The 72,089-nt window shown below is 43.0% G+C and overlaps 1 pseudogene; it reads right to left on the minus strand.

Annotated features, from left to right (window-relative positions):
- Positions 1-4,323: 4,323 nt before the first annotated feature.
- On the minus strand, positions 4,324-37,658 carry LOC126528108 (uncharacterized; annotated as a pseudogene).
- Between the last annotated feature and the right edge of the window lie 34,431 nt (positions 37,659-72,089).

Consider the following 72,089-nt stretch of genomic DNA (forward strand, 5'->3'; position numbering starts at 1 on the left):
GCACACACAACCGCCCACACAACCGCACCAGCGTCTGAAACAGTGATGCAACATGAATATGCAAGTGCACCAATGCACAGCGTAATTTACAGTTCTATGCCAGTGTGACCGTGGCATGCCATTCGACAGCAGTGTCCTCATTGTCATCAGCGCAGCTAGCCTTTTGCCCTTGGCACGCACCAGGCTAGGGCCAGTACATTTTGGATCTGCTTGCAGAGTTTCGCTATACTTGGTATGCAGACGTCGACTATGTAAGACGACATCCTCAATGCAGAAGACAATGCGCCTCATTCAAGGTACCAGACTTGGTCCCTCTTCAGCCCTTTCTTTTGCAAGCATGTAGTTCACAGAAGCATCATGTCCCTTCCACCACTTGCACTGCTGACATTCCGACGCTGCCCTCTATCCTCTACAGTCATGTGAAAAATTTGTGAAAGAAGCGTCTGTCTCTACCTCCTGCCCACACTTTGGGCATCAATACAACAACACACTGCCAGTCTAATGTGCGATTTGCAGCCTCGACCACAAGACGACTGTTTGTACCCTTTGACCCAACACAGACTCCACCTATACTCCATAATGGACACTAAGAACTGCCGCCCACATATATAGTTTCGAAGTCTCTCTTTTCTCCATTCGAACAGTTTTTGTATCCATTTAAACCGCACTACATGCAAAGGGGGGCTGCCCTGTGGTTATGTGACTGTAGCCTCCAGCCAGCACTAGTGATCAAGGCAACGACTCCCGAGTATGTTGCGCAAGTTTAGGAACGTACTAGTGTGCCCATCCCAAGTGGTAGCGTCCAAGTACCGCTTCTGGGCACCATCAGCACTATGGCAAGCCAGCTTCAACAAATTGCAGCTGTGGTATCTTTCTTTCAGCATGTAACATGGTAGTCTTGCTGTATCAATAAATGAGAATTTATAAAAACATAAGCACTTCAACTAGGAAGCACAATTACAGCAAATGTCAAATATGCCTCAAATGTATTTATTGATAAATACGCAGAAAGGACTTCAAATTTGGCACATTACGATTGTGCTCTGGTCTCAATTGTATGTTTCCATTACCTTTGCTAAGTTCGTGTATTAAGTCTAAATTCAAGAAACTTACTTTTACAGTCATGAGCACAATTTAGGCTTAATCACATTCAAGATAAGACAAAGCTTCAGTAAGCTGGCATAGCTATGGAATCACTTGAAGGCACATTTTAAGAAATTGTCATAGACAGTAACAGACTTCCTCTAGGTAATACCATTACAAGAAACTCTAAGGCTACGGTACCCCGAAACCTATCAATGCAGTTCAGAAATCACCTACTGCCATAAAAAATTGTATAAATCTGTTTATCCGCACAAGAACTGCACACCCCTAACCTTTATGGCTTCTTCGCTGTGTGACGGTACATGTGGTTGGTAAGATGGTCCCTTCGTGAATAGGACGTGCCACAGTGTATGCAGGAAAAGGGACGTTCTCCTGTGTGAGAGCGCACATGCCGCTTCAGTGTGGAACTGTCAGTGAATGCGTCTGGGCACAGATGGCACTGGTAGGGGCGCACACCTGCGTGTGTGCGCAGATGCGACTTCATTTGCTTCTTGTACTCAGTCACGTAGGTGCACAGCCGGCAAGAATGCAGTTTGCGTTGTGTGGACACGAGCGACTGGTATTGCTCCGGGGACCCCAACATGAAGGAACCTGCAAAGCCACGCCAATTACGGGAAAGTGGTGCAAACAATGTTTCACACATTCTATGAAACCAGAGTGCTATAGCTGGCAGTCAAAAAGGGTTGCCACACTTGTACACAAAACATGTGATAGACTTCCGGACCACCTGAACCAAATGACTGTTGTGGCGATTGTCCATTGACGTATTACATGTCTCACACAAGTTCTATATACATACCTCTATCTCTCCATACACTTAAATAACTATCCTTAATACATACAAACTCCTACTGCCAATACATAGAGCATGGAATAACAATGCAATTTTGATATTAGGCCTTGATAGTCAAATTACTTTTTATACATATCACTTATTTATGTACTCACCTACCAAACTATTAGATGCTTTTTTTCTTCAAATAGAAGGATTAACGCAACAAACGCATGATTTGATGTTAGAACACGTCACATATGTGAAATGAAATATGAATATGAATGAAAATTAATCAGAAGAGAATGAAATACATATCAAAGTAAGAAAGGAAAAAGAATAAACAGAATTTACAGAGGTCAAAATGGCACATTTGCTGGTGGTGAAAAATAAAACAACATTTCTGTGCATTAAACAAAGCATTTCTATTCATGCATTGTAACCATTTTTCATGCTGATCTTTCCACCAGTTCAGAAAAAGCAAAATGAAACTAGAGAGTACTGAAGGTGACTTATTAACAGATCCACAAATTTTTTAACATCTCTCTTAAGACAGGCATCATTCCACATACTATACAACATTATTTGCTAGTATACTGCAGTGCTTCTTTTTTATTTCTAGAGCACAGCTTTTAGGTGCCCGCTCCTGTGGCAAACGTCGGCAGTGGCGGCATAAACGAGCGAACGAGCACAGCGAAAGATTAAAGAGCAAACGTGGAGTGGGATATGAACAAATGAGAGTGGCCCCTTCAGTGACATGCATGCGGGAAACTGGTGTCATGCGGACCCGCCCAACCGCTTGATGCATACTTGTAACAAGTCTCAGTCGGACCGCTCGTTTCGTATTATTGTCTGCTCGTGCCAGCACCTGCTTGAGCCTGTTTGGTTTGCTGGGTTTGGTCGTGTTTGCACTTGTTTCTATGGTCATGGTTTGCAAGTGTTTTGTAATCTGATTGCATGCATGACGCGAATTGTGTAGTACTTTCTGGAAGCCACGCGACACCAATGATTACACCAGAACCTTCGACAAGTCATGTAGTATAAAAGCTGACGCACTTGACCCGCAGATCAGATTTGCAATGATAATCGACTCTGTTACATGCCTCTCTTAAATTCTTTGCCTCAATATATTGTGAAATGAAAATACGTATACAGCTGTGCTCAAATTTTGCATTAGGAGTTATCGTAATTGTCGGTGAATTTTTTAATCTGATGATTACTTATCAATTATTGCAATGAAAACTTTCTTTTCTTTATGATTTCAGTACAATGATGGGGCAGCAGGCGAATTTGCCATCAGACTTGTTCCAGACCAGAGCAGCATATGTGGCAATCCATAAACAGTCACATCACAATCACAATGGTAAATCAATCATAGATCAACGAGAGCCAACAAATGGATGCTTTCCGAGAAAAAGCTGGTTAGATGGATTCCTTGCGAACTCCAAACAATGTAACTTCTTGTGTCTTGTGGGAGGCATGGATGCATCTATAACAAAACGGAGGTCACTGTCAAAGCCAGCATAAACACTAACACGCCCACACAAACTTTTTCTTCTGCTTCAGCAAACATATTTATGTTAGCAGCACGATGCTGCACTTCTATTTTATGACCTAATATATCTATTACAAATGATTATCCACTGGCTCATGCCAAACCAACTTCATAAGACTAGAATAGCTTTTCTGGTACTAAAATAACTTCTCTACACCCTACGTCTTTCATCACATCACATTCTTTCAAACTAATGTCCCGATGGTCCTGCTACCACTCACTCAGTGCCTCGAAAGTGTGAGTGGCGAGCACTGGTGAATGCTTTTTTAAGCTGACCGAACGTGCCATCTGTTAGATCCATCTTTCAAACCTTAGGAGAAAAATGGCTCTTGTACATGAACCAGCTGTTTTCACCTAACTAGCAGCCAGAACATCAATGCTCGTCAATATGACTGTCATGTAGATTTATTTCTATTACAACTTCCCAGACTTTTTTATCAGTAAAAAAAAAGAACAAATGCAGCTTGTAGCGTTGAGATGCAGGAGACTACGCATGTACCTACCTCTCCTTCCCCTTTTAAGTTTTTGTGCTAGTATGCCAGCCCCCTTCCCTGTTCCAGGTGCAGTGCATGCAACATCTGACTGTTACAGACTGGTTGCTGTTCTCTGTCTGCTAAACAAAAGATCACAAATTATAAGTTAAATATGTTTTTGAAACAATGCGGAAACAAAATGGGCAATGCAAGTTTTTTCTGTTTTACAGCGGAAGCCTTCGTGACAAACAAACATTCCACGAGATTACAAGTTGCATAGGATGAAAGTGGTAAAATTGCATGCATCGCCATTAGTTGCAAAGCCTTTAGTTAACCGATTAACTTAAGCTTCGCTTTATGTAACTTTTAACAAGTGCAATGGATCTCAATAGTATTTTTCTTTTTTCACTACAACCAGCAAAACGGCAACCATTTATTTCACATTTTTGGAAAGCAAGTCATACAGCAGTTATCCATTTTTGGAAATATTGTTTATGGCAAGGCTCCAAAGATGAAAGATTATTCATGCAGCTTTCTTTAGTGACAATCATAGATTTAGCGATTAAACCGATCCTTTGTCCCTGATAGCTGTCTTACCTGCATGTGTCAGCAAATGCATAGTACCTAATTACAGTGAAATAAACGTTCTTGCTGTAAACGTATACATCCACATTTGAATATTTCATATTCGCTTTGACATTACATACTTATTACTTGTATTTGATTTGTATATGAAACAGCTGATATTTGCACACCTCCAATAAAAATGCTGTTAACTTCTTAAATTTCACAATTGATGGTATGGTTATGCTGATGAACTTGTGTGAGCATATTTTATTTTCGAATTGATTCTTCTGGATGAGCGGAAGCACATTCTGTCAAATAGCCAGCTATAAGACCATGCAGGACATCATTAAAGTGTGGTAAGTGTTACATGTGATTGCACGAGGACTGATGGCACAGCGGCATACAAGGCACAGTGGCATACAAGGCATAGAGTCTATGTTCACATTGCAAACATGGCTACCCCCATTACATGTTGACAAAACACAGAAGGTACACATATACCTGAGACCGTAGCCAAATATAGCTGTAGAATGACAGAGTGAATCTACAGGGTTGCTTAGGAGAAACATCTCCACAGCATTAAAGCCTACATAACTTTAACATTTATTCTACACCAATGAAAACAGGAGCTTTACAAGACATGTTATACAAATACCCATTGAAAAAATATGGCTAGTATTCAGAAATGGGGTCGAAATGTAAGCCCTAAGCAGATACTGCAATGATATCACATGTAACCCCCAAAAATGGCTGGCCTGTATACTGGGCGTTCCTGCAAAGATTTTAATAAATTTTCAGAAATCACCTGTGGCAGATAGCACAATTCAAATCCGTGAGCTGGACAGCTCATACAGGTGGAAATTATTTGCACAAGAAATCGAAATGCATAATCGGCTAAATAAAAAACTTTTCTGAGTTTTGAACTAATTATTTCTTAAGCACATCTCTTAGTCTTCTTAAACAAACTCATGACTTGTATAACTACTTTAGCGTGCGATATTGGTGGAAATGCTGTTCTGTGTTCATTTTTTGTTATGTTCATGCTCTTGTGTGTACTAGCGACCCGTTGTTAAGGCTTTACAGCTGTTTATAGGCACTGAAATAAACAATAAAGAAACAGTAATTTAACAGCAGGTATTGCAATTTCCAAATTGAAACCGGGCAATTTGCAAGGGAGATTCACTTGAAATGAATTCTCAGGATGACACTGATTTCGAGGTATTAGAGAGTTTTAGTTTAGGGGATGCAAGCCGCTTGCGTACGCAAGAACTAGGGGAGACGGTACTACGCATGTGCAGACCGATACGTCTACTTGCGTCCTTGGGTTCTTGGGGCGGCCGAAAACATTGCTGCCCCTAAGCGGTCACATTGCCCACGTGACTCTCGCTGTGTACGAGAACTTACGAGTAGCTAGCAGGTAGATAATCTTATAAATCTTTCGCCAAGTGTCGACAGACGTCGTTTTTATATATATTAGAGAGGTTTAGCGTGTCCGGAATTCGGCTAAATGCAGGTGAGCGGGGCGTTGGGGTGGGGGAGAAAACGAGAGCAGCCTGCATGGTGCATCCACCTGGTGGGGCAAAGCTAAAACATACAAAGATAGCTAATATTGCTGTAACCAAGTCTATTCTACTTCGCTGCTGGTGTAAATCTTCGGCACTGGCGTAATCGTGTTGCTGCCAAAAATTTACACCCGCAGCAAAGTAAAATAAACTTGGTTGCTGCAGTGTTAGCTGTTTTTGTCTGTTTGATCTTTGCGCCACCAGGTGGCTGCACCATGCAGGACGCTCCCGTTTACGGCTCCACCCCAACCTGCACCCGCCTGCGTTTACCCAAATACCGGATACGCTAAGCCTCTCTATTAGCTGCTTTTAATAAGAATAGTTTTATGTGCTTTACTTCATATGCTTGATTTCATATTAAAAAAAAATGATAACGCAGCAAAGATCAGACGTTGATGGCGCTGCGAGCGCATGCGACCTCACTGTGGCTTGCGTTTTGGGCCGCTAACATATAACGTGTTTGTGCTTGCGTACACAAACACAAACGCACCCAAGCGCTAGGGGCCCCAATGCCTTGTGTCTACAAAACTAAAACTCTCTGTTATTTTCTGAACTTTGCAAAAAAATACAATGACAGCCAAGCTACTCTTATGCTTCAATGCATAAAATGGTGTTTTATTAAAAATGTAAGTGGAACGACAGTGCATTTTTTTACCGCAAGTTTGATGACACGTATCTCAAATATGGTGACACCTCCACAATTCTTTTTAAGTAGATATGCTTTGCAGTCTGACCGACTACAGTTTGTAAAGTGCAACATGTGCCATAAAGTAACTGGTTAAAAACTTCAACAGTGAAATTTTGTTAATTAGTCATCATGCATTTCGATCGCTCATGCAAGTAATGTCCAGCTCTTTGAGTAGACGAGCTCAAGGACAAGAATTTTGCTACTATCTGCAAAAAGCGATTTTAAAAAATTGCTCATATTCTTCACAGAAACACCTGGTATATAGTTTGAGAATGAGTGCATGTGGCAAGGACAAGCACAGTGCAACAAAAATTTAATACACGAACATTTTCTTCACTTCTGCCACGTCCCCAGCTGGCTGGAGAGTGTGTGTGTGCATGTGAATGAATACATGCATAAATTAAAATAAATAAATACGTGAAACAAAGGAAGACAATATAGAATACAGAAGATCACATCTCTGTCATGTGCATCGTGCTTACTTCTACTGCAAATGACAAACTTGTCCAAGTTCTCACCCTTACTACACTTACTTGCATTTGAGCCAACATACTTCTCTTTAAATATTTCCAAATACAAAGCTCACTGCATGAAACAGATTTGAGAATGTGGTGTAATGAGCAAATAGTGCACGCTGCCCAGACTCGCTGACATTAGCTCTTAACAAAACACAATCCAAATGTCACAATGCTGGTAACATGGAAATAAAGGACTGTGGTGGTGACGATGGCTGCAACCTGTGTAGACTCCTGCTCGGCAGGCTATGGTGAGAATGCCTGTGGTCGCATGCTGTCGGTCAGGACACGCCCTGCTAGCTGTTGCTATTCTGGCTATGGTCTTGGCTGCCATCTTCACTAAATTTCTGCATGCAGCTCTAGAGGCTTCGTGGGCAGGAACTTGTACTCTTTGAAGTTTCCAGATTGCTCAGACAGGGCTTTGAAGCTGCAATACTGCTGGCTTCACCTGTGTAAAGTCCAGTTGGCATGTGCTTTACACACTCCAAAATCTTAACACCAGCGGAAATTCTAGGTGCCAGACAAAGCACAAACAAGTTTTTCAAGCTGCTGATCTCACTTTTCGATTCACTTAACATTCTTAGGATACTTTATGCCCTTCTCGGTAGTTATCATTGTTTCCAACCATTTTCTAGCCAACTTGAGTCATTGGGTTAATGGGCTGAGCACTGTGCTGCTGTGTTGAAGGATCTGCATTTGAAACCAACCTTTAGAGCAACTTGAGTCTTTGATTATGTGACACTGGGTGTCTGCTGCTCTTCCATGAATCTCTGATGCCAATTTTTGTCACTGGGTGTGTGCCAGGGGCCCATGTGTGGCACTCACCAAAGTAAAAAAAAAATCCTTTAGAAATTCTGTTGGGTAGAATCAAACCCTCGCCACGTATATTCAGAGATGTATCATGCACAAATTTTACTGTGGTACCAATAGATCGTACAGTGTGTATAGAGGGATGCGCGAGAAGAGAGCCTGGCTGCATTCACATCTCAAACATGACGCATTATGGCAGTGGCAATACAGTTTGTCGCTACACCACTTTAATGCTAACCGCATTAGTGTCAACATTCACTGCACAATGCGCAATGCTGGAATGTTATATTTTCTGAGCAGGTCTGCATGATAAGCATAACATGTTACCTAGGGATATAGGAGCTAGCCCGCACATTATTTTGGCTGAATTTCACACTAAATGAATGAATTTGGCTCTAGGTGCTTTTGTGACATTTCTTTCTTTCACGAGGTTCTGTGGTAAATGGCATAGAAAAAAAAAATATATATTATTTACTTTCAAAACAATAATACAGGAGCCGCAGTACAGGGTTAATTTTGCAGTACTGTGTAATTAGCAGTTCAGGCCCAATAGCTATTAGTATTTGTTACGTCATGAGGACCTATGGGTAATATTCAGTAAGCCTACAAGAAATATCATGCTATCATCAATTCATGCAAGACATGTGACACGAGTGCATGTAGACAACTTATTTACCAGTCCGCATGTCTAGATATCTCAGTGGCTGATTCCGACCAGAGGCACCACCCACCACACCATTTCAATACAGCATACAAGCTTTACTCGGTTTCCAGACATGACATCACTAAACATCACTGATGGCTTCTCAAAAATTGCAGCGCTCACTTTCTCATGTCATTGCCTTGTTGTGCGAATGCCGACCAGAGTGACAGGCTTTGCTAATGCTGAACCACAAGTATGACACTGGACGTTTGAAGCTTGAGAACCAACTCTGCCGAGGCATGCATTTCAGCTTGTGACCAGCTCAGGAACATTTCAGCTGGCACAATAGTTTAGTCTGTAATAAAACAGTGTGTACAAAGGTAGTCAGGTTGTAATAATAAATAAACATCTGTTACTAAAACATAAGCATTTAAACTAGGAAGCACAATTATGTCAAATGTGAACTCCACCAACAATGTCTTAAATGTGTTCGAAAGACAAGAAATTTGGCACATACTACTGCGCCAGACTCAATTGTATGTTTCTGTTTCTTTTCTTGCTGAATTTTTATCTTACGAGTAATTCCAAGAAACTTATTTACACAGTGACGAACATATTTTAGACCAATCCACAATCAATACAAAATTTCGTTATGCTGGGATAGGTGACGTGACATGAAGGCACTCTATAAAAAATTCTCATGTATGGCATGGTCAACTTTCCTCTGGGTAATATTACAAGAAAAGCTCTTTGGTATAGAGAGCCAGAAAAAAAAAAGGTCAATCGGTTGATCTACGACAAAATTTCGAGCCCGAGCTTCAGGTCTTCCCCTCCAAATGACAGGTCATGTGGCGCAAGAGGCCGTCTCTCCGTGAAAAGGATGCACCACAGTGGACGCAGGGAAAAGCGCGCTCTCCAGTGTGGGTACGCATATGGCGTTTCAGGCTCCTATTCTGAGTGAATGTTTCTGGGCACAGGTGGCACTGGTAGGGGCGCTCTTTTGTGTGGGTGCGCAGATGGCATGCCAGGTCGTAAGTCTGAGCGAATGCTTCTGAGCATAGCTGGCACTTGAAGGGGCGCTCGCCTGTGTGTACGCGCACGTGTTGGGTCATGTGCTCCTTGCGCTTAGTCTGGTAAGGGCACTGCCGGCAGGAATGCAGCTGGCCACATACGGACACGAGTGAAAGGTACTCCTCAGGGGATACTGACAGCGAGGAATCTGCAAAAACCAGAGGGAGCACAGAAAGTCAATGAAGCCATCTATTTGATGGAACTAAAGTACTGCACCTGGAAATGAAAGTGTTGCCACACTTGAAGGCAAAACACTTGACAACCTTGGCCTGGCAACCCAAATATTGGCAACCCAAAATACGCAGTACATGATTTACACAATTTCGTATCTCTGTATTGACCCTTTTTGTGGAGCAGTTTGTTCTAGTGAAACGAGATGGCGCTTTCGGTGCCGCACTGCACGTCACCTCGGCGACAGCGCACGCATACGAAACCATTATCGCTTCCATCTTGCTTCTGTGCATTCAGCTGTCAGAAATGCAAGTGAGCTTTAGCTAACGTACTGTGCTCCAATCATGCAGGACTGAATCATGTGGATTGAAGATGTGTGCAGTAGTTTCCTGCAAGAATAGTGACTGGCATATTAAGGAATCGAATATGTGCATCCAAGTCCACGGACCGTTGCTGCAACTGTCCGTACATGTTACCGGCACTTCGAGAAGTACGGCTTTCTTCAAGGATACAGAACTTTGCTCATCCGCCAGCATTGTATCGCTAACATTCAAACAAAGTGCTTTAGCCCTGGAATGTCGGCAAGAGTGAGTACCACTCGTTAAACGACAAATGGAGTAGCGCCGCTTCCTGTTATAGCGTGTTTCGCGCACGGTATCTTCACACATCTTTCCTCAACTGGCATGAAACCTTACACCCACTCTATCGCCAACACGTCAATAAGTGAATGGGTGGACAATTGAATATATGTGCACGACATGGCCACAATAAATGACGGAGTACACCGATAGCACATGGATGGTCGAAGCTAAATGTTTCATGATGGCCCAGAACAGTGAGCGAATTACTAGTGATAATACATCCTTGATGGCTACATTTAAAGATGATGGCTTTTGATGGCTACAGTTAAAAATGGCTACATTTGAAGTCTTGTGCACAGCAAGAACAACTCTATCAGAAGTGAGCACACCCGCGAGTGATTAGGCAGAAATTATCAGATAGTGACCGCACCGAGGGAGTCAGAAAGGAGACAAGCCACTGCTTCAAAATATTTGCCAAATAAAGAACGAAGAGCAAAACACACAAATCCTGATTCAGTTCATGAGCGGAAGTTTGGATAGCTTGGCATACATATTTAGCTTCGCTTTTAAAACAAGCACTACATACACTGCTCGTGCCATTTGGACATAGCTTAATCAGCTTCCAAAGCGCTTTTGCATGTTCTGTGAAACAGTGGCCAAAGCTTTGTGTCGTCCACCCAGTCACCATGTACAACATCTCCTGAAACAGAGGTTTGCTAAGCCGTACTGGCGTCATATATGCCCACTGTAAATGCAGACGCAACAAAGGCAATTGAGGCAAGCAAAGGATGGGTCACCACGTGATCAAACAAGGCAGTACCCGTGGTATCACCACGAAAAGGGTCAATATATGGCGAATTATACTTAATAGATATATTACAGCTCAAACGTAGAGATGGAATTTGGCAACCAATATTGATACAATGCCTAAATAGTCACTTATGCACTCACCTATAAACTAAGTATTACACGTTTTTTCACATCACAATACAGCACAAGTGCATCAATACATATTTGAATACACAAAGCATATGATACGAGATATTCACATGAATGAAAGACATAAAATGTCTAAACATAACAAAATATAACAAAGAATGAAAAATATGTGAAAGTAAAAAAAAAAGGAATCAACATGGCATCTACAAAGCTTAAGTTGACACCACAATTGCTAGTAGAGAATACAGCCCCACTTCCAAGCATTAAAAAAAAAAAAACATTGTTTTCACTACAAAAGTAAGTACCTAGCCTTGGTACATACAAACTTCTACTCCCAATATATAGAGGCCGGATTTGACCTGCAGTGTTGGATATTACGACGATAAACATAATCGATTATTAAAAAAATACGCAGTGCCCGTCCATTCTGTGAAGAAGGATGACCAGCGAAGCTGTGTATGTGGGCCCCTTAAAGGCAAACTGCACTTTCGGCCTGGCATTACATTATCTTGAGGATCAGCCCACATATGGGGAGTGCTTAACGCCTGTGTCACCTCCGCCGTGGGTCAGCCCAACATTGCACTATCTTCGGGATTTCTTTCTACATGTGGTCATGATAGTGCGAAAAGTAGCCCTCAACAGTTTCGCTGTAAAAATGTTAGGCGGAAACATTTTCAGAAGTAGGGGGGGGGGGGGGGGGGGACACAAGGAAGAAAATTGGAAGTGGGCTTCACCCCAAGCCTATGTCTCCATTTGAAATTTGTACAGACAGTTCTCTTCATGTGTGAGCAATAGGTACACATTTTATTTGCTTTACACCATGTAATATGTGACACCACTGCAGCCAGAGATCTCGCATCGGTACATATCCGCTGAGCATACTTTCAAGAGAAAGTGAGTCACGTGCAAAACTTCTCCCTCGCCCTGTGCTCCTGCTCTAAACAAACAAATGACGCTTGCTGCCTGTTATTCAGTGTTGGCCTAAAACATTTAGCTAGAAACTTTGTACTTAATGCCAAAACTTGGCAAGAAAAAAAAAAAAGATTTTCTGGTACGTTGCCTGTGGGCAACACTCAGTGAAAGGTTAGTCAAATTGCATTTATACATAACACTGTATTACAGGATTTATACAATGCCGCACAACAAAAGCATCGACTCATGTTAGAACACATGAAGCATATGAAATTAAAGGGACCCGGAAATGATTTTGATGATTTTGCGAACGTACTGAATCGTGAGAGCAGGTCCTTCTTATCATTGACACATCTAAGTGCTCTGCTTAAAGTGTGTAATTTATTATAAAGTTTTAAAAATTGAAAATAGGTTTATTAGCAGCTCTTTATGGAAAGGGCACAGCGACAGGGAGTGATGAGGCAGCCAGAAGCACAGTCCAAAAAGACGCCAGCAACCAGCAGCACGAGCAGAGCCGAGCTGTGCGTTGTCGATGCAGCTGTACAGTGAGACGCTTCTTCTTCACAAAATGTACATTGCTGCCAATTGCAGTGCACCGCTTGGCTGAATTTTCAGCCACCTGTAATTATTTGACGTAAATTGCCCTAATGACGCTAGTAGGGCGAGCTATCCAATTGGCTGCCCAGGGTGTGTCGTCAATCATTTTTCCAACTTTATAATGAACAAACGTTGTTTGTAATAGTTGGAATGTTTGTTAATTTGTTTCTATACAAAGATACAAAGAAAGTAGCAAAAAAAGAATGCACAAGAACGATTTCTCACTACACTTAAGCATTTCTGGCACACAGCAAGTGTCGTCTGCTTGCGTTACAATGCGCTCCATTTTGACGAGAGCTCCATGGTCAATGTCAGTCTCAGTCTTTTCACGAGCACGATTCACCTTTGTTGCATTCTGGGCTGCAAACGTAGCGACTGGCAATATGTCAAGCTTCGACATCATGTCCCTCTGCAAGGCAGCAGACGAATAGTGGCTGCAGTGCATCGAACTGTCACTATCCAATTAGTGCCAGAACTTGCGCGTTTGCGGCCGTTACGTTACACCAGAGGATTACTACCACAATAGTGCTTAGTGAGTTTGGTATTCGGGTAAACACAAGTGAAAGGTGACTGGGTCTGGCCTTTTGACCATGCCATTTCATGGGATCAGCAGAAATGCAAATGTGAATGTTCTGCATGGTGCAGCCACCTGGTGGCACAGAGCTCAACCAAACACAGTAGCAGTAACGAATTGTATTCTTCTTTGCTGCTGGTGTAAATTTTTGTAGGAGCGTAATCGTTAACACATTGTTCTTGTGAATGCTTAAAATGTTTTACACTTGGTTAGAGCAATATTAGCTCTTTTTTTTGGCTGGTCAAGCTATGTGCCACCAGGTGGCTGGATCATGCAGATTGATCAGGCCGCTCACGTACGTCTACACTAAAGTTTCTTCATCAGCTTGAATTTATGCCTCCACCCATCCGTAGAAACGCCCAGCTCGCCTGTGGTTACCGGAATACACAACACACTCGGTGCCGTGACAGAATGCTCGCACTGCACACTGCTTCAATAGCTCTTGCTAGGGATCAACAGCCACGCAGATGCCGGAGAGGGAGGAGAGGCTTTGTGCTCTCTCTCCTGGACAACCGGAAGTAGACGACAGGATGTGCCATCATGACGCAGAGCCAGTGAAGGCGGAGTTTAGCCCCGATCACTCAGCAAACGAATTGAGGAGAAAATGCGTGGCTATGGAGGAGGGTAACTTGTAATCGTCCGTGGCTCTCTCAATATGAGATGCTTCACACAAATTGTGGCATGAATTATTGACTATAGCTGTGTCATATGCGTCTACAATATTTGTCTGAACCGTTTCAGGGGCCCTTTAAGTATTATTTTAAGTGAAATAAATAAGTATAAAAGAAAATCATAAATATCTGAAACTTAAACAAAGAAAGAATAAACACAGCAATATGATTAGGTATTTGCAGGTGGTGAAAAAGCCCTACCTTTGAGCATTAAGCAAGGGATTCTTCTTCTCTAACAGTGCATTGTAAACACTTTCCATTATCATTTTTCATTGCTTAAGCAACAGAAATATGAAAGGACACCCCCCCCCCCCCCCACACACACACACACATCCTATTGCAAATATACAGTAGAACCTCTTTCATACGTTTTGGAAAATACCACGAGAAAAAATGTAACTAAAACAATATTGACAGACTCGATTATTGTTCATATCTATGTAATGCAAAGCACCGTGCAGATTGTTGCAGCACGAGACGCCAACGTGTGTCGAGCTAGTGGTGCTACGGCGGCCCGAGATGCATTTTGTTGTTTTCCTATGGCGTGGTGTTTTAGGCTGGCAATGAGACACCGAAACGGAATCAGGCTGATGGGCAACGCCGGATGCTGTCGAAGCAAAACGAGATGCCCACATCCTGCAGCAAGGAACGGCAGATCACCAACTAAAAAGTGTGCAGTATGCTGCCAATGGCACTGTGCACAATGCGCTGTAAAACAGGTGAAGATGGTTATTGCATTAGGTTTGGTGGCGATAGCTGCGAATGCAGCTTATGACGACCTGGGCGGAGATTTGCTGGTACCGAAACAGTACGCACCGTCCTTTTCATGTGAAACGGGCAGCTAATTACTGTTCTCCATCACGCAAACCTCACGCCTTTTTTTGTTCACATGGGATCTAACAGCCAGAAAATTATCATATGATTGCAGTTTGGCAACGTACAGAACGTTGGTGCCAAAAAAATTGAGCTTTCCCGGAATGTATGAACCAGTAAAAAACAAGCGTAACTCTATTGGGTCATTTTTATGTTCTCAATTATGAATGTTGGAACCGGGAATACAAATGTAATAGGATCGTATCAATAAGGTTCTACTATGAAGACAGACAATATTCCACACTATACATTACATTCTCTGCTTTTGGATTGCAGCGTAAATTTTTTTAACTGGTTGATTACATATCAATAAGACTTACAAACTTTTTTTTTAATGATTTCAGTAAACTGATGGGGCAGCAAGCAAATTCGCCATAAAACTCATTCAAGATAAGAGAAGAATAGGTGGCAATCAGTAAACAGTCATATCACTGTCACAATTATAAATCAACTGCATATTAAATTGCTGTGTCATGTAGCAAAGAAAAAAAAAAAGGATGCTGTTCAAGAATCTGGCGGGCCGGTTGTCCGGATTAAAGCAAAGGTCTTACAGCGAGTACAGAAAATTTGGCCTAATCAGGACGCTCGCAGTATGTCGCAAACATTCCAAGTGCTGTTATTCCGGAAGTTTCACTCATTGCGTAAAATATACTTCAGGCAGGCCAGTGACCTTGCTTGGCCGTGCGTCCTTCAGTCAACGCTGCCATTCAATATGTCCCGAAAATAAGGCTGTGGCACATGTTATGAAAACCTAGATAAAGTCAATGCGGCGCATATATGTTGTTACCTGCATGTTGCAGCATGAACTGGTACATGTGAAGGACATGCTGTAGAATAGCTTTTTGGTGTGGTGTAGGTGTACCCTGCGCAAACTGCGACTATGTTTATTAACAAAAGATGCAATTTCAAAAAGTCCTTGAAGTAGCATGCGTATGACGTGAAAACGAAAAATGTCGCTTTTGACATACTTGCAGAGGATGTGGCAGGCTCCAATCATGACACTGGCCTTCTTGGACAAGGCTTTCATTATCCCCAAGAAAGGATCTGGATTTCATGGCAGTATCCAAAGTGCTTGCTATCCAGACTACAGAAAAGGCTTAAGCGCAGCCATGGCGTTATTCCATCTGCATACGTACGATGACTAGGTCGGATTTCTAACAGTTACTGTTTGCAGTGGGAGATCTTATCGGTCTTGTGCAATAAAATCTTTTGATAACGAAGCTGAAGGCGGGAGCTGAAATTACTTCATTATATTCTTTACTGCCCTTCACTGCAGTGTATGCATAATGTAGCGCATAAATTTGAACTTGCATTGAAGAAGGCGGCCTTGCATCCAGCAGAACTACTCAATAGCCATGTGCACAATGAAAAAAAAAAAAATGGCATTCTCAACACACTACTTGCCACCTGACACAATTGCGTTTACAATAGCTGCCTTCTGTTTCAATGCATGATCTTTTATTTCCACTTTCAGTTGGCTCGTCTCTAGCATCGTGAAATTGGCAAAACGACGACACAGCTGAATAGGTTGCACGCTGCGACACCAACAATATTTGTCGTGGTCAATCAGCACGTGTCACACCTAGTTGCACTCGCCTCCACGGTGCCTCATTAGGACAAATTATGGTAACAATAATGAGCCTCTGCTTGTTTGCAGCTACGCGCAGTAGTCAGAAGGACCAGTGTTCGATGCCGCATTCAGCACAGATGCCCAACAGTTTGGACGTCAGCATTGTACGTGTGCTCAACCCCACGGAAAGCAATGTATTGAGCCAGCAAGGGTCGGGCATTTGTTTCAGAGACAAATCAACTTTGTATTTTGGAGACAAATTAAGTTTGGCAAATCTGTTGGCAGGTTAATTTTACTTTGTTGAAACAAGGTTTTGAAAACCTGGATATCTACGGAAATTCCAAGGGGAATTTCACTTTGTTACATCCAATAATTCATTATATCCTGCTTACTTATAAGGAAGTTTCACTGTAACATGAATTTTGTACCTCTTGTCTTGCCTTCTAATTACAGGTGCCAAACCTGAGGTCAGCTTCATTAGGAACAAGCTGAATTGTCTGCAGGTGCATCAGCCTGTGGAACTGAATCGTGACGTGACCAATGTGTGATAATAGACAGTCGCAACGCAAAACTCTAGAAGGTGCATTAGAAACATTTTCCTTATGTAGTGGTGGGTTATTGATTTGATTTATTAAAAATTCTTTGAAACCTTTGGCCACTTTGATACTTCATTTGTGTGATTAGTCTTTTTGTTAAGCGTGGCTTTAACACATGTCATCACTTTTGTGACCTTGCCAATATTTCAGTGATGCTATGGTGGGTTGTAAGAAATCGACCATAGGTGGTGCTGTCGGTACAGCCGAGCTTTTTTCAATATTGCGAGGATTAGGAACATTCATTTTAAACGGCACCAAAAAACAAAGAAGAGCACGGGACCAGCACTGGTCTCCTGCTCTTCCTTGTTGATGTTTTTTAGTGCTGTTTAATATGAATGCTGCGTATCAACTAGCTCACACCCAAAACCTTCTGGGTCACTAGGAACATTTCCATTGATTTGTCCATTTAGCAGGTAACAAGAAACACTCAATTCCTTTATAATTAATGTTGTAAGGGAAGGCTGTTTTGTGTTTCTAAATTCATGTGTGTGCCAAACACCTGTGCAAGAAAAACTTCTGTGATAGTGTTGCTGGGGTCGCGATATTATTGCATCTGCAAACCTCGATCAGTGTTGACAAGGTAAGTAAAATGACCTTGGGCCTTCCCAGACCATCGCATATGTGCAGTGTATGTCGTTTCTAGCTAGATCACTGAAGCTAAGCAATGTTTCAATGAACGGTTGATATGGAAGGAGACATACCATCTGCATTGCCATGGTATGACTCAATTTTAGCATCAACAGACTATTTGAAATGTCATATTTGTGGTAGTGCTTCACCTGACAATAGCGTTCCCACTGTAAATTGGCATGTTTTGTAGATCTTGCCATCAGTTTTGCAACTACTCCCTCGCCCAATGAACAAGTGGTGCTTTTCAATTGTTTTAAGGTGCTGACACTTGCAATGAATGCTAAAGTCCTGACTAGATGTGCTGCAACTTTTTAAAAAGACTTGAATGGCGTTTATGTACGTCACCTTGGGGCCCTAAAGGAGCTGTCACTCAACAAATCATAGGGCGACATTATGGAAGTATTGACTAGTAGGTGTCGTACCAATTGCTCTTCGAAACTGTTTAATCTGTCCGAAAAATGTATTTAAGACGGCTGCAAAATGTGTTGCAAAATTTCTTACAGCCGTTTTTAAAACACCTACAAGATGTCTTGCAAGATGACTTAAGTACACTACTTGGCAGCGAATCAGACAATCTTCTTGATGGCTACAAGATGTTTTAAGACATCTGACGTTTTCGTAAGATGTCTCCAATATCTTGCCAAGACCTCTTGAAGACATCTTGTAAATGCTTAAAATGATTTCCACAACGTCTTGCTGACCTTGCCAAGACGTCTTGTAGATGACTAATAGACTAACGTATGTTCAGTGGCGTGTATACCTCCGTGTGCCAGACCGGCTACCGTGTTGAGCTTCGGCAGCTTCATAATTTACTGTTATAACCGTGACGAGTGAACGTAATGTGCAGGACATACCTGCCTGATGCGAGCATCACGTGAAATGTGCACAATCAATGCAGGGCATCTCAACTGTTCGCATCGTTTTGTCATTACGCTGGCATCTGTGTATGCAGTGAAATTGGACCTGCACCTTTATGCAGGGCTCAGTCTCCCTTCAGAGGAAGGGCACAGGGCAGTGACTAGTCTAGTGTGCGAGTGACACACGCGTATATGTATGTATGTATGTATGTATGTATGTATGTATGTATGTATGTATGTATGCATGCATGCATGCATGCATGCATGTATGTATGTATGTATGTATGTATGTATGTTCAGTGAAATGTTGAATCACAGGATCCTACAGCGAAAAACAGGTCAAAGAAGAGAATGGAAAAGCATCAGGATTTTACTGATGTTTAGGCTGGGGACTAGCCCTCGCTCCAAAGGAGGCTGATGCCCGGCCGAAAGATCAGTAACATCCTAGTATTTTTCCAGCGTGCTGCTACTCTTCGACCAGTATATGTTGGTGCTGCATTCACCAGAGTGATTAGGAGGCAGCAACACCTGTGCAGAAATGTTAGTAAAGTTATCTTTTGTACGTCATCATAAGAAGTCAACAACGAGACACCAAGGACAGCATAGGTGGAATTACTTGTACTGACTAATTGAATTTAAAAAATGATAAATTAATGGAAATAAAAGTGGATGAAAAAACAAATGGCCGCACGTGGGATATGAACCCACGCCTGTGCATTACATGCGCAATGCTCTTACCATTTGAGCTACTGCGACACTGTTTTCCCGTCTACTTTCTGCGGTATTTATGTTTTTACTACTAGAACTGACCCTGGGACTGTCAGACAGTGCCACCACTCACAAACCTTGCCAGCAGATGTGGAACATCCTTTCTGCCGCAGGCCTCGCAATGCACACGAACTTTTTGGGTGGAGGTAACTGGTCAATAACGCAGCTGATGTGTGTAGCATGACGTGCTGTAGCAGTGTCAATAGTGTGTTGCTACACTACTTTATTGCTAACCACATTAGTGGCGACATTCACTGCGAGATGGGTTCTGCTGGAATTTTCTATTTTCATAGCAAGTCTGAGTGATACAAAAGTAAGTGTGGTATGTTACCCAGTCACATAGGAGCTAGCGAGCACATAATTCTAGCTGAATTTCACAGTAAGCTAATTAAATTGGCTCTAGGTGCTTTTGTGAAATTTCTTTCCTTGGTGAAGTTCCGTGGTACACAGCATACCAAAAAATATACATATGTAATTCCAAAACAATAATAGAGGAGCCACAGTGCAGTGCTAGTCCTACAGTACTGAGAAATCTGCAGTTCCGGCTCAACAGCTGTGATATGTAACGTAAAGACAACCTATGGGTAATCTTCAGTAAACCTGCGAGAAATATCACACGGTCATCAATTCATGACAGACATGTTAGAAGAGTGCACGTACACAACTTACAAACCAGTCCGCACATCTGGATATCTTGGCAGGTGATTCCAGCCAGAGGCAACACCCACTGCACCATTTTAATACCAGGGTCTCTACCAAGTTGACATTTCCATATTCCCTGAGTTTTCCAGGTTTTCCCTGAGTGCCTTTGCGAAATTCCCTGAGTGACACAGAACTTTGTTTTACGTCAAGACAGGCTGACACTATGACACCCGATGCTGTCACTCTCTAGTAAGCATGCTAAGAAATGACTTAATCTAGTTTGAATAGTAAGGATTATCATTCATTTTATACAAAAAAAATCTGTAGCGAGGGGTTAGTAAAATGCACAGCAAATAAAATAACTTTGAAAAAAAATGGTAAAGCTCATTTCAAATCAAGTGGAACATTCTCAAATATGAATAAAAACGAGATGCATACATAAACAAATGTTCTCGAATATCCATTTCAGTCACCAATTATGATCAACTGTCAATACGTATGTGTGAAACATAGGTGGTGCTTGAGACTCCACTGAAAGCAAATCAATGTGGTACAATGACTCTGGAGCATTTTATGATGAGACATTATAATTACAAACCCGCCGTGGTTGCTCAGTGGCTATGGTGTTAGGCTGCTGAGCATGAGGTCGCGGGATCGAATCCCGGCCTCGGCGGCCGCATTTCGATGGGGGCGAAATGTGAAAACACCCGTGTACTTAGATTTAGGTGCACGTTAAAGAACCCCAGGTGGTCGAAATTTCCGGAGTCCTCCACTACGGCGTGCCTCATAATCAGAAAGTGGTTTTGGCACGTAAAACCCCATAATTTAATTTTAATTTTAACATTATAATTACAGAGTAAATAAATATTTGAATATTGTAAAGTTAGTCATGCTGTGCTTCTTCACAAAGAGGATTAAATCCCCCACACGAATTACATGCACAAGTTATTCATTAACCTCAAGCATTTCAAGAAAGAAGCAAATACTATATATATATATATTTCAAGGTTGCTACCGACATGCCCCACATCAAGCGTCACGTGAAACTTGGTAATGCCTTCACCAAAGCGATACTCTGTAACGATGCATATCACTTGGAAGCAAAATGAAAGTAATTTAGGTCAACAGAACGGTCAATTTGCCGGAAGCTTAATGTTCATGCTCTATTCCTTGCTACCACTACACAGAAATGGCAAAAATAGGTCGAGTCTACAAATGTGCACGCCATGACTGAAGGTGATATGAGCTACTTTTATCAATTTATAGCAAGCTCATTGGTGTGAGGCCCGAACTTTGTCACAAATGAGATTCTCCATAGCTGGTGTGTCACCCTCAACTCTCCTGACATACTCTCAGCCTGTGCACAACACCTCAGTGTTGCATTTCACTGCTTTAGCGAGTCTATCTCATTTGGATGAGGAACACCTGCATTCCAACGTCAGCCAACACTTTGTTTTTTGAGCTCAAGCTCCTTGAAGCGGCGGCAGGCTTCCTTTCCCGTTCATTCCTCAATGCGTAGGTCCTTTCTGTTCTCGTCCTCCTCCCGCGCATTCACCCCACAGACCATTCGAAGCACCCTCTACGTCAGTTGTACAGTCAACGTCCGATTTTTCAGACTCCCTAAGGGCCGCGAAAATGTCCGTAAAATCCGGCAGTCCAATTGCCCCTTCCCACGCTTGTTATGCTTCACCGCGTAACACTTCTGTTGAGGCAAAGCTGACTTTTGGGAACCGGCATTACGCAACGCACTGTACTTTCCTAGCTTTGAAGCCAATCGTGAGGACCACAAAGACGGAGTCAGTGCCACTGCATACAGCAACGAATTCTTTCAATGAAAAACACGGCGCCGAAGGGCAAGAAGCTTTATAACGAACATTGAAGCAGCTAGGCCTAGCGTTGCCGCAGTGGTGGCTACGGCTGCCAGCGGATCTGCGTGCGAGCGCTGGTTCGAGGCGGCAAGGTAATCAAAATGGCAGCGGTGGTGGCTTTGATTAATGCCGTTTCGCACCTGTGGTCACGGCAAAACGTCTGGAAAATCGGACGGCGAAGAGTTCTTGCGTCCAAAATTTCAGACGTTCTGATAGATTGACTCTATGGGGTACATCGTGGTGCCGCGAAGCCGTCCAAATTATCGGGAATCCAGAAACCCGGTCGTTGACTGTACACTGGCAACTCCTCCAGCCGACGACTGGACGTCAAAGACGATTCATTACGATTCTTGTCTGTTACTCGAGCCAGCATTACCGCGGATTTTGACCCTTTCAATAAAACAACTAATTTTCCCCGACAGAGGCAGAAATTCCCAGAGTTTTCCCTGAGTTTCTCCAGACTACTCAAAATCCCTGAGAATTCCCGGTTTTCCTGGTTGGTAGACACCCTGAATACAGCATGCCAGCTTTACTCGGTTTCCAGACATGACATCAGTAAACATCACCGATGGCTTCTCAAAAGTTGCGGTGCTCACTTTCTCATGTCGTTGCCTTGGTGTGCGACTGCCGACCAGTGTTATGGGGTTTGTTAATGCCCAACTACAAGTATGACACTGGACCCTTAAAGCTTGAGAACCAACTCTGCTGAGGCATGCATTTCAGCTTGCGACCAGCTTGAGTACATTTCAGCTGGAGCAATAGTCTGCAATAAAACAGTGTGTACTATGTTAGTGTGATTCTTACCTCAATTCTTTTCTTAATTCTTATCTCAATCCTTATGGGTAAATTCAAAAAGCTTACTTACACAGTCATGGGCAGATTTGAGGCCAATGCACAATCAAGGTAATATTTTGTTATGCTGCAATAGGTGAAGTGATATGAAGGCATTCTACAATAAATTCTCCTCTTATTCCCCAAACCCCTTCCCCAGCGTGGAGTAGCAGGCTAGAGGCATTTCACTCAGGCTGATCTCTCCACCTTTCTGCCATTAAATATTACCTCTCTCCCTCTCTCCATTATGTAATGGCCAACTTTTTGTTAGGTAATATTACAAGAAACGTTCTACGGTATAGAGAGCTGGTAATCTCTAAATGCAGTGTATAAATAATTTTCTTGCTGTAAAAAAAATTATGAATTGGTTGACCTACAAAAAACTTTCAAGCGCTTGACCTTTGGGGCTTCTTTGAGTGATGGGACATGTGGTTGGTGAGGTGGTTCTTCTGTGAAAAGGATGCACTGCAGTGGGCGGAGGCAAAGGCACGCTCTCCAGTGTGGCTGCGCACATGGCGTGTCAGGTGCACACGCTGAGCAAATGCTGCCGGGCACTGGTGGCACTGATAGGGGCGCTCACCTGGGTGGGTGCTCATATGGCGTCTCAGGGTGGTACTCTGAGCGAATGCTTCCGGGCACAGGGGGCACTGGTAGGGGCGCTCTCCTGTGTGAGTGCACAAATGGCGCCTCAGGTTGCCATCCTGGGTGAATGCTTCCGGGCACAGGTGGCACTTGAAGGGGCGCTCGCCTGTGTGTATGCGCAGGTGCTGGGCCATGTGCTTCTTGTGCCCAGTCTTGTAAGTGCACTGCCGGCAGCAATGCAGCTGGTCACATACAGAGACCAGTGAAAGGTACCGCTCACGGGATGCCAATCGCAAGGAATCTGCAATGCCAGAAGGAGCACAGGAAGTCGATGTAGTACTGTGTCATCTATGTGATGGAACTAAAGTACTACATCTGGCAATCAAAAAGTGTTGCCTCACTCGAAAGCAAAAAACTTGATGAGCTTTGGCCTGGCAACCTAAATATTACTCCGACATCTACAGTGTGCTGGTGCAGTACATGTCTCACAATAACTCCTGTATCTGCAACATCTCTGTGTACAATTATCCTTGATATATACATTATGGCTTCAACACAGATGGGATTTGGCAACCAATTTCGATACGACGCCTAAATAGTCACTTATGCATTCGCTCATAAAATCAATGATTCATTTGTTAATATTTATTTATTAATACTAAGTATTACATGTTCCTTCGCATCACGATACAGCATGACAAGAGCATCAATAGATATTTGAACACATGAAGCATATAAAATCAAATATTAACACAAATGAAAGAAAGTAAAAGAAATAAAAAGAGAAACATGTGAAACTATATAAAAAAGCTAGAGGAATCAACACAGCATTTATAAGAGGCTAAATTGACAGCACAAGTACTAATAGAGGAGAATACAGGTCCAGTTCCAAGCATTAAAAAAAAAGCATTGTTATCACTACAAGAATAACTAGCCTTGGTAGATAAAATCTTACGCTCCCAATACACAGACATTGGATTTGTCTTGCAGTTTTTATGTTATGCTAAACCTTTTATTGACGGCACATATAAATACTAGAGAAATATGTTTATTTTCTACAATCTAAGTGCACAAATCACATTGAGAATAAGCATAATCAACTACAAGAAAAACAGTTTGTGGAATCTTTTTCAGCAGTAAGGGGGAAACACAAGGCAGAAAACAGGAAGTAGGCTTCACCCCAAGCCTATTCGCAGCTTTCACGTACGGTGGCGCCGTCGTGCGGCGGCGGCCGGAAACAATCGAAAGATTATACTTGCCACTGGCTGCTGCCCGTTCGGGTAGCGTATTGGTGTTGTGTACGCTTTTCCTTCACTTTTGGTTGATGTTTTAACGCGTTCAAAGCTCCTGTGGGATCCTGAATGACACTTAACATGCTCAGAATGAGCAAACATAGGAGTAACTGTATTTGCTGCGTGCCGCAATGGGTGCCAAGCGGTAGTTATGCGGTAGGTGATGTGAGCCTTCACTCGTTCCCACCGGCTGTGCCCATGAGGAAGAAATTGATTATTGCGCTGCGGATTGGCAAAGCTGTCACAGAAGCGATGAAGGTTTGCGGTGCGCACTTCATGCCGAAGGAATTTTTTTGGAATATGACAAATAAGTGATGCTTCCGAGCATTTGAAATCACGAATAGACGCACCTCCATCAAGACGCAGGCATAGCTCTATATTTCGTGCAGGGAAAGAAATAATGTGCAATTGTAACTCAAATGTGTTGTAGGATGATTGGTGCTTGTGTTCTTGCCACTCATGCCTTTGCAGCTACGCTGGAGCGCAAACATTCTCCGTGAAGCCTTGTACCTGCTTCAAAATTTCTTGTTCATGCATTCGTGCTCTGCAACGCCGGCTTGACATTCCCCCATTTTCGAACAGAGAGATGAGTTTCTCATTTGTGCATCGAAGCAAAGTGATGCAGGCATAGAGGGACCTGGAATCCGTATTTCGTCTGCCACTTCGATGCGCGGCTGCAACATGTGCACAGGTGCGCATGACTGCACTCATAAGGTAACAAATTCTAGTCCAACAAACGTTAAACTACTATGCAGTGTTTGCGTAGTGAACCCTCAGCTGATCCGCGTGTATATTATTTTATAAAGATAGCTGCAAGAATGAAGCGAGCATTTCTGCAGACCGCTAAATATCGGCTATGTATCGCTTGATCTGTCTATAGGCAAGGCAGGGTAGGACTCACGCAGGCTGTAAAACTACCGCAAGACTGTAGCTTGCACAGCATGCATAAAGTGCAATAACTAAATTACAAGGCTGAACGGTTATCGTATTAGCTCGCAAAAGTGGTCAGATATGGTTTTTTGTTTACTTCTCGTGTTCAACATCCAGCATTGTGAACACAGGCAGAGATAACTAGAGAAGCAATTTTCGCACACAAAACGCTGCTTTGGGGCTGCTTTTCACTCCGTCAATGTAAAGGATGTCGGTCGCGTGACACCAGAATGGTTCTTTTTCTCGACACGGCGGCTTATTCAAGCTGTCTAAGTAACAACTTGCAGAGAGCACCACACTGTATACAAGTTCATGGTACCCGTTCAAAGAGGTCAAATTAATAGAATAGCAAATAGAAAGCATGGTCACTTCTCTTAATAACACTGTCGCAGTAAAACTGAAACCACAGCTTGTGTGGTTTGCTTTGAAGCCGCGAAGTTTGTATGCAAAGGCCTTCACCAGTCACGGACGTCGATGTGCACACTTTTATGCCACAGCACACAAGATGACCAGCGTTTAGGACTTCCTCACCTTCAAGAAGGCTTCGAATCTTGCATTCTGGTCGCCCAATATGAGCCATTACGCAGGCTAACGACAGCGGGCGTGTAAATTGATGACACATTTCAACATGACGACGCGAAACAACATGTCACTGAGCAAGACGACCGCAGCACTGCACTGACTGCTCTAGTTCTTAATCTCTCGGACAGCCATGTTGGATACAAGGTGGCACCCACTATAGGCCATGAAAGTTGCGAATGGCTCCATATGGAATTTCTACAGACAGTTTTCTGCATATGGAGGCCATACGAGTACATTTTCTTTACTTTACACCTTGTGTGTGACACCACTTCAGCCAGAGATCTTGCATCAGTATGTCTCCTCTAAACATATATTCAAGAGAAAGTGAGGCACGAGTGACCTTAGTTCCTCAGCCTGTGCTCCTGCTCTATACCAACAAATGATGCTTGCTGCCTGTTATTCAGTGTTGGCTGAAGACATTTAGCCAGAAACTTTGTACTTAATACCAAAACTAAGCAAAAAAAAAGAATGTTTTCTGGTATGTTGCCTGTAGTCAACACCCAATATATTAGGTTAAATACTTAAGTTACTTTTATCTCTAACACTGTACTACAGAAGGATTTATACTATGCATCATAAGAGCAAACACTGTGCTACAGAAGGATTTATACAATGCATCACAAGAGCATCGACTGATGTTACAACAATGCAGCATATAAAATGAAATAGCATTATAAACAAAAGAAAGAACTATCAAATAAAATGATAAATATCTGAAACTAAATAAAGAATAAACACAGTGTTGATCACATTGACACCATATTTGCAGGTGGTGGAACAGCCGCATCTTTGAGCATTAAACAAAGGATTTTTTTGTTGAAGTAGTGAACTGCAAACAATTTACATGATCCTTTTCAACTGCTTCAGCAACCGCAATCTGAAACGGCATCCCCCTCCCCAACAAACACACACACACATTGCACACATATATAAAGACAGTCAATATTTCACACTATATGTTACATTCTCTACTTGTACACTGCGGTGTATTTCTTTTAGCCTGATGATTACATATCAGTCAGTGCAATAAAACTTTTTTCTATTTCATGATTTTAGTAAAATGATGGGGCAGCAAGCGAACTGGCGATTAGAGAAGCATAGGTGGCAATCGATAAATAGGCATATCACCATCACAATGGTAAATCAATCGTAGATCAAACTGCTGTGTCATGTAGCAAAGAAAGAAAGATGTATGCTGTTCCAATATCTGCCACGCTTGTTTACAGTGGAAGCCCAAGCACTGCAACTTGTTCGATGTTCTTTCAGGAGGCATGGACACATCTGTAACAGCATGAGGATCACTGTCAGAGCCAGCATAAACATTATCAGTTGCACCCACACTAAGTTCTTTTTCTTTGTATTGACAGACATACTAAGTTGGGGCACAATGCTTTCCTTCACAATGTATTACAATCTCATATATTTATTCCAAACTATTGTTGACTGACTCGTGCCGAACTTACTCAATAAAACAAATAACTTGTCTCAGTATGAAAGAATCAATGTTTTGAACACTAAGTTCAATACACACTCAATTTTGATCACATTGGTTCCTATTTCAAGCAACCGATGTCCCAAGGATCCTGCCAGCACTCAGTGCATCAAAAGTGCGATTGGTGAGCACTGGTGAAGCCTCGTTTACTGTAAGTGAACAAGATATATATTAAATCCACCTTTCACACCTTCAGAGAAAAATGGCTCTTTAACAAGAATAAACTCTTACCTAGCTTGCAGCCAGGACATGAATGCTCATCAATGTCACGGTTACCCAAATCTATTTTCAATTACAACTTCCTTGACTTTCTAAATTGCACAAAACTTCAGAGTAACAAAGACACCTTGGCATGTTGTAATGCAGGAAACCTCTTTTAGTTGGGGAATAACGTAATGAGATCCACAATATGTCCAACTGTATACTGCTGTCACTGTCACTTGGCTGAAAACACCAGTCTATTAGACATGCCTGTGTGTGATGAAGCAGACATGTTAAATGGAATGAAGTTCCTGGCATCGCATTGCAGTTCACATCGATTGCAACACTGCCACAGCATGTTTCATTGCTGCACCCCAGACACGAATGTATGTGTCAAATCTGCTGTCTACAGTTGACCATATTATAGTAGTCTAGCATACGTACAGCTGTGCTAGATTTTTTGCCCTTGTGCGATAAATTTTACTTGGAGTCAGCACCTGTTTCATGTGTTCCATTATGTGGGGAAGTGGTTCTTGCAAAATATTTTATTTTTAGATGAAATTTAATGAAAGTTCTCTCTGACTAAGTTCCTCAAGCTGGTTTTAAAAAATGAAATTAGATTTCAAATATGCCCAGTAGTTCCAGAGATAAATAAAATGAATTCGGTATTGTTTATCTGTACAACAGCACGGACACTACCAGCCAGAAAATTAATTTCGACATATGGCTGGATACTAAATTGTGAGGAAAACAAATTTAGGAGTACCTTTATTTTACATGGCAGGTGTTAACTATATTATAGCAAATTAAATTCAATGTTTAGAGTTGGCTATCATGTGGTGATATTATGGCCAACTTACACATTTCCAAAGCCAAGATTTAATAATCTGCTCCTGACATTTCGAGCTACACGCATGTAGCTACATGCCAATGCAATAATAATGGCTCTATGTGCCCTGAAGGACAAGATATCGCTTCTGCAAATAAAAAAAAAAAATGAAGTACACGATTTTGAGAGAACATGAAAAACAAAAACAATATAGCCTTATTTTTCATACATAATACTACCCAATATTAGAATATTTACAACTGCCATTGCATTATAAGCTTCCAGAAATATAGTCTTTCTGGTTGCAGTCATTCCGGTGATTCCTTGTGAGTTGATGCCATATTTGTACTGTGTAGCAAACTTCATAGATCATGGCAACACGGTCGTCGGCCTACAGGAAGGCTTCAGCATGCGCGGCATGAACCAAGCAGCCGCGGAGAGATGCAGACGAGACGACCCAGCCTAGCCAATGGTAAACTGTCTGGTGGCCACGGCTCAGGGCAATGCCTCCTTTACTAGATGCCTGCCATGTCACTTGTTTTCCCATTCGAGCGGAGATTTCTGTAGTTAGGGGTAGTTGCTGAGAGACGGCACTCGCTGCCGACCCTACTTCCTGTTGCGAAGGAAGTGACGATAACTAGGCTGGTGCGTACTCCACCAATGGCTTGATGAGAGACCGTGGGTCCTGCTTCCGGGATTGCAACAGGCAGCGCTAAAATCTCGGAGGCAGGAGAACGTGATTGAAGTTTGGAGCAACCACCACAACTAGCGCTCGCAGCCGACAGAGGTGGAGAAGAAGAAAGAGAGAAAGGCCCGAACCAACTTCTCAGCTCACGCGGCAGGCATCTAGTAAAGGAGGCATTGCCCAGGGGTGAATCTCCGCATGGCTGCCTTTGGCTGTTTTCGAGCTGATGGTCTTTCGATGCTAGCGCCAAAGTTCCCTTGAGTTACCACCTTAGCCACGAGGGCGATACTTTGGCAAAATGGCGGCGCACACAATTGTTTATGTTGTCATGGCAACAGAAACAGCAGGCGCGTGGCACCTCCTCACTCTAGCGCTCTTTGTTCTTTCTTCTTTATTATGACGACCTGCTCTGCTCCCTCTCGATCCGTCACCATGCCCCATGCAACTTTACACTTGGCTTTCTTTTTGCCTGTCCGCGGCGCATATTTTCTATTTGATCGTGCACGTGCGCTACCCCAGGCATTGTTTGTGAACTGGCGCGTGGAGTGCCGTGGGTTCTGTATGCGTTAGCAAGAACGCACGCAGTCTTGTCCATACTTTCAGTATGCCAGCATATGCCAGAACATATATAAATTCCACTTCCAAAAAACAGTTCGTTGGCCTCGTTTTATTGACTTCCGTTTTGGAAAACAAATATTTTTGCATAACTTGGTATGATACATGCTCAGAAAGTAAACAAAGGTGAAAAATACATGACATGTACATGATAACTAAACAACACAAAGGTTCACAGACAGTGAAATAAAAAAAAAAAATATAGAACTCACGAAAACGCGAAGGTCGTTTTATGCAAAGATATTTTATATAATGCCTTAAAGACGAAGAGTTTCTGATATACTCACTGAGATATTGCACATAACTGGACGACGTGTATGACATACTCATGACAACAAAAAAAAAGGGAAAATTCACTGGTAATGGCAAAAACAATGACATGCAAAATACCTAAAGAATGGAATAAAATGCTAAGATCGTTGGATTGACAACCATACAAAAAAAAAAAAGAGCTTACTTATAAACCTGCACAAAAGTATAAGAAATGCGTGGCATGTTCATTACTACTGAACAAAAGAAACTGTGCCATTTATTTGCAGTTTCTATTTATCCCATAAACCAAAATCGTATTGTTTCACAGCTTTTGCCAGTTGTGCTCATACTTTAGCTGTTATGGATTTTTTTCTCTCCTTAATTGAGTGACAGCAAAACAGAGACATTTTGCTTCCACAAAGGTAAACGCTTTTCTTTTTTTTATGTAGGGTCTGGAACACAATCATCAGAAAAGTTATTTTCAAATAAGCAATGCACAAGTAAAAAAAAGAAGTTGAAAAATAAATGCACTCAGAATAATTACTTTATGTGCTTCTATGTTGTAATTAGTTGACAAAAATTTATATTATATAACAGGAAAGGAATTGTTCAGGCAGCAAAATGTCAAGAAACTGTGCAAAGGATATAGGGAACTTAATCAAGTATCAACAATACTTTCTTAAAGCTGACCCCAGATTATGGAGCGTCATAACAAAACATTTATTTTTGATGCAAAGGCGTAGAATACAGGCTGGAATAAAGCAAATGATGGTTGCTACAAACACATCAAGAAAATGATACACACATGGCACCTTCAGACAACTACTGTGCATGAAACATGTTTGCTAAATCAACATAAACATTACTGACCTCTATAACATTAAAAAAATCAAGAGAGTGATTCTAGGTACACCATGTGGTACTACAGTATTGACAATTAATGAATGTCACTTATGCACAAACTGAAAGCAAGTGCGGTTCAAAGAACAAAACTTACCAATTGTGACATAAAATGCAATGCAAACAGCTACTATACGTGAAGCCAGATTAAGCATAATTGGGATTGCATCACTTCCTCAGAACACCTTAAAATTTGATATCAAGTGATATTATTGACTGGCAAATGTCCTTTTGGAGTAGCATTTGGAGCAGCCAAAAATGTGTCTCAGAGTCATTAAATGGGCTTGCAGAGGTCATTTAAGAAAGCAATTACAATACATGTTAGTATAAGGACATTTCACAGTGGACAAGCCGTGTGTAACCAATAAGTGGTCGCTTGTTTATAACCTCAATTGAAATATCAAAAGCAGACTGCCACTTCATTCCCATTTTTTCTATTAACTGCAATGAAGTAGTGGTGTCTAAAATGAGCTAAAAAGCAGTTAGATGTATAGAAAAGCACAGAAGCACTTCAACAGACTACCGGGAAAGTGCGGAGGCAGCTGAGAACTTTCAGTATGATCTCACTGGTATAAACGTATCCTACAGGATGGGGCAGTTTATGAAACAAAAAGCTATGTTGATAAGACAGTAGAAGCCTGTGTAATATCCCTCACCTACTTTATATATATATATATATATATATATATATATATATATATATATATATATATATATATATATATATATTCAATTCAAGAATAATAAAATTCAAGAATAAGTATATATATATATATATATATATATATATATATATATACTTATTCTTGAATTTTTGTGTAACTAAAGGTGCATGAATATTTGAAGTTTTAAAATGAATCGAAGAGTACACACTAATTATTTATATCCAATAAGAACCTATTCAGTATTTTTGACTATTCCAAACTACATGTAATTCATTTTTTCAAAACAACTGACTGTTACAGTCTGGTTTGAGTTCTCTGTCTGCTAGACAAAGGATCGTAAATTATACGAAGTGAGACAGCAAGTTTTTGAAACAATGCAGAAACAAAATGGGCAATACAAGCTTTGTTTTCTGTTTTGCAGTGGAATACTACATGACAAACATTCCATGAGATTACATGTAGCATAGGATGAAAGCAACAAAACTGCTTGTGTCGCCAATAATTGTAAAGCATTTCATCAACTGCTTTACTAAATCTTTGTTTCACATAAATTCCAACATGTGTGTTGGATTTCGCCATCTTTTCTCATTCCACTACTACAAGCAATTGCCAACCATTTATTTCACATTTTTGGAAAGCTAGTCATACAGCAGTTGCTCGTTTTTACAAAAGTTGTTTACGGCAAGACTCCAAAGATGTAATGTTATTTGTGCAGCATTTCTCGTGACAATCATCAATCTTGTATTTAAACCGATCCTTTGTCCCTGATAGCTGTCTTACCTGCACGTGTCAGCAAATGCACACTACCTAATCAATGTAACGTCTGACAATCTAACACTGAAAACTCACATCACCGCAATAATAATGCATATCATATTGTCTAATCATATTGTCTTCAAGCATTGGGTTTACCTGCTGTTCTATCGTCTCACATTCTTTTAGGACCACACAATAAGGGTTTTGGTGAATTGGTCTCATTGCATCCTCTGTCGTCATTTGGTGCTTGGTTAAGGGCGTCCGACCGACCCTAACATCAATGCAAAGCAGTCATAGAACTCAGCCAGTAGCACAAGGAGCCGTTTTCGCTCGTGTTGCAGTAGTGTTTACGTCAAGCACAGGTGCTGGGTCTTATATGCAGACACTTCCTGAGTACTGAAAAGAAGCCACGAACAGCAGCAATGTTGCCAAATAGGCCATAGCCATGCCCCTTGGTAGATGCCGTCGCTCTTTGCTAAAATTGGTTACCAAAAGTCAATGCGCCCATTGGTAATATTTATGATGCCTCATGCAACGGAAATACCATGAGTAAATAACAGTGGCGTTACTTGGTCTGCCACTTCTTCACAATGGAGCGGTACGCCACATACCACCGAAACAAGGACACATTACCAAGGTGGGATGATCACCTCGTTTTTGATTAAACAAAAGGAGTTGTGTTGCGGCAATAGGCAGTGAATATAAATCAGGACTTGTATGAAACATAACTGAACGGTCTGGGGTGTTGATTATGGCGCCATATTCCTGTAGAAAATTCATGCCCATGATTAAATCTTGGCAACATGTTGGAAGAACGAAGAAAGTGGCCATGAAGGAAGAATCTCCAATGGTGATTTTTTCAGTACAGCTTCCAGCAGGCATGAGCAGTTGGCCACATGCAATCCTTATGTGGGGTCCAGACCAGGGCGTTTTCATTTTCTTAAGGCGAGCGGCTAGACCTTGACTCATTGTGGAATAATCGGCACCTGTGTCGACTAGTGCTGTCACTTGCTGTCTTTCAACGGAAACAATAAGATTTATGCTCCCAATTTCGTCGGTAACAGGGTTTGTCAGTTTCATGGTGTCCTGCAGGAGGTTTATTGGGGATTTTCCACTGTCTTGTAGGCCAGCAAACTTACTCCCAGAAGTCACCGCCGCTAGTTTCCCCGCATGGGCTGGGTAACCTTCTTCCCTGGAGGGCACCAAAAGGATGTCCATTCAGTGAAGATGATTGAGCAGAGGACGAAGAGTGTGACCATCAGCTGAACTTAGTCTGATATTAGGAAGTGTCATCGTTTCGAGCGTGCACAGGTGCTGGGTCTTATATGCAGACACTTCCTGAGTACTGAAAAGAACCTTGAAAAGCAGTGTCATCACCTGTAGTCGTCACAGGTGCGTGACCGTCAGACCAGAATTGACGAGGTCGGAATGAGGCAACGCGGTACCAGCAAAACCAGGCAATATGTCCGATGCCTCAGTGGTTATAACAGAGGGGGTGGGTGCTATGGATAGTGTGCCATACGTCCGTTTTTCCAATTTGCAGAACCCTCAAAGCCTCGTCTTGTAGCGGTGAGCAGAATGCAGCTGACAGCGGCTGACGATAGGACGGGATCGACACAACTGGCGGATGTCTTACAGTTTCCTCTGGTGGTGATGACTAAGGTGAGGCTCCTGGCGGCTGATGGTGCGACCGAATGGGGGTAACAGCGGATTGACGTCGCAGAGCGTCGGGGTAACTTTTGGAATGCTGCTCATGACTAGGATCGCCTGTGAAGAACGCTTGCCTAATTTCATTACGGACGACTTCAGTAACTGACGTCACGGGTGCGCCCACTAACGGTGTCCAGAGCTTCTGAAGTTCTTTGTGAGGAATCTCCCGAATTAGGTCGCGGAGGGAGTTGTGACTGTTAACGGTCGTTGTGGCGGCGTTGAATGGAGTGCTGGTGGGCAAGCGATTGTACAGCCTGCATCTTATATGGAGTGCACATTCAATACCAGTGGATTCCTGTATGAAATCAGCCACGGTACTCAGTGGATTGCGTGCAAGTCCGGCGAATAGTTATTCTTTGATGCCACCAATAAGGTATTGGAACTTCTTTTCCTCAGACACGTGAGGGTCAGCTCTACAACACAGGAGGGTCATGTCCTTTGCAAACATTGCTATGGTTTTGTTCAGTGTAAGGATGCGCAACCCAATTAGATGCTAGGCACCGTCCCATTGATCGACACTCGCAAATGTTTCAATGAGCTGACGTTGGAAATCATTCCATGTAGAGACGTTGGTTTCACGGTTTTCAAGCCACGTGCGAGCACTACCGTCAAGGGCGAAATACATGTGGGAGAGCTATTGTTGAGCAGTCCGCCCCTTGATGTTAGCAACGCCTTTGTACAGGTCAAGCCAGTCTTCAACGTCTCCATGTGCACCACCATGAAAGCAATTGGGAACCAGTAGTTACAGGAGGGTTACCTGGTATGGACTGGGAGTAGAGCTGTCTTGGGAAACTCGTCGAACCTGTGGCGGGCTGGCGGTCGCCATTGGCAGAAGTAGATAGCACCCGGACGAATGTTCCTGTAGGGGGTGGAACTCGGGAGCAAGGCCTAGCAACTGCCGACTGAAGCAATGCACAGGAGTTGTAATTGGAGACGGGCTGGATGAACGGCTCCCAAGAGGAGTTCAGAGCATCAGGCAGGGTTGTGCACCCAGCACCTTCACCAGTGTTGCAGTTCAATGCAAACAGGAGACAACACGTTGAGCAAGACAGTGGAATAACCTGTTGAAAAACCACAAGAACAAAAATGTCTGCATTTTCCCAGTCCCACTACACGGAGTCCATTAAAGCACACGTCCTCTTTGTCATCTACATATCTACACAGGGCACGCATCAATATATATTCGACATGCATCATGCTTAAACATTGCGGTGGCACTGCTAGAATGTGCAGTGTACATAAAGGTATGCGTGAGAAGAGAGCCTGGCTGCACTGAAGTCTCCAATATGACGAATTATGAGTGGCAATACAGTTTATCGCTACACAACCTTAATGCTAATCACATTAGTGTCAACATTCACTGCGAGAAGGGTCCTGATGGAATTTTCTATTTGCTAAGCAGGTCTGAGTGATACGTATATAAGAATGGTATGTTACATAGTCATATAGGAGATAGCCAGCACGTAATTTTAGCTGAATTTCACTGTAAATGAATGAAATTGGCTCTAGGTGCTTTTGTTCAATTTCTTTCTCTCACGCGGTTCTATGGCATATAACGTAAAATATAAAACGTGTGTAATTTGCTTTCAAAACAATAAAGGAGAGGTACATTGCAGTGTTAATCTCTCAGTACTCTGTAATTGCCAGTTCAGGCCCAATAGCTAGTATAAGTTACATCACAAGGAACTATAGGTAACATTGAGTAAACCAGTGGAAAATATCATATTGTCATCAATTCATGCGAGACATGCAAAACGAGCGCATGTGCACAACAACTTACTACACAATCTGTATGCCTGGATATCTCGACAGCTGTTTCTGACCAGAGGCAATACCCACTAAACCATTTCAATGCGGCATACCAGCCTTACTCCGTTTGCAGACATGACATCACAAATCGTCACCGACGGCTTCCCAAAAATTGTGGTGCTCACTTTCTCATGTCGTTGCCTTCGTGTATACGTGCCAGCCAGGGTTATGGGGGTTTGCAAATGCTCAACCACAAGTATGACAATGGACGTTCAAAAGTTGAGAACAAACTATGCTTGGGTATGCATTTCAGCTTGTGAACAGCTTGAGAACATATCAGCTGGCACAATAATTTAGTTTGTATTAATACAATGTGCGCCATTGTAGTGTGGTAGTACTAATAAACAAAAAGGCGTTACTAAAACGCAAGTATTTGAACTACAAAACACAATTATATCAAATGTGAACTCCACCAACACAGTGTTGTTAAATTTGTGAAAAAGACAAGAAATTTGGTATATATTACTGTGGCCTTTCTCAATTCTCTGTTTTTCTTTTCCTTGCTCAATTCTTATCTTACGAGTAATTTCAAGAAACTAATTTACACAGCCACGAACACATTTTAGGTCAATCCACAATCAAGATAAAATTTCGATAAGCTAGGGTTGGTGAGGTTACACGAAGGCGCTTTATAAGAAATTCTCGTATATGGCATCGTTAGTTTCCCTGTGGGCACTATTGCAAGAAAAGCTCTACGTTTGATAGAGCCGTAAATTTTTCAATGCAACTTATAAATCATTTTCTGCCGTAAAAAAAGATGTGGTCAATTGGTGTATCTACAACAAAACTCGAAGCCCCTGACCTTTAGGACTTCTCCTCCGAGTGACAGGACATGTGGCGCAAGAGTAGTCTTTCCGCGAAAAGGACGCACCACAGTGGACACAGGGAAAGGCACGCTCTCCAGTGTGGGTACGCAAATGGCGCGTCAGGATGCTAGTCTGGGTGAATGTTTCTGGACACAGGTGACACTGGTAGGGGCGCTCGCCGGTATGGGTGCGCAGATGGCGTGTCAGGCAGTTACGCTGAATGAATGCTTCCGAACCTATGTGGCACTTGTAGGGGCGCTATCCCACGTGGGTCCGCACATGCTCTTTCAGGTGGTTCAACTTAGTGAATGCCGCTGGGCAGAGGGTACACTTGAAGGGGCACTCGCCCGTGTGTATGCGCAGGTGTTGGGTCATGTGCTTCTTGTGCTTAGTCTTGTAAGTGCATTGCCGACAGCAATGCAGCTGGCTACATATGGACACGAGTGAAAGGTATTGCTCACAGGAACGCTCTCCAGTGTGGGTGCGCAGATGACGTGTCAGGCTGTTATTCTGAGTGAATGCTTCCGGGCACAGGTGGCATTTGAAGGGGCGCTCACCTGTGTGTATGCGCAGGTGTTGGTTCATGTGCGTCTTGTACTTAGATTTGTAAGTGCACAGGCGGCAGGAATGCACCTGGTTACATACGGACACGAGTGAAAGGTACTGCTCACGGGATGCCAATCGCAAGGAATCTGCAAAGCCAGAAGGAGCACAGGAAGTCAATGTAGTACTGTGTCATCTATTTGATAGAACTAAAGTACTATATCTGGCAATTAAAAAGTGTAGCCTCACTCAAAACCAAAGAACTTGATAAGCTTTGGCCTGGCAACCTAAATATTACTCTGACATCTACAGTGTGCTGGTGCAGTACATGTCTCACAATAACTCCTGTATCTGCAACATCTCTGTGTACAATTATCCTTGATATATACATTATGGCTTCAACACAGATGGGATTTGGCAACCAATTTCGATACGACGCCTAAATAGTCACTTATGCATTCGCTCATAAAATCAATGATTCATTTGTTAATATTTATTTATTAATACTAAGTATTACATGTTCTTTCACATCACAATACAGCATGACAAGAGCATCAATAGATATTTGAACACATGAAGCATATGAAATCAAATATTAACACAAATGAAAGAAAGTAAAAGAAATAAAAAGAGAAACATGTGAAACTATATAAAAAAGATAGAGGAATCAACACAGCATTTATAAGAGGCTAAATTGACAGCACAAGTACCAGTAGAGAAGAATACAGGTCCACTACCAAGCATTAAAAAAAGTATTGTTATCACTACAAGCATAACTATCCTTGGTAGATAGAAACTTATGCTCCCAGTACACAGATGTTGGATTTGTCTTGCAGTTTTTATATTATGCTAAACCTTTTATTGACGGCACATATAAATACTAGAGAAATATGTTGATTTTCTACAATCTAAGTGCACAAACACATTGAGAATAAGCATAATCAACTAAAAGAAAAACAGTGTGTGAAATCTTTCAGCAGTAATGGGGAAACACAAGTGAGAAAACTGGAAGTAGGCTTCACCCCAATCCTATGGCTCCATATGGAATTTCTACAGACAGTTTTCTGCATATGGAGGCCATACGAGTACATTTTCTTTACTTTACACCTTGTGTGTGACACCACTCCAGCCAGAGATCTTGCATCAGTGTGTCTCCTCTGAGCATATTTTCAAGAGAAAGTGAGGCACGAGCGACCCTAGTTCCACGGCCTGTGCTCCTGCTCTAAACCAACAAATGATGCTTGCTGCCTGTTATTCAGTGTTGGCTGAAGACATTTAGCTAGAAATTTGTACTTAATGCCAAAACCCAGCAAAAAAATGAATGTTTTCTGGTATGTTGCCTGTAGTCAACACTCAATATGGTAAGTTTAAGGAGTTAAAGGGACACCAAAGCAAAACAATGAATCCGTTTAGACTTATGAAGCATTGTTTGAGAACCCTGCAGGCAGTCATTTCAAAAAGATAGTTTGATTATTAGATGAGAAAATGAAGGTGCAAGTATCAGTATTTGAATTTCGAGCCAAAACCCGAGCACCGGTACGTCAGCGTGACGTCAGTGATTCCAAAGTATGTTTTTGCATTTGGGCCGCGTTGGCTGAATAAAGGTTCCCTAAACTTGCCATGTTTAATATTTGGTTCCTTAAGAACTTAATCTGTACCGCTGTATATAATTAGTAGCCCCTAGAAGATGCCATCAAAATCCAAGACGTCACAGCCCCCAGGTGCCGAAACCTAAGTAGGCGTCGCCACCGGTATTTTGTTCTTGCACTTTTTCAGGCTTACCAAACGTCTTAGCGTTGTAACAGTGGTGTTTTTGGTGTTGTAGAGCGGTAATTTACTGATGTAGAAGAAATCATTTTTCACTTTAGTGTCTCTTTAAGTTACTTTTATCTCTAACACTGTACTACAGAAGGATTTATACAATGCATAACAAGAGCAAACACTGTGCTACAGAAGGATTTATACAATGCATCACAAGAGCATCGACTGATGTTACAACAATGCAGCATATAAAATGAAATAGCATTATAAACAAAAGAAAGAACTATCAAATAAAATGATAAATATCTGAAACTAAATAAAGAATAAACACAGTGTTGATCACATTGACACCATATTTGCAGGTGGTGGAACAGCCGCATCTTTGAGCATTAAACAAAGGATTTTTTCGTTGAAGTAGTGAACAGCAAACAATTTACATGATCCTTTTCCACTGCTTCAGCAACCGCAATCTGAAACGGCATCCCCCTCCCCAACAAACACACATACACATTGCACACATATATAAAGACAGTCAATATTTCACACTATATATTACATTCTCTACTTGTACACTGCGGTGTATTTCTTTTAGCCTGATGATTACATATCAGTCAGTGCAATAAAACTTTTTTCTATTTCATGATTTTAGTAAAATGATGGGGCAGCAAGCGAACTGGCCATTAGAGAAGCATAGGTGGCAATCGGTAAATAGGCATATCACCATCACAATGGCAAATCAATCGTAGATCAAACTGCTTGTCATGTAGCAAAGAAAGAAAAACGCATGCTGTTCCAATATCTGCCACGCTTGTTTACAGTGGAAGCCCAAGCACTGCAACTTGTTCGATGTTCTTTCAGGAGGCATGGACACATCTGTAACAGCACGAGGATCACTGTCAGAGCCAGCATAAACATTAACAGTTGCACCTACAAAAAGTTCTTTTTTTGTATTGACAGACATACTAAGGTTGGGGCACAATACTTTGCTTCACAATGTATTATAATCTCGTATATTTATTGCAAACTATTCTTGACTGACTCGTGCCGAACTTACTCGATAAAACAAATAACTTTTCTCAGTATGAAAGAATCAATGTTTTGAACACTAAGTTCAATACACACTCAGTCTTCATCACATTGGCTCCTGTTTCAAGCAACCGATGTCCCAATGCTCCTGCCAGCACTTAGTGCATAGAAAGCGCGATTGGCGAGCACTGGTGAAGCCTCGTTTACTGTAAGTGAACAAGACATATATTAAATCCACCTTTCACACCTTCAGAGAAAAATGGCTCTTGAACAAGAATGAACTGTTACCTAGCTTGCAGCCAGGACATGAATACTCATCAATGTCACAGTTATCCAAATGTATCTTCAATTAAAACTTCCCTGACTTTCTAAATTGCACAAAACTTCAGAGCTACAAAGAGACCTTGTGATGTAATGCAGGAAACCTCTTTTAGTCGGGGAACAACGTAATGAGATCTACAATACGTCCAACTGTATACTGCTGTCACTGTCACTTGGCTGAAAACACCAGTCTATTAGACATACCTGCAGGTGATAAGGTAGACATGTTAAACGGCATGAAGTTCACACTGATTGCAACACTGCCACAGCGTGTTTCATTGCTGCACCCCAGACCCGAATGCATGTGCCACATCTGCTGTCTACAGTTGATGATATATAGTAGTCTAGCACACATACAGCTGTGCTAGATTTTTTGCCCTTGTGCGATAAAATTTGCTTGGAGTCAGCACCTCTTTCATGTGTTCCCTTATGTCGGGAAGTGGTTTTTGAAAAATAATTTATTTTTAGATGAAATTTAATGAAAATTCTCTCTGACTAAGTTTCTCATGCTGGTTTTAAAAAACGAAATTAGATTTCAAATATGGCCAATAGTTCCAGAGATAAATGAAATTAATTCGGTATTGTTTATCTGTACAACATCAAGGACACTACCAGCCAGAAAATTAATTTCGACGTATGGCTGGATACTAAACTGTAAGGAAAACAAATTTAGGAGTACTTTTATTTTACATGCCCGGTTATTAACTATTTGATAGCAGATTAAATTCTATGTTTAGAGATGGCTATCATGTGGTGCAATTAATGGCCAACTTACACATTTCCAAAGCCGAGATTTAACCCTTTCGCTGTCACCGACGTACCGGTACGTCATCGCGCTTCCCCCCCACGGTGTCACTGACGTACCGGTACGTTCTCTATCGTGTGTTCAAAATTTCGCGCCTGAGCGCAAAGCAGGTGCTCCTGGATTGGCCATGCCATCTGTTGACTCTTTCTACAAGTTAGTATATTCGCTCCGACCTGTGTTAGTCAATGTATTGAAGAGTACGGTGCGACTGCCACTCCCCACTTTCTCCTTGCTGAGTGGCGCGGTGGCTCCGCGTTCGCTGGATCATGCGTCGCACGCGTGTGGTTATGGGTTCAAGGGTTGTTCTGTAATCTCCGCTGGTTTGAAGGTTTTTATTTTTCTTCTGTTGGTGTGCCTGCTACGGCGCGTCAAGTTCAGGCGCACGTGCCGTTGCCTCTCCAAAAAGGGTGACTCGATTGCTGCTTTCGCTCTCTCGCCGCACCCTCGCTTCCGACTTGCAGCAGTAAACGTAAAGCCCTTCGAACTTTGTTTAGCCTTTTTCCATCTCCCTCTGTCTTCTTGATCACGCAACGTCACATTTCTCTCCGTTGCGCGAGCGACTGAAAGCGCATCCTCCCTGCGCGCGGTTACTTTCGGATGGCTAGGCGCGCGGGACCTTCGTCTGCTCATGGGAGCGGTGGCTGAATTCCGATTCAGAATACGAGCCGAGCTCGGATTCGGACTCGGACAAAGTCGCATGAGAGGAAGAGGGTTCCGCATCGTCAGATTCGGATGTTGAACGGATTTTATAGTCAGGCTGATGATGATGATGATGTTTACTAACAACAGCTGCAGAACACTGAAATGTGCATATTGCATTGACTATGTTATTTGTATACCAATCATAATCAAAAATAAATTGCTATGTTCATTCCGTGTTATGCTCGTTCCCTGAAACCAAGCCGACACTGGGGGTGCGTCACGGCAAGAAACGTCCGACAGCGAAAGGGTTAATAATCTCCTCCTGACCTTTCGAGCTACACGCATGTTGCTACATGCCAATGCAATAATAATGGCTCTATGTGCCCTGAAGGACGAGATATCGCTTCTGCAAGTTTAAAAAAACACCAAGTACAAGATTTTGAGAGAACATGAAAAAAATAACAAAATAACCTTATTTTTCATATATATTTCTACACAATATTAAAATATTTATAACTGCCATTGCATTAATAGCCTCCAGAAGTATAGTCTTCCTGGTTGCAGTTATTCCGGTGATGCCTTGCAAGTTGATGCCATATTTGTACTGTGTAGCAAACTTCGTAGATCATGGCGACACAGTCGTCGGCCTACAAAAAGGCGTCAGCATGTGTGGCATGAACCAAGCAGCTGCGGAGAGATGCAGACAAGACGACCAAGCCTAGCAAATGGTAGACTATCTGGGGGCCACGGCCCAGGGCAATGCCTCCTTTACTAGATGCCTGCCACGTCGCTAGTTTTCCCATTGGAGCGGAGGTTTCTGTAGTTAGGGGTAGTCGCGGAGAGACGGCGCTCGCTGCCGACCCTACTTCCTGTTGCGGAGGAAGTGACGATTACTAGGCTGGTGTGCGTGCTCAACCAATGGCTTGACGAGAGAGCGCGGGTCCTGCCTCCGGGATTGCAACAGGCACCGCTAAAATCTCGAAGGCAGGAGAACGTGATTGAAGTTTGGAGCAGCCACCGCAACTAGCGCTCGCAGCCGACAGAGGTGGAGAAGAGGAAAGAGAGAAAGGCCGGAACCAACTTCTCCGCTCACGCGGCAGGCATCTAGTAAAGGAGGCATTGCCTAGGGGTGAATCTCCGTATGGCTGCTATTGGCTGTTTTCGAGCAGACGCTTTTTCGACGCTAGCGCCAAGGTTTCCTTAAGTTACCACCTTAGCCACGAGGGCGATACTTTGGCAAAATGGAGGCACACACGATTGCTTACGTTGTCATGGCAACAGAAACAGCAGGCGCGTGGCACCTCCTCACTCTAGCGCTCTTTGTTCTTTCTTCTTTATTATGACGACCTGCTCTGCTCCCTCTCGATCCGTCACCATGCCCCATGCAACTTTACACTTGGCTTTCTTGTTGCCTGTCCACGGCGCATATTTTTTTTTATCGCGCACGTGCGCTACCCCAGGCATTGTTTGTGAACTGGCGATTGGTGTGCCGTGGGTTCTGTATGCGTTAGCAAGCACGCACGCTGTCTTGTCCATACTTTCAGTATGCCACCGTATGCCAGAATGAGCTACGTCTGATGCACGGTTGCGGAAGTCGAAAGTTCAACCCCCCCCCCCCCTTTTTTACGATGGTGTATCTGCGTATGACATCTTCTAGTGCACTACATCTGCAGGCTTGGAGTGGTGCCTGACACCGGCGAAATATTCCGAGAGCGAGTGGAGCTATACTAATCCAGGTACAACCAAATTAGGAAGGCCCACTAAGCTTGAACAAAGACACTCCCTCATCAGAACAGGAATTGGCCTCCCTTGTGCAATATTTGGCCACAACTTCCCCAATGATATCTACAATTAACTCACGGCCCTCAGTCCCCAGCAGCTGCGGAGCACCTGCCCAAAGCGGCGAACAGACCTGTAACGCAGCAGAGGGCGCTAAGAATCTCTGGGTCCGGACAGGCCGCCAATTGAAACTGAGCCTGTCAACCTTTAATTGCCGAACTCTGTTGAGTGAGGCTAGCTTAGCAGTACTGTTCGAGGAACTATCAAACATTGTTTCGGATATCATCGGCCTTAGTGAGGTTAGAACTGGTAAGGCTCATACGTTGCTAAATAACAGCCATGTCCTCTGCTATAGAGGTCTGCCAGATAAGAAGCAACATGGAGTAGGATTCTTAATCCGCAAGGACATAGAGGGCAACATTGGTGAATTCTACAGCGTTAGTGAGAGGGTAGTCGTAGTCGTAATCAAACTTAATAAGAAGTATAGATTAAAGGTAGTACAAGCCTACGCTCCAACATCCAGCCACGACGATAAGGAAGTAGATCAGTTTTATGAAGATGTTGAATTAATGATGAGAAAAGTGCAAACTCGATATAGAGTAGTAATGGGTGACTTCAATGAAAAAGTGGGGAAAAAGGTGGGTGAACAGGCAGTTGGCAACTACGGCGTCAATTCTAGAAACTCTAGAGGAGAGGTGCTGGTAGAATTCGCAGAAAGGAATAAGCTGAGAATAATGAACACCTTTTTCAGGAAGCGTAGAAACAGAAAGTGGACCTGGAAAAGCCCTAATAGTGAAACAAGGAATGAAATTGATTTCATACTTTGTGCCGATTCCAGCATAGTGCAGGATGTAGAAGTGATAGGTAGGGTAAAGTGCGGTGATCATAGGTGAGTGAGGGCTAGGATTCACCTCAATTTGAAGAAAGAAAGAGTAAAATTGGTCAAGAAGAAACAGGTCAACCTAGAGGCAGTAAGGGTAAAAGGAGACAAATTCAGGCTGGTACTTTCAGACAAATATGCAGCCTTAAAACAGAGAGATGATGATGAAATAGAGCTAATGAATGAAACTGTAACTAGGCAGGCTTCAGAGGCCGCAATTGAAGTGGGAGGCAAGGCACTTAGGCAACCATTAGGAAAGCTCTACCAAGTAGCAAAGGACCTAATAAAGAAACGACAAAAAATGTGAGTGTCCAACTCAAAAGATAAGACAGAATTCGCTAAACTGTCAAAGCTGATCAACAAGGTGAAAATAAGTGATATTGGAAACTATAACGTGAGAAAGACTGAAGAAGCCGTAAGAAATGGATGCAGCCTGAAACCAGTGAGAAAAAAACTTGGCATAGGACAAACCGAGATGTATGCACTGAAAGATAAGCAGGGTGATATCATCAGTAATCTCGAAGATATAGCAAAAGAAGTGGAAGTGTTCTACACTGACCTGTACAATACCGTGAGGAGACAGGATACCTCCATTAGAAATAGTATAGAACAGGATACAGATACTCATTCTATAACTAGCGATGAGCTCAGAAGGGCCTTGCAAGACATGAAATGAGGAAAAGCGGCTAGAGAAGATGGAATAACAGTCGATTTAATCAAAGATGGAGGAGACATAATGCTTGAAAAACTCGCGACTCTCTATACGAAATGTCTATGAACTACAAGGTCCCAGAGAACTGGAAGAATGCAAACATTATACTAATCCACAAAAAGGGAGACATTAAAGAACTGAAAAAGTATAGGCCTATTAGCTTACTCCCAGTATTATATACAATATTTACCAAAATAATCTCCAATAGGATAAGGGAAACACTGGACTTTAATCAACCAAGGGAACAGGCAGGCTTCTGGAAAGGATTCTCTACAATGGATCACATCCATGTCATTAATCAGGTTATAGAGAAATCCGCAGAGTACAATAAGCCGCTTTATATGGCTTTCATAGATTACGAAAAAAGCATTTGATTCCGTAGAGATATCAGCAGTCATAGAGGCATTGCGTAATCAAGGAGGACAGACCCCTTACGTAAATATCTTGGAAAATATCTACAGATTCCACAGCCACCTTAATTCTACACAAGAAAAGTAGGAAGATACCTACAAAGAAAAGAGTCTTACAAGGAGACACAATCTCTCCAATGCTATTTACTGCGTGCTTGGAAGAAATATTCAAGCTATTAAACTAGAAAGGTTTGGGTGTAAGGATCGACGGCAAATACCTCAGCAACCTTCGGTTTGTCGATGACATTGTTCTATTCAGCAACACTGCAGATGAGTTACAACAAATGATTGAAGACCTTAACAGAGAGAGTGTGAGAGTGGGGCTGAAGATTAATATGCAGAAGACAAAGATAATGATGAACAACCGGGCAAGGGAATAAAAATTCAGGATTGCCAGTCAGCCTTTGGAATCTGTGAAGCAGCATGCTTACCTAGGTCAACTAATCACAGGGAACCCTGACCATCAGAAGGAAATTCACAGAAGAATAAAAATGGGTTGGATTGGATACGGCAGACATTGTGAGCTCCTGACTGGAAGCTTACTGTTATCATTGAAAAGGGGTACACAATCAGTGCATTTTACTGGTGCTGACATATGGGGCAGAGACTTGAAGGCTGACAAAGAAACTTTGGAACAAATTGAGGACTGCGCAAAGAGCGATGGAACGAAGAATGCTAGGCATAACTTTAAGAGACAGAAAGAGAGCAGTTTGGATCAGAGAGCAAACGGGCATAGACGGTATTCTAATAGACATTAAGCAGAAAAAATGGCGCTAGGCAAGACATGTAATGCGCAGATTAGATAACTGGTGGACCATTAGGATCCCAGAATGGGTACCAAGAGAAGGGAAGAGCAGTAGAGGAGGACAGAAGACTAGGTGGTGTGACAAAATCAGGAAATTTGCAGGTGCTAGTTGGAATTGGCTGGCACAGGACAGGGGCATTTGGAGATCGCGGGGAGAGGCCTTCGTCCTGGAATGGACATTAAATAGGCTGATGATGATGATGAAAATGAAAAAGACAAGGCAGAACAAAAATAACATTGTACTAAAAACTGAAATACACATTATCACGTTGTTTTGCACTTGGCCACAACTAGAGTAATAGTGGCAAAGGGAAATAGAAGGTAGTCAGCTTTTGCAGTAGCACAAGCACATAGAAAACATTCACAGAAAGGCCTATTCCTCAATGAAAGACCATGTAAAAAAGCCAACAACACGACTTTTCTTTCACCCCGAATGCAATTCTTAGCAGTAAAATTACGTCACTTAAGGCACTAAGTCGGGCACTCCTTTGTGTAATAAACACAAACTGCAAAAATCTACAATTAGGATACTTACAATGCTCATGCTTTCCAGAAGAAAAAGAAAGCGTATCCATGCCTACACATAAAGGTTGTTTGCGCGGTTTTCTCATCGGTGATTACTGAGATATAATACATAAACACGAACGGTAATTTTTCAGCTATTAGTACATTAGTAGAACGGCGACACAAAAAAAGCGCTGAGGGTGGAATGCAATACTGAGCGAGTTACTGAAGTTGTAGAATGAGACTTGGCACAGAAAAACAAGTCATAGACCAGGTGACAATGAGGAGGAACATCTACTTGTCAGCTTTCTCTACCAGTAAGAGGGAAGTGTAGCACAATCGAGGCGCAACGACGTCCGGAGACTCACGGAGCACACACATGCAGAGCGCCGTGTTCTTGTGCATGCGTCTCCTTATGTCCTGTCCTTGGGTCTGCGCGCTCACCTGTTGTCTTTAGGCACCCGGAACAACCTTGCATGGATTGTTTTTGAGGTACTTGTGCACCACAGCACGATGAACGAGCGGTGCGAGTCGTGAAACGGGTGAAACATCGCGGAGTGCGAGCACACAGCTATCGAGGACCACGAAACTGACGAAACTGCCCACGCCGGTTACGCAAAGCAGCGCACGGTTCCCAATAACAGCTGATAACGAGACATAAAATGTTATGTAGCGGGCTAAGCTTGCGGCGGGCGCGTGCAAAGACAGTCGAAAGTGAGAGCGTGGCGAGAGAGGAAAACGGGAAAGGAGTTGAGAGGAGGGGCGAAAGGGCATGGTTTCCTGGATTAGCGAGTGGGTGCGTGCGCCGATCTAGGAGGTCGTACGAGGGAAGCGGATTTGCTTTCTCGCCCTCCCGATGGATGGTGCCAATTACCTCTGCCACCTAAAGCCCCTTGATAAATTGAAAGTATCGACACTCTCCTCCCCGCGGCGCTTCCCTCCTTGATTTTCCTCGCCTTTTCTCCTTGGTTCACGCGGACGGGCCGCAGCTTTCTACGGAGGCGCACTGTTTTGGGCCAGTTGCACAGCCTAATGGTGTGGAAAATTTTGAGAAATGCTGATAACTGCATCGATAATGCTCAAAGCAACATTTATGAGGCGGTTCGTTTTTTCCTAAAGCCGTATGAATGGGGCATACTGATGTAGAAGGAGCTTTGAGGCAAGTTCGATACTGCAGACAATTTTTCTGCCACACGATGATGCTTTACTTTGTGCGTCTGGACTAGTATTCGTTCTGGCACATCCCTCTGCCTGTGGCTTATTAAGCGAAAGCCTAAGATCTGTTTCAAGGTCGCGTCGTTAGGTTAGGCACAGTGGAAAACCTATAGTGCTGCATTTCCTACTGAATAACAACAGTTGGCGACATGCGAGGTGATGGAGTCCCACCAGAATATTAAGCATTTAAGAATTTAAAAGAAATGCAGCATTAGGGGATGCTTTGATATGAGCAATAAGAAAGACGCCTCACCTCGCAAACAACATTGTTCTTTGCGTTTTTCAGCCAATGTTATGCAGCCACTGCTTCCTGCGCAAGCCGTCACGCTTTCCTTCTGGTATCATGACTATTGCATAACCATCTTAAGGCTTCTTCCTGCAGTTATATGCGCAACAGCACGGCATAGTGTGCTAGCAGAGAGAGCAGGAAACACAGCATACAACGTTCGCTACGCCGAGCCAACCGAGCTGAGGCGAAAAATGGTGCGGACGAAAAAGAAAAACACAAGAAAAATGCATCTCGTCTTATAATTTTGCAGCGCCCTTTGAAGAAGCGTCAGTGCAGCTTCAACTTTAATCCAACATCCAACTGGCATGTGTGATCCTACTTCCAAGCCTAACAGGTCGGGTCGCCATCTTTTGGTACCTGTTCACACCCAGCACAAAAATTGCTGAGCACCACAAAATTGAGGAAAAAGCCTGTGAACAGCTCAATCACCGTGCTGTCGTCAATATAGGATGAGTGCCTGCGTGTAATCCACAAGCCACCGTGCAAGACGGCGACATTCTATGCATTATCTTTAATTGAACGTATAAATCAAGCACTGATAGTGCACACATTCTGACCAACTTTTCAGCAGCTTCAGCTGCCGCCGGTACGAACTTCGTTTTTAGATGCCATTGCCATGTTTTGCTGTGCATGCGTCAGTGCGACACGTTCATCACTGCGAAGATAGTGCTTACGGCGGTTTGGCTCTGCATTGCCACACAGCGAGAATGTTCACGATGAACGGCCTGACTTTTGGTTTGCTAATGGATGGATGGATGGATGGATGGATGGATGGATAAGGTTGAACCTTTTAAATGAGGTGGCGGCTCGCGCCACCTAGCCATGACTTGTAATCTACTATGTACTGAGCGAAGGGTGAAATGTCACTCTTGCTTTGATTTTAGCCACCAATCAGATAACCTCTGTTTGGCTATTTCTACCTGCTTAACGTCTATTTTGCCTCCACCGTTGCTAAACCCCAATGCTTTGAAAGAACCAACCCCATTGCTTTGAACTACAGGGCGAAGCCTTTTACAGAAAAGTGTCAGGGGTTCAGCTGTTTGCTCTTCCTCTCTACATGCAGTGTATAACGTGTCTATCCCTTGGTACTTGACTCGGCATGTTTTAGTCCACAATTCTCTTGTCCTGACTTCAAACAACAAAGAGCTTCCTCTAGAATTATTGTAGATATTTTCTTTGGCAATTTCCTGCTTGAGAGCTTGGTACGTTCCTAGTGCTGGTATCATCTGCATCCCTATTTTCCACAGACCCTTCTCTGTTTCTTTAACCTTTTTCTTAACCGATGTTTCTTGGTTTGCCCCCTGCTGCTGTCCAAATATTTGCCTGACAATATTCTGGTTTGCTTCATCCATTTTGCATCAACATTTCTGATGTACAAGTAACTGAAAGCTTTCCTAGCCAACTGCTTTCCTGTCATTTATCTCAATCGCTCATCAAATTCGATGTTGCTTCTAGCTTCCCTGCCCTCTAGAGAGATGTTTATCCCATGTCACCCTGTACCCCCGATTAGGTGCACTTCCGTTTGCTCCCAAAGCAAGCCTACCTACCCCATGTTGCTTAATTTCCAACCTTGCGCGAAACTCTGATCTCATGCACAGGACCGCAGTGCCAAAAGTCAGACAAGGAAACGTCACCCCTTTTGAAATCCCCCTCACTGCTTACTACGTATTGTAATCCCACAGTGCCCACATTTTTCATCGCAGCTGCATTCCTGCTATCTTTAGTCATTACATATTTTTCATGTTCCGTTAGGTACTCAGCCCCATTGTTTATCCACATGCCAGGATATTTGTACATCCACTAATTTCAGCATAACCTCCTGTATGCTATCCTCGCCACCCTCATCATTTCAATGTTTGGTGCTACACAGGCATGAGCATATGCTATGCATTTTTTTAATGCACTTTTCACCGTTTCCTTTCTATTCCAGTGAACTTGCCACTAGATAGCATTAAGAATTTCATAGAGCAAACCTTCATGACATTAACAGGGCAGCGCGCACGGGTAAGCGTCTCAGTGTGCGCTTTCTGCTACTCACCCAACGTAGCAACCCCAATGCTGTATCAGAAATCTTCCTCGCGGAAGTGCTTGCTGCACACCTGAGTTGCAGCCGATGTCTGCTTGCCTGTTCTAAGCTTCGCGATTCAAGCTTCACATAGCTTCTTGTTTTGCGGGCACATGTGTAGGCTGACACCGGGCTCCACTGTGTTTACAGGGACCTCCCTGAGAAATCTGACATCAAGCCAAGCATTTTTTGAAGTGTTTTTGCTCATTGCGCTGTTGGCCATTTTTGGTATCGTCTTTCAGTCATGCCAATGAATTTTAGAATAATCAGGCATATAATGCGTTCGCATTATAATGGTTGAAGATTCTGAAAACACAATTTTCAGAAACTCAAACTTTTTTTACGATATTTTGTACTCTAAAACCTGTGTCCTTTGTTAATCTTAGTCCCGTTCTCGTGCTGTTTACAATAACATAAAAAGTATCGTATCTAGAAATCAATCCATATATGAGCTTGCCCAGGTGTTATTTACTTGCACATTATCGATTCAACAGCAGCGCACTTGAGACATAGATGAACAATAAACCACACTTACACACACATGTGTGTGCAATAATTTTATTGTTCGTCTATGTCTCAACAAGTGTGCTGCCATTGAAAGAATAATCTAGAGAGATTAATAGATTTGGGAGCACCATCTATAACACCACATGAGGCATGATGGAAATTATCGACCAGACTGACCAGTATTGTCGAATATAGGCTCATTCAAGTTTGTCACTTCCAATGAATAGCTTGCTAGGTTCTCCAGACAATTTTCAGTTAGATTTCGCTTGTTGGTCCTCAAAATATCTGAATTGATAAATTGGACACATAATTGTTGAGTAGAAGTTGAATCGCAGCAATATCTCGTATGGCCAGGACAGGAGCAAATTTGGATCACTAGCATTATTCAGAAACAAGAAGTGAAACTCAAATGTCACCATCTGGACGGGTTATTTAAAAGGAGTAAATGCTGACAACCAGATTCTGGCTCATTTTTCTTCATATTTCAACTAATTTGAGCCCTCTCTGTAAACATGAGTGAAAATGAGTGTAGAATGCAGAAATAGTACTTTTTGTTCAATCAAGATGAAATTTTTACCCCTTTGGACCAATTAAGGTGCGCATACTATTGAACTGCACCCATGCACGTAAGTTTCGTCCCTTGTAATGATCTGCAATGTGAAAAGAAGGTCATTCATAAGGGTTCTTTCTCGCTTATTTCAATCTCTTCCCAAAATTAAAAACCCATTTCAAAGGTTGCCATTTTGAGGCGATTTCTTAAATGAAGTGTGCTCGACTTGTTCTGGAAAAGGATTCCAGGAAAAATTCGAGAATTTGTCCAGGCTGTCCTGGAATTTGTCCAGCCGAGAATCAAAGCATGTTCTCCCATGGCTTGAGCTACATGCACATGTGCGGCATTGATGATTATGGATTATGATGAGATGGCTCCTCCCTGGAGAAATTAATTCGAAATAAAACTGATGTGTGATAAATACGAAGTGCTTCGTGCGGACACTTCTATCGTGCCAACGTCAACTAGCTCTTTGAGATGACCACTGCGTGTGGCATAGTGCGGGCGTTGCTATGGGTGCAAACTTTTTTTTCCACAGGAAATATGCTATGCTTTGCAGCCCAGATGGATCTTGAATGACACTTTCAAACCAACTTCCACTTTCCACCTCTTCATGGGGGACCTATGTTTCCAAAACCGTTTGTGTGGTTTCACAGCCTAAAACAATTTTAAACATTTTTAACACTTTCTTCAGATACAATATCCTCTGCACATTAGCACATTTTTAAAGAAACTGTGCTATTTATTTGCAGTTTCTATTTATCCCATAAACCAAAATCGTATTGTTACACAGCTTTTGCCAGTCGTGCTCATACTTTAGCTGTTATGGATTTTTTTTGTCTCTCCTTAACTGACTGACAGCAAAACAGCGACGTTTTGCTTCCACAAAGGCAAACGTTTTTTGCTTTTTTTTACCTAATGTCTGGAATACGATCAGAAATATTATTTTCAAATAAGGAATGCACAAGTAAAAAAAAAAGTAGAAAATTAAGTGCACTCAGAATAATTACTTTATGCGCTTCTTTTTATAAATTTACTGACAAAAATTGATATTAAACAACAGGCAAGGAATTGTTCATACAGCAAAATGTCAAGAAAATGTGCAATGGATATAAGGGACTTAATCAAGTATCAACAATACTTTCTTAAAGCTGACTCCAGATTATGGAGCACCATAACAAAAACCTTTATTTTGGATGCAAAGGCGTACAATACAGGCTGGAATAAAGCAAATGATGGTTGCTACAAACACATCAAGAAAATGATACACACATGGCACCTTCATACAACTATTGTGCATGAAACATGTTTGCTAAAACAACGTAAACATTACTGACCTCTCAAACATTAAAAAAATTAAGAGAGTGATTCAAGGTACACCATGTGGTACTACGGTATTGACAATTAATGAATGTCACTTGTGCACAAACTGAAAGCAAGTGCAGTTCAAAGAACAAAACTTCCCTATTATGACATAATACACAATGCAAACAGCTACTATATGTGAAGCCAGATTAAGCATAATTGGGATTGCATCACTTCCTCTGAACACCTTAAAATTCGATACCAAGTGATATTATTGACTGGCCAATCTCCTTTTGGAGTAGCATTTGGAGCAGCCAAAAATGTGTCTCAGAGTCATTAAATGGGCTTGCAGAGGACATTTACGATAGCAATTACAATACATGTTAGTATAAGGACATTTCACAGTGGACAAGCCGTGTGTAAGCAATAAGCGGTCGCATGTTAATAACCTCAATTGAAACATCAAAAATCAGCGTGCCGCTTCATTCCCGTTTTTGCTATTAACTGCAATGAAGTAGTGGTGTCTGAAATGAGTTGGAAAAGCACTTAGATGTATTGGAAAAGCGCAGAAGCACTTCAACAGACTACCGGGAAAGTGCGGAGGCAGTTGAGAACTTTCAGTATGATCTCGCTGGTATAAACGTACCCTACAGGATGGGGCAGTTTATGAAACAAAAAGCTATGTTGATAAGACAGAAGCCTGTGTAATATCCCTCACCTCCTTATATATATATATACACTTTCTTTTTCAGTTTTTGTGTGAAGTTGTAAGACAAACGATCGTAAATTATACGAAGTCAGACAGCAAGTTTTTAAAGCAATGCAGAAACAAAATGGGCAATACAAGCTTTGTTTTTCGTTTTGCAGTGGAAACCTACATGACAAACATTCCATGAGATTACATGTAGCATAGGATGAAAGCAACAAAACTACTTGTGTTGCCAATAATTGTAAAGCATTTCATCAACTGCTTTACTAAATCTTTGTTTCACATAAATTCCAACATGTGTGTTGGATTTCGCCATCTTTTCTCATTGCACTACTACAAGCAATTGCCAACCATTTATTTCACATTTTTGGAAAGCTAGTCATACAGCAGTTGCTCGTTTTTAGAAAAGTTGTTTACGGCAAGGCTCCAAAGATGTAATGTTATTTGTGCAGCATATCTAGTGACAATCATCGATTTTATATTTAAACCGATCCTTTGTCCCTGATAGCTGTCTTACCTGCACGTGTCAACAAATCCATATTACCTAATTACAGTGAAATAAACATTCTTGCTGTAAATATATGCGTTCACATTTTAATATTTCATATTTGCTCAAATATTCTATACTTATTATGTGTATTTAATCCATATTTGAAACAGTCAATATTTGCTCCTCTAAGAATGATGCTGTCAACTTCTTAAATTTGCCAATTCACGGTAGTTTATGCTAACGAACGTGTGTAAGCATATATTAAGCTCAAATTGATACTTTTGGATGAACGAAAGCCCATGATGTCAAATGGCCAGCTATAAGACCACGCAGGACATCATTAAAGTGTGTTAAGTGTTACATGTGATTGCAAGAGGATTGATGGTAAAGCCGTATACAAGGCAAAGTCAGAGTCTACGTTCACATTGCAAGCATGTTGACAAAACACAGAAGGTACACATATACCCAAGACCATAGCAAATTTAACTGTAGAACGACAGAGCGAATCTACAGGGTCGCATAGGAGAAACATCTCCATAGCATTAAAGCCTATAAAACTTTAACATTTATTCTACACCAACGAAAACAAGAGGTTTACAAGACATGTTACACAAATACATATTGAAAAAATATGGCTTTCAGGAATGGGTTTGAAATGTAAGCTCGAATCAGATACTGCAATGATATCACGTGTCACCCCAAACAATGGCCGGCTCATATACTGGGCGTTCCTGCAAAGACTTTTATCAATCTTCAGGAATCACCGGTGGCAGATAGCACAATTCTAATCCTTGAGCTGGACAGCTCATACAGGTGGACATTATTTGCACAAGAAATCAAAATGCATAATCGGCAAAATAACAAAACATTTCTGAGTTTTCAACTAATTATTTCTCAAGCACATCTATTTCTTAATTTTCTTAAACACTTATGCCTTGTATATCTACTTTAGTGTGCGATATTGGTAGAAATGCTGTTGTGTTCATTTTTTGTTATGTTCATGCTTTTTTATGTACTAGTGACCTGTCACCAAAGCTATACAGCTGTTCGCAGGCACTGAGATAAACAATACAGAATAAAGAAACAGAAAAACAAAAATCTTACAGCAGATATTGCCATTTCAAAATTGAAACCGGTTAGTTTACAAGGCAGATTCAATTGAAATGAATTTTCAGGATGACACCAATTTCAACATATTATTTCCTGAACTTTGCGAAGAAATACATTGGCAGTCGAGTTACTCTTGTGCCTCAATGCATAAAGTGGAATTTTATTAAAAAAAGTAATTAAAATGAGTGCATTTTTACCGCAAGTTTGATCAGACATATGTCAATATGGTGACACCCATAGAATTCTTAAGTAGATATGCTTTGCAGTCTGACCGGCTACAGTTTATACATAAAGTGCAATATTTGCCATAATGTGATTGATTGAAAATATAATCACTGAATTCTTGTTAATTAGTTGATTATGCCATTTTGATCTCTCAATTTAATTTTATTGATAACTACATTAGTATAAGAACAGTTGTATACAGGAAGGGGTCCCAATGTAAATACTGCAACGTGCATGTCTGCCTCTTCGAGTAGACCACCTCAAGTTCTAGAATTTTGCTACTATCTGCGACAGGCAATTTAAAAAAATTACTAATATTCTTCTCAGAAACACCTGGTATATGGGTGAGAATGAAAGCATGTGGCAAGGATAAAACAGTGCACAAGACATTTTATATGTGAAAGTTTTCTTCACTTCTGCCTTATGCCCAGTGGGCTGGAAAGGGAGAGAATTCATGTGTGTGCCTGCATGCGTGTGACTGAATGCCCACATGCATAAAAAAGCTAAATAAATAAAAGTACAACAAAGAAACACAATATAGAATGTAGACCATTACACCTCTGTCGTGTGCGCCGTGCTTACTTGTTTTGCAAATAACAAACTTGCTCAAGTTCCCTCACTTACTATATTTACTAGCAATTGGGCCAACACACTTCTCTTTGAAATTCAAATATGAAGCTGACAGTAGGACCCAGATACGAGAATGTAGTGCAAAGGGCAAATAGTGGATGCTGGCCAGATTCGCTGACATTAGCTCTCAACAAAACACAATCTAACTGCTGCAAAGCTGGAAAAGAGAGGACTGTGGCGGTGACCACGGCTGCAACTGTGGAGGCTCCTGCTTGGCAGGCGATAGTGAGAATGCCTGTGGCAGCATGCTGTCGGGCAAAACACGCCCTGCTAGCTGTTGCTATTCTGGCTATCTTCTTCCCTAAATTTCGTTACGCAGCTCTGGAGGCTTGGTGGGAAGGCACTTGTACTCTTTGAAGTTACCGGATTGCTCAGATAGGGCTCTGAAGCTGCAATACTGCTGAATGCACCTGTGTAAAGAGTCCGGTTGGCACATGTTTTACACATACCAAAACCTGAACACCAGAAGAAGCTTTAGGTGCCAGACAAAGCACCGACAACATTTTTTCCAGCTACTGCTTGACCTTTTAATTCGATTGGCATTCTTAGGATACGTTACTCCCTTTTCGGTAGCTATCACTGTCTCTAACCATTTTCTAGCCAACTTGAGTCACTGGTTTAATGGGCTCAGCACCGTGTTTCCGTGCTGAAGAATCTGGGTCTTTGATTATATGACAGTAGATATGTTGCTCTTCCATGAACCTCTTTGATGCCAACGTTGGTCATTGGGTATGTGCCAGTGGGTATGTGTGGCACTCATCAATGTAAAAAATCAATCCTTTACAAATATCCCTGGTGCTGTGCAGAATCGAACTTGCATCATATTGTCGCGGTTCAACACGAACAAGAGACAACAACACGCTGAGAAAGACGGCGGAACAGCCTGTTGAAAAACCACACAACAAAGATGTCTTCTTCATTCCCCATTCCCCCAGTCCCACTACACGGACTGTTCACTACACCTACCATAGTCGTAACCGTCCCACTACATGGTCTGTTACGACTGCGGTAGGTGCACCATGTCTCAGGACAACATTCTCTATGAAAGATCGAGCCACCTCTGCTGCTGTGCCTCTCTGGGTAGCCTTTGTTTCAGTGTGGCGAGTAAGATAGTTAGTTGCTACATGGCAAAGAAGTCTGACACAGCAGTGGACAACCTGAGGGACGCGGACAAGAAGACGCAGCAGCGTAGGCTCAGCCAGTCACACCAGGAACAGCGTCTAGCCGGAGCCCCACTTCAGTAGCATTGGCGATCCGGCTGCGGAGCTCTGCACGGCGCACTTCTTCTTCCTTACAACTTCCCTGCTCGCTGAAGACGGAGCCGCACAGGAGGCCTAAGGCGTCGTGAGGATGAAGGGCTCGTGATACAGCTTGAGCCGATCTACGTGCACAGTTTCGCGGCCTCGGGGACACAGGTCCGTAGGGGGCGTCAGAGGTTCGATGACGTAGTTCACTGGAGAAGTTTGCTGCAGAACCCGGTAGGGCCCATGGTATCGGGATACAAACTTGGAGGAGACACCTGGAGTCGAAGTAGGAGGCACCCACAACCAAACGAGAGCGTCAGGCGAAAACTGGTGGGGGGGCGCCCATCGTCACGACAAAATTTCTGTAGGGCTTGTTCTTGGCGTTGTAAGGGAACAAGCTAGTTGCCGACATTCTTCTGCATACCGGGCGTCTTCGGAAACCGGTGTATCCTCTGATAAGTTGGGACGGCAAGGAAGAATAGTGTCAATGGGAAATGATGGTTCGCGGCCATATAGAAGAAAGAAGGGAGAAAAGTCCGTCATTGACTGGGGTGCCGTATTGTAGGTGTACGTGACACAGGGAAGGATGAGGTCCCAGTTGGTGTGGTTGGAGGCGACATACATCGAAAGCATGTCGCCAAGAGTTCGGTTAAAGCGCTCTGTCAATCCGTATGTTTGCGGGTGATATGCGGTGGTACAGCGATAAATAATGTGGAATTCAGCGAGAAGTTCTTGAATGACATCGGCGAGAAAGACACGGCCACGGTCGCTCAGGAGTTCGCGGGGAGCGCTATGACGTAGAATGAAGCGTTGAAGGAGGCAACGTCACGAGCCGTCGCGGCTGGCAGAGCGGCCGTTTCTGCATACCTCATGAGATGGTCTATAGCTACAATGACCCAGTGATTGCCAGCTGCTGTGTATGGCAGAGGCCCGTATAGGTCTATCCCAACCTGGTCAAAGGGTCGCGAAGGGCACGGCAAAGGTTGCATTGGTCCAGAAGGGCAGCAAGGATCAGGCTTCCGGCGTTGACATTCTGTGCAAGAGCGAATGTACTTTTGCACAAATGTGTACATACGATGCCAATAAAACCTAATATGTAGTCTGGTGTAGGTCTTGAAGAGACCAGCATGTGCGCACTGAGAGTCGGCGTGTAAAGCGGCGCATACATCAATGTGGAGCTGCCGAGGTATTACAAGCAGCCATTTGTGGCCGTCGAAACTGTAGTTACGGCGATATACAATTCCGTCACGGAGCATCAGGGAGAATGCTGTCCTTCGACACAACATGTCCGAGAACTGCCAGCTTGCTTGCCCCAAAGTGACATTTTTTCAGGTTTAGTTGGAGGCCAGCGTCACTCAGGCAGCGTAAAACCTGCTCCAAGCGATGAAGGTGAGTAGAAAAATCTGGTGCGATCACTACTACATCATCCAAATAACACAAGCACGTGTTCCATTTGAGGCCTCGAAGAATAGTGTCCATCATCCGCTCAAAAGTCGCGGGCGCGTTGCAAAGTCTGAATGGCATCACACGAAATTCTTATAAGCCATCTGGTGTGATGAAAGCAGTTTTAGGCTTATCTTCTGCAGCCATAGGCACCTGCCAATAACCAGAGCGTAGATCGAGGGAGGAAAAGAACTCTGCGCCTTGTAAGCTGTCGAGGGCGTCGTCGATCTGCGGCAATGGATAAACATCCTTTCGGGTTATTTTGTTTAGGCGACGGTAATCCATGCAAAAGCGGATCAAGCCATTTTTCTTTTTAACTAAAACAACTGGCGATGCCCACGGGCTCTCGGATGGTTCAATGACACCGCGCTTTAGGATGTCACCTACGTGCTCATCAATGACACGTTGTTCTGTCGACGATACGCGGTAGGATCGGTGTCGTAATGGTGAGTGAGAACCGGTGCCAATACGGTAACATACAGTCGTCGTTCGGCCCAGAGAAGTGCTATGGCTGTCAAAAGTAGGGTGAAATTTCTCGAGGAGACGGAGAAGGTCATGGCGTTGCATGGGGCTTAAGGCATTGTCGATCATGTGGCTAAAGACGTCTTCAGGCGATGTGGCAGGTACGGGACTACAGCAGAGGGTGTTGACCTCTGACGATCTAACAGGAAGTTCCAATATGGTAATGGTGTCGTAAGGCTCCACAGTGCCGAGAGATTCACCACGAAGCAACGTAATCTGGAATAGGAAGTGGTTGTGTATAGGAAGGTGAGTAGCACCAGTTTGAAGGCTAAGCAGCGCAGTTGGGAGTGGTGAGAGGTGGCGGTGAATGAAAACACTAGAAGGCGTGAAGAGTACGGTAGAGCCGGAGGCAACGAAACAGGATACAGGTGTCGGAATGGATGCGTGCGGAGGTATATGGATGTCGTCAGTGAGGGACAACTTGGTGCAGGAAAGCGAAACGTCATCAGATATTGGAATTGCCAAGCGAAGAGAAGGCGACTTCTGCACGGGAGCAATCAATGACAGCTTGGTGTTGGGAGAGAAAGTCCCAACATAAAATAATATTGTGGGAACAGTGAGGAAGAACGACGAACTCGACTGAGTAGAGCACTCCTTGAATTTCAAGTCTGGCAGTGCACGCAGCCACCAGCTGAACATGCTGTGCTGTGGCCGTGCGGAGTAAAAGACCAAAGAAAGGTATCATGACTTTTCGTATTGAGTGGCATAGTTTTTCGGCAATTACAGATATGGCGGCACCTGAGTCAATGAGGGCAAGCACAGAGACACCTTCAACAGCAACATCAATAACGTTGGGCGGTGAAAGAAGAGGGCTTGAGCGTTGTGAAGATGACGCATTTCTTGCCACGGGAACTGCGCCACTTAGTTTTCTGTGTCAGCAGTAGAGGGACGTCGACGCATCGGGGAGAGCGAGCGATGACGAGGAGAAGGAGAACGGCGGTCGGAAACTGGGCGAAGGCTTGGGCGGGGAAGGGGTAAATCGCTGCCTGGAGCGTAAGACAATGGACGGTCGTACGCGGCTGTGCGTGGGTTGTCACGCGGATAAAGTGGACGGCGGCGGCATAGGCGTACAACGTGTCTAGGAATACCGCACGAATGGCAGATGCGCCGATTGTCCTGTGTGCGCCAGAGATTAATTACTCAATGGGCTGGAGGTCGTGGCGACGTGGCGGTAAAAGCAGGGCTAGGCGTCGGAGGCAGAGCCCGGAAGATCAACAGTCGTGGTCGTGTGACGGCGTCGGCGTAAGTCAATGGGGCGGTGAGCTGAGGCGCCCGTTCCAGAGGAAGGACCTCGGACACTTGTTCTTCTATAACGTGTCGTAGGGTCGGACCAAGGGACGAACTTGACTCTGGCGGGTTGGAGATGAGGGAGAGCTGGCAGTTACTATAACCCAGCGGTTACTCATAATAGAGATAGGAAGTGGACCCAAGAGGTCCATTCCGATCTGGTGAAATGGCGTTTGCAGTACTTGAACGTGTTGTAGCAAACTGGCTGGTTTCGTCAGAGGTGACTTGCGCCACCGACAATCCAGGCAGGTCCAAATAAGGTGTTTCACAGCAATGGGCAGTCATGGCCAATAGTATATTTGTCGCACTCCGTTCAGCGTTCGCATGTATCCTAGATGCCCAGAAGTGATCTCGTTGTGACATGCTTCCAGTACTTCACAACAAAGAGCAGCAGGAACGACAATCAAATACTTGGATCGGCTCGAAGAGAAGTTCACCTTGTACTGAACCTTGTTCCTTAAGCAAAACAATAACAATACTCTTGCAAAAGCCTTATGTTTGGTCTGAGTTCGTCTGTTCAAGAAATTAATCAGGCCAAGCAGCTCGGGGTCATGATCACTTTTTCTGAGTCCCCCTCATATTGCACAAGCACGGCTCCAAGACCAACATTGCTAGCATCAATGTGAAGCATTGCAGGAGCTGTCTCGCCAAAGTGGGCAAGCACAGGGGGCGTTTATAAACAGTTCCGCAAATTGGTAAATGCAGCTTGCTGTTCATCACCCATACAAAAGCAACGTCATCCCTCGCGAGGCGAGTTAACAGCGATAAAATGTGAGCAAAGTCTGCAATAAAGCACCGATAACATGCGCAGAGGCCCAGAAAGCGCCTGACAGCTTTTTATCTGAGGGTACAGGGAACTGTGTGACAGAGGCAATTTTGTTAGTATGCGGGCAGACACCCGCGCGACTGATGATGTGGCCAAGAAACTAGCTCCACAAAGCAAAAGTGACATTTCTCCGGCTTTAAGGAGAGGCCGGCGGACAGTATTGACTGCAGAAGCCCTTTAAACCAGTCAAGGTGCTCTTCAAGCGTTGCGGAAAACACTATGACATTGTCTAGATAGACTAAGCAGATTTTCTACTTCAGCCCTGAAAGCACGGTATCCATACGCTGTTGGAAAGTAGCAGGTGCAGAGCACAAGCCAAAAGGCAACACCTTAAATTTGTATAGTCCAACTGGTGTGATAAAGGCGGTCTTCTTACTGTCTCTCGGGTTTACTTCAATTTGCCAATAATAGCTTGTTAAGTCCATGGAAGAGAAGTAATGCGCATTTCAAAGCCTATCGAGTAAATTGTCTAAGCAGGGAAGCGGATACACATCTTTCTTCTTGCCCTCTGATTTAGCCTTCGATAATCATTTCTCAGACATGTCCCATTGCTTCCATTTCATGCAGCTTGTGAGAGAACTAACAAGGACTACGCCTGAATCATCGAATACATTGGACTTAAATTTTTCTCCACACCCAGAATTCATATCTCCTATAACTTACCTCCATGGTCTCAGTGATCATTTGCTCTTGCACTTTAAAAGGACACTAAAGGTTAATATTGTCAACCTGGACTATTGAGATACGATCCCAGAAACCTCGAAATGCTTGTTTCATGCGAAGAAGACACTTACTTTAAGAGCAAATGCGTTCTGAAGCGTCCGCGTACCTCTAGCTCAGTCCAAATCACCCGCCCTCTGATCGAGGAGTGGTGACGTCATGGTCTCATAGTGACGTTGTGTCGTCAGTGAGTAAAACGGCACCCGCAGACGGCGCTACGACTTTTCTGCGCAAAATGCAAACGCGCGGCCAGAAACAGAGCCAAGACAGCAGCACAAAAGCAGAATTACATGGTGGCGATGATAAAGTGCGCGATGATAAGCTGGTTCTTTATTTTATGACGTCAACTGTGATGCTCGTTGCAATGACGGCCCTGACAATGACACATTGGCTCGCGATGCTGGGCTTGACTTCAACGATATAAGCAGTGATGTTGAGGGCTCACGCTGCCGGCGTCGTTGCGTACTACTACGACGGCAACTGTCTGTCATGGCTGTGCATATTCGCACATTTGTAGCTTTTCCTTCATGAAAACCAAATGCCGCACTCATTGCCCCATCTTCGACCTGCAGTTGTTCTTGAGCTTCGGAGAATGCAGGCAAGACCGACGGAACAGCGCTACGGGAAAGCATTGCTTTGAAAGGCACTCCACACGACTTCAGTAAGTCGGCACTGAACTCGTGATCCTCTGGACGAAAGTGCAGCGAGCAAACTACGCGATTTTTCGGCTCTCTGCCAACGCGCTGTGGCAAAGGCACAGCACTTAACCACTTCGAATGGAGAGCTTCACTCGTTGGCACACAGTGATAAGTAACATTGGATTCGCTGCTGCAACTGCCCTTGGCCAAGTTCCGCGGACCGTTTGCGCATCCCACAACATCACGTGGACGTGGCATTCCCGCTGCTTGTTCCAAATGCAAGTTGTTCCAAAAGCCGTTTTCACTTGTGTTCCAGTAAAGTAGTGTTTACGTCAAGCACAGGTGCTGGGTCTTATGCAGACACTTCCTTGAGTACTGAAAAGCAGCCACGAACATTAGCAATGTTGCCAAATAGGCCACAGCCATGCCCCTTGATAGATGCCGTCGCTCTGTGCTAAAATTGGTTACCAAAAGTTCATGCGCCCATCGGTAATATTTATGATGCCTCATGCAAGAGACATACCAATAACAATGGGGTTACTTGGTCTGCCACTTCTTCACAATGGAACCGTACTTCACATACCACCGAAACAAGGATACATGACCAAGGTGGGACGATCACCCCGTTTTTGATTAAACAAAAGGAGTTGTGTTGCGGCAATAAGCAGGGAATTAAATCAGGACTCGTATGAAACATAACTGAACGATCTGGGATGTTGATTATGGCACCATATTCCCGTAGAAAATCCATGCCCATGATTAAATCTTTGCATTATGTTGGAAGAACGATGAAAGTATCCATGAAGGAAGAATCTCCAATGGTGATTTTCTCAGTACAGCTTCCAGCAGGCATGAAGAGTTAGCCGCCTGCAATCCTTATCTGGGGTCCCATCCAGGGCGTTTTTAGTTTCTTAAGGTGAGTGGCTTAAGGTGAGTGGCAAGAGCGTGACCACAAGCTGAAATCAGTCTGATGATTAGGAAGAGTCATCGTTCAGAGTATGCATTACCAGAGAACTTTGAAATGCAGTGTCATCGCGGTATATCCTGTAGTCATCACAGGTGCGTGACGGTCAGACCAGAATTGACGAGGGCAAAATGAGGCATTGTGGTACCAGCAAAAGCAGGCAATATGTCCGATGCCTCCGCGGTTATAACAGAAGGGGTGCCTATTGACAGTGTGCCATACGTCTGTTTTTTGAATTTGCAGAACCCTCAAAGCCTTGTCTTGTGGGGGTGACCAGAATGCAGCTGACAGAGGCTGACGATAGGACGGGATCGACACAACTGGCGGATGTCTTAAAGTTTCCTCTGGTGGTGATGACTAAGGTGAGGCTCCCGGCGGCTAATAGTGCGACCGAACGGGCGTAACAGCAGCTTGACGTCGCAGAGCGTCAGGGTAACTTATGGGATGCTGCTCATGACTAGGATCGCCTGCCAAGAACGCTTGCCTAATTTCATTACGGACGACTTCAGTAACTGACACCACGGGTTTGCCCACTATCGGTGTCCAGAGCTTCTGAAGTTCTTTGTGAGGAATCTCCCGAATTAGGTCGCGGAGGGAGTTGTGACTGTTAACGGACGTTGTGGCAGCGTTGATAGGAGCGCTGGTGGGCAAGCGATTGTACAGCCTGCATCTTAGATGGAGTGCACATTCAATACCAGTGGGTTCCTGTATGAAATCAGTCACGTACTCGGTGGATTGCGCGCAAGTCCGGCAAATAGTTATTCTTTGATGCCACCAATAAGGTATCAGAACTTCTTTTCCTCAGACACGTCAGGGTCAGCTCTACAACACAGGAGGGTCATTTCCTCTGCAAACATTGCTATGGTTTCGTTCAGTGTAAGGATGCACAACCCAATTAGATGCTAGGCACTGTCCCGTCGATCGACACTCGCAAATGCTTCAATGAGCTGACGTTGGAAAACATTCCAAAGTCAGCTCACCGTGAGTTGGTCTCACGGTTTTCAAGCCACGTGCGAGCACTACCATCAAGGGCGAAATACATGTGGGAGAGCTTTTGTTGAGCAGTCCACCCCTTGACGTTGGCAACGCCTTTGTACAGGTCAAGCCAGTCTTCAATGTCGCCATGTGCACCATCCTGAAAGCGATTGGGAACCAGTGGTTACAGGAGGGTTACCTGGGATGGGTTGTGAGTAGAGCTGTCTTGGGGAACTCGTCAAACCTGTGGCGGACTGGCGGTCGCCATAGGCAGAAATAGACAGCAACCGGACGAACGTTCCTGTCGGGGGTGGAACTCGGGAGCAAGGCCTAACAACTGCCGACTAAAGCAATGCACAGGAGTTGTAATTAGAGACGGGCTGGATGAACGGCTCCCAAGAGGAGTTCAGAGCATCAGGCAGGGTTGTGTACTCAGCACCTCCACCAGTGTTGTGGTTCAATGCAAACAGTAGACACGTTGTGCAAGACAGTGGAACAGCCTCTTGAAAAACAACCAGAACAAGAATGCCTGCTTCGTCTCTGCATTTTCCCAATTCCACTACACGGAGTCCATTAAAGCACACGTCTTCATTGTCATCTACATATCTACACAGGGCACGCATCAATATATATATCGAGACACGTGTCATGCATAAACATCGCGGTGGCTCTGCTAGAATGTGCAGTGTACATAGAGGTATGCGTGAGAAGAGAGCCTGGCCGCATTTAAGTCTCCAATATGACGCATTATGGCAGTGGAAATACTGTTGATCGCTATACAACCTAAATGCTAATCACATAAGTGTCGACATTCACTGCGAGATGGGTCCTGATGGAATTTTCTATTGTCTAAGTAGGTCTGAGTGATACGTAAATAAGCACGGTATGTTATATAGCCATGGAGCTAGCCAGCACATAAATTTAGCTGAAGTTCACAGTAAATGAATGAAATTGGCTCTAGGAGCTTTTGTTAAATTTATTTCCCTTATGGGGTTCTATGCTATATAATGTAGAATATGAAACGTTTGTAATTTACTTTCAAATTAATAAAGGAGAGGCACATTGCAGTGTTAATCTCTCAGCACTCTGTAATTAGCAGTTCAGGCCCAATAGCTGTTATATGTTACATCACGAAGACCTATAGGTAACATCGAGTAAACCTGTGGGAAATATCATATTGTCATCAATTCATGCAAGACATGCAAAACTAGTGCGTGTGCACAACTTACTAAACAATCTGTATGCCTGGATATCTCGACAGCTGTTCTCGGCCAGAAGCAATACCCACTACACCATTTCAATACAGCATACCAGCTTTACTCCGTTTGCAGACACGACATCACTAAACATCACCGATGGGTTCTCAGAAATTGCAGTGCTCACTTTCTCATGTCGTTGCCTTGGCGTTTGCGTGCCAACCAGTGTTATGGGGGTTTGCGAATGCTCAACCACAATTATGACAATGGACATTTAAAGCTTGAGAACAAACTCTGCTTGGGTATGCATTTCAGCTTGTGAACAGCTTGAGAACATATCAGCTGGCACAATAATTTAGTTTGTATTCAAACAATGTGCACCGTTGTAGTCAGGTAGTACTAATAGGCATACTAGTACACCTATTAGTACTACCTTAGTATGTAATAGGCATAATAGTACTAATAGGTAATAGGCGTTAATAAAACGTAAGTACTTGAACTAGGAAACACAATTATGTCAAATGTGAACTCCACCAACACAGTGTTGTTAGATTTGTGAAAAAGACAAGAAATTTGGCATATATTATTGTGGCCTTTCTCAATTCTCTGTTTTTCTTTTCCTTGCTCAATTCTTATCTTACGAGTAATTTCATGAAACTAATTTACACAGTCACAAACGTATTTTAGGCCAATCCACAATCAAGATAATATTTCAATAAGCTAGGGTAGGTAAGGTGACACGAAGGCACTTTATAAGAAATTCTCATATATGGCATCGTCAGCTTCCCTGTGGGTACTATTGCAAGAAAAGCTCTACGTTTGATAGAGCCGTAAATTTCTCAATGCAACTTATAAATCATTTTCTGCCGTAAAAAAAGATGTGATCAATTGGTGTATCTACAACAAAACTCGAAGCCCCTGACCTTTAGGACTTCTCCTCCGAGTGACAGGACATGTGGCGCAAGAAGTAGTCTTTCCGCGAAAAGGACGCACCACAGTGGACACAGGGAAAGGCACGCTCTCCAGTGTGGGTGCGCAAATGGCGCGTCAGGATGCTAGTCTGGGTGAATGTTTCTGGACACAGGTGACACTGGTAGGGGCGCTCGCCGGTATGGGTGCGCAGATGGCGTGTCAGGCAGTTACGTTGAATGAATGCTTCCGAACATATGTGGCACTTGTAGGGGCGCTCTCCCACGTGGGTGCGTACATGCTCTTTCAGGTGCCCCAACTGAGTGAATGCTTCTGGGCAGAGGTTACACTTGAAGGGGCGCTCGCCTGTGTGAACGCGCAGGTGTTGGGTCATGTGCTTCTTGTGCTTAGTCTTGTAAGTGCATTGCCGGCAGCAATGCAGCCGGCTACATACGGACACGAGTGAAAGGTACCGCTCGCGGGATGCCAATCGCGAAGAATCTGCAAACCCAGAAGGAGTACAGGAAGTCAATGTAGTATTGTGTCATCTATTTGATGGAACTAAATTCTAATACATACATTATAGCTCGAACACAGATGGCATTTGGCAACCAATTTCGATACGACACCTAAATAGTCACTTATGCATTTGCTTATAGAACCATTTATTTATTTGTTAATTATTATTTATTAATCATTAATACTAAGTATTACATGTTCTTTCACATTACGATACAGCATGACAAGAGCAGCAATAGATATTTGAAGACATGAAGCATATGAAATCAAATATTAACACAAATGAAAGAAAGTAAAAGAAAAAAAGAGGGACATGTAAGACCACATAAAAAAGAAAGAGGAATCAACACAGCATTTATAAGAGGTTAAATTGACAGCACAAGTACTAGTAGAGGAGAATACAGGTCCACTTCCAAGCATTAAAAAAAAAAAGCATTGTTATCACTAAAGGAATAAGTAACCTTGGTAGATAGAATCTTACATTCCCAATAAACAGACATTGGATTTGTCCTGCAGTTTTTATATTATGCTTAACCTTTTATTGACGGCACATATAAATACTAGAAAAAATATGTTTATTTTCTGCTATCTAAGTGCACAAAACACATAGAGAATGAGCACAATAAACTAAAAGAAAAACAGTTTGTGGAACCTTTTTCAGCAGTAAGGGGGAAACACAAGGTAGAAAACTGGAAGTAGGCTTCACCCCAATCCTATGGCTCTATATTGAATTTCTACAGACAGTTTTCTGCATATGGAGGCCATATGAGTACATTTTCTTTACTTTATACCTTGTGTGTGACACCACTTCAGCCAGAGATCTTGCATTAGTGTGTCTCCTATGAGCATATATTCAAGAGAAAGTGAGGCACGAGTGAAAAGTCCTCCTCGGCCTGTGCTCCTGCTCTAAACCAACAAATGATGCTTGCTGCTTGTCATTCAGTGTTGGCTAAAGACATTTAGCTAGAAACTTTGTACTTAATACCAAAACACAGCAAAAAAAAAAAAGAATGCTTTCTGGTATGTTGCCTGTAGTCAACACTCAATATAGTAAGTTTAAATAGTTAAGTTACTTTTATCTCTAACACTGTACTGCAGAAGGATTTATACAATGCATCACAAGACCATCGACTGGTGTTACAAGACATGCAGCATATAAAATGAAATAGCATTATAAACAAAAGAAACAAATATAAAATAAAATGATAAATATCTGAAACTAAATAAAGAATAAACACAGTGCTGATCACATTGACACTATATTTGCAGGTGGTGGAACAGCCGCATCGTTGAGCATTAAATAAGGCGATTTTTTCGTTATAGTAGTGAACTGCAAACAATTTACATGATCCTTTTCCACTGCTTCAGCAACCGCAATCTGAAACGGCATCCCCCTCCCCAACAAACACATACACACATTGCACACATATACAAAGACAGTCAATATTTCACACTATATATTACATTCTGTACTTGTACACTGCGGTGTATTTCTTTTAGCCTGATGATTAGATATTGGTCAGTTAAATAAAACATTTCTTTTTCATGATTTCAGTAAAATAATGGGGCAGCAAGCGAATTTGCCATTAGAGAAGCATAGGTGGCAATCGGTAAATAGGCATATCACCATCATAATGGTAAATGAATCGTAGATCAAACTGCTTTGTCACGTAACAAAGAAAAAAAACGCATGCTGTTCCAATATCTGGCACGCTTGTTTACAGTGGAAGCCCAAGCAATGCAACTTGTTTGATGTTCTTTCAGGAGGCATGGACACATCTGTAACAGCACGAGGATCACTGTCAGAGCCAGCATAAACATTAACAGTTGCACCCACACTAAGTTCTTTTTCTTTGTATTGACACACACAATAAGGTTTGGGCACAATGCTTTTCTTCACAATGTATTATATAATCTCGTATATTTATTGCAAACTATTGTTGACTGACTCGTGACAAACCTACTCAATAAAAGAAATAGCTTTTCTTAGTACGAAAGAATCAATGTCTTGGAACACTAAGTTCAATACGCACTCAGTCTTGATCACATTGGCTCCTATTTCAAGCAACCGATGTCCCAATGCTCCTGCCAGCACTCAGTTAGTGCATCAAAAGTGCGATTGGTGAGCACTGGTGAAGCCTCGTTTACTGTAAGTGGTCACAACATATATTAAATCCATCTTTGACACTTTCAGAGGAAAGTCGCTCTTGAACAAGAATAAACTGTTACCTAGCTTGCAGCCAGGACATGAATTCATGCTGATCAATGTCACAGTTATCCACATCTATTTTCAATTACAACTTCTTTACTTTCTAAATTGCACGAGTAACAAAGACACCTTGCCATGTCGTAATACAGGAAACCTCTTTTAGTTGTGGAATAACGTAATGAGATCCACAATACGTCCAACTGTATTGTCACTTGGCTGAAAACACCAGTCTATTAGACATGCCTGTAGGTGATGAGGTAGACATGTTAAACGGCATGAAGTTCACATTGATTGCAACACTGCTACAGCATGTTCCATTGCTGCACCCCAGACATGAATGCGTGTGCCACATCTGCTGTCTACAGTTGATATACAGTAGTCTAGCACACGTACAGCTGTGCTAGATTTTTTGCCCTTTTGCGATAAATTTTACTTGGAGTCAGCACCTCTTTCATGTGTTCCATTATGTGGGGAAGTGGTTTTTGAAACATTTTATTTTAAGATGAAATTTAATGAAAATTCTCTTTAAGTTTCTCATACTGGTTTCAAGAATGAAATGACATTTCAAGTATGTCCAATAGTTCCAGAGATGAATAAAATTAATTTGGTATTGTTTATCTGTACAACAGCAAGGACACTACCAGCCAGAAAATTAATTTAGACATATGGCTGGATACTAAATTGTAAGGAAAACAAATTTAGGAGTACTTTTATTTTACATGGCAGGTGTTAAATATTTTATAGCAAATTAAGTTCTATGTTTAGAGATGGCTATCATGTTGTGAAATTAATGGCCAACTTACACATTCCCAAAACCGAGATTCAAGAATTTGCTCCAGGCCTTTCGAGCTACACGCATGTAGCTACATGCCAATGCAATAATAATGGCTCTATGTGCCCTGAAGGTCGAGATATCGCTTCTGCAAGTTTAAAAAAACACCAAGAACAAGATTTCGAGAACATGAAAAAAAATCACAAGATAACCTTATTTTTCATACATAACACTACACAATATTAAAATATTTCATACTGCCATTGCATCAATAGCCTCTGAAATATAGTCTTCCTGGTTGCAGTCATTCCGGTGATGCCTTCGGAACACCCAATGCAAGTTTTCAGCAGATGCACGCTTGTGTACACATGCCGCTGCTCTATGGCGGTCTTGCTCCGCCATGTGCTTGGTGCAGCCAGGATTCAGCGGCGGTTTATTGAACATGGCGCCTGAGGCTTTCCCATTCCCGGCATTAAACTTCATTACATCTTCAGCCGCAGCTGCTTGCGCACTGAACAGTGACACATGCTGTTCTTTTGGCACAGGCGCCCATGTCACAGAGTGGAGACTTTCGTTGTTGTTTTGAGTCTTTCCTCGTTGGCATCGCTCTAGAAATGCCTTTGCATACAAAGGTTGGCAGACTGTGGCGGTGCTTCGGAGCAGGCTCCCCTTTGGCCTTCGCAGCATTTTGCTGACATCATGATTCTGGGCCTTCTGGATAGAGAGTGATAGAGAGTATGTGGCCGTGACTGTGCTATGAATGGCTTGTGCATCATCCTTGTGCGATTTAAATGCCCAAATGTAATAATTACTCAGCTTAGTAGTTAGGTCAACAATTACCTTACCTTCGCCTCCAAGGCTGCCAGTTCTGGAGCAATTCTGCTTTAATTCAATGAGGGTGCACAGCGCTGTGCCCATTCTCTTGTGAACATGATTCGCGCAGTGTTCTTTTTCTACACTTATGTATCCATACACTCTGGCTTCTTGATGGGCAAGGAAGGTGCGGTTGGCACCATCCGAAAGTAGAGTCATATGTACCGCATCTTATGCTTTTGCAGTGACCTTTGAAAAAGGATCAGTGCAGCTTTAACTTACACATTCCACCGGCTTTCTTAATAGTGTTATTCTGGCACACATGATCCGTCTTGCAAGCGTCGTCGGTCGAGTCATCTTTTGGTACCTGTTCGCACCCAGGCCAAAAATTGTTGAGCACCGCAAAATCGAAGACGCAGCCTGTCAACAGCTCAATCACCGTGCCGACGCCGATATTGGATGAGTGGCCGCATGTCATCCACAAGACCTCGTACGACACGGCATTGTTATCTGCGTTGATCTTCACGCACTGATCGCGCACACGTCCCGACCAACTTTTCGGCAGCTTCGGTCGCCGCGGGTGCGAGCTTCGTTTTTAGATGGCACTGCCACGTTTTGCAATGCATGCCTCGGTGCGAGACTTTTGTCGCCGCCAAAATATCGTTTAGGGCGGTGAGGCGATTGCCAGTGCTCAGATTGTCCGCACAGCTAGAAAGTTCACGACGAACGGCTTGACTTTTCTTTCGCTGCTTAGACGCGGTGAACCCCACCTCCGCAACATTACCGCAGTTTCCGCACTCGACAGCCTACTTCACAGCAAGTC

Source organism: Dermacentor andersoni, chromosome 9 (genome assembly GCF_023375885.2).
Source record: "Dermacentor andersoni chromosome 9, qqDerAnde1_hic_scaffold, whole genome shotgun sequence".
NCBI classification, from domain to species: Eukaryota; Metazoa; Arthropoda; class Arachnida; order Ixodida; family Ixodidae; genus Dermacentor; species Dermacentor andersoni.